General features: G+C 30.2%; 6 protein-coding genes across 8 annotated transcripts; 2 read left to right on the top strand and 4 right to left on the bottom strand.

Moving 5' to 3' along the window:
* The first annotated feature begins 3,761 nt into the window (after positions 1 to 3,761).
* LOC131179975 (GEM-like protein 5) lies at positions 3,762 to 5,129 on the top strand. The gene is made up of 3 exons (XM_058147417.1): positions 3,762 to 4,300; positions 4,450 to 4,724; positions 4,804 to 5,129. The coding sequence occupies exons 1-3, from the start codon at positions 3,889 to 3,891 to the stop codon at positions 5,011 to 5,013; spliced, it is 897 nt and encodes a 298-aa protein (XP_058003400.1). The 5' UTR covers positions 3,762 to 3,888; the 3' UTR covers positions 5,014 to 5,129.
* A 24,389-nt stretch (positions 5,130 to 29,518) lies between these two features.
* LOC110665677 (uncharacterized) lies at positions 29,519 to 29,984 on the bottom strand. The gene is made up of 2 exons (XM_058153924.1): positions 29,901 to 29,984; positions 29,519 to 29,806 (listed from the first exon to the last, which is right to left on the bottom strand). The coding sequence occupies exons 1-2, from the start codon at positions 29,982 to 29,984 to the stop codon at positions 29,519 to 29,521; spliced, it is 372 nt and encodes a 123-aa protein (XP_058009907.1).
* A 2,349-nt stretch (positions 29,985 to 32,333) lies between these two features.
* Positions 32,334 to 34,257, bottom strand: LOC110665690 (zinc finger BED domain-containing protein RICESLEEPER 1-like). Its single transcript, XM_058153919.1, has 2 exons — positions 33,887 to 34,257; positions 32,334 to 33,381 (listed from the first exon to the last, which is right to left on the bottom strand). Exons 1-2 carry the CDS (start codon positions 34,255 to 34,257, stop codon positions 32,334 to 32,336), a joined length of 1,419 nt encoding a protein of 472 aa, XP_058009902.1.
* Positions 34,258 to 41,804: 7,547 nt separating this feature from the next.
* LOC110665679 (uncharacterized) lies at positions 41,805 to 46,192 on the bottom strand. 2 transcript variants are annotated; one of them, XM_058147413.1, is made up of 6 exons: positions 45,827 to 46,192; positions 43,135 to 43,233; positions 42,941 to 43,049; positions 42,786 to 42,857; positions 42,646 to 42,708; positions 42,058 to 42,204 (listed from the first exon to the last, which is right to left on the bottom strand). In XM_058147413.1, the coding sequence occupies exons 1-5, from the start codon at positions 46,006 to 46,008 to the stop codon at positions 42,691 to 42,693; spliced, it is 480 nt and encodes a 159-aa protein (XP_058003396.1). In that variant the 5' UTR covers positions 46,009 to 46,192; the 3' UTR covers positions 42,058 to 42,204; positions 42,646 to 42,690. The 2 variants fall into 2 exon arrangements, with proteins under 2 accessions (XP_058003395.1, XP_058003396.1); XM_058147412.1 differs by lacking the exon at positions 42,646 to 42,708 and having other exon boundaries at positions 41,805 to 42,204.
* A 16,232-nt stretch (positions 46,193 to 62,424) lies between these two features.
* Positions 62,425 to 65,683, top strand: LOC110665678 (uncharacterized). Of its 2 annotated transcripts, none has more exons than XM_058147407.1 (12): positions 62,425 to 62,701; positions 62,900 to 63,219; positions 63,302 to 63,376; positions 63,452 to 63,510; positions 63,605 to 63,740; positions 63,825 to 63,921; positions 64,002 to 64,068; positions 64,402 to 64,500; positions 64,689 to 64,778; positions 64,865 to 65,019; positions 65,134 to 65,235; positions 65,353 to 65,683. In XM_058147407.1, the coding sequence occupies exons 2-12, from the start codon at positions 63,018 to 63,020 to the stop codon at positions 65,519 to 65,521; spliced, it is 1,251 nt and encodes a 416-aa protein (XP_058003390.1). In that variant the 5' UTR covers positions 62,425 to 62,701; positions 62,900 to 63,017; the 3' UTR covers positions 65,522 to 65,683. The 2 variants fall into 2 exon arrangements, with proteins under 2 accessions (XP_058003390.1, XP_021681581.2); XM_021825889.2 differs by having other exon boundaries at positions 62,427 to 62,701; positions 62,983 to 63,219.
* Positions 65,684 to 68,995: 3,312 nt separating this feature from the next.
* On the bottom strand, positions 68,996 to 71,859 carry LOC110665694 (CASP-like protein 1F2). The gene is made up of 3 exons (XM_021825906.2): positions 71,461 to 71,859; positions 71,236 to 71,365; positions 68,996 to 69,373 (listed from the first exon to the last, which is right to left on the bottom strand). The coding sequence occupies exons 1-3, from the start codon at positions 71,694 to 71,696 to the stop codon at positions 69,149 to 69,151; spliced, it is 591 nt and encodes a 196-aa protein (XP_021681598.2). The 5' UTR covers positions 71,697 to 71,859; the 3' UTR covers positions 68,996 to 69,148.
* Between the last annotated feature and the right edge of the window lie 230 nt (positions 71,860 to 72,089).

Here is a 72,089-nt window from a genome sequence, read left to right as displayed (position 1 = left end):
ATTTTTAAAATATAAATTTTATATTTTTATATAGTATTCAAATATTATTTTAATATTATCTAACTAAATTATAATTTTTGTAATACTTTTAGTTATATATTTTTAATGTTATTTCTAAACATATTTTGTAAAATTATTTAATAGTCCAATTTTAATTTAAATGATTAATTTTAAATATTAATGTTAAATCAATTAACAAAATATATTATTACATTATTTTTAACCTTGATTTTAAGATTTGATTTAATTGTTAGTGATTTGATTATTATCATTATTATCAATATTATTTATTGTATTTTCTTTATTATTTTAATTATACATATATTTATATTTTAGGACCCAATTGAAAGTTACTTTGGACTTGATTGAAAAATCATGAAAAGTTTAAGGACCAAAAATGTAATTAAAAGTATAAAAAAAACCAGCTACTCTCTCTCTCTCTCTCTCTCTCTCTCTCTCTTTCTCCCTCCCACATTTTCCCTCTCCCTCTTGTCACTCCCACCCCCCCCCCCCCCCCGCCCCCACCACTTTGCAGTTGAATGCATGCACAGGGGCAATAGCTTCCAGGCAGGATTCCGACTTCATTAGACTTATGATCAAGGAGATTCTAGTGGCGTTGGAAAGCTTATTCCCAGAGCTTTCTTTTGATACCAATTTTGCAGCTTTTGGTAGTCAAATGAGTGAGATAAGGATGAGAGAAGTTTTGGATTTTCTTGACTTTCAGGCTAGATCCTGGCCAATCAGTGGCCAGCTTGGACGATCAGACTAGGGGATCATGATCTACCCTCCTCAAGCTTAATTTTGATACCAATTATGCGTTGATCGAAGATTGAATGGAGAAGATGCCCATGGGACAGCCTAGGTTAAATTGGCTGATATCGAGCGATCAGAGTAGAGTTTTGATGAACCATTAGCGAATCCATCACTAGTAGCTCATGGGTATTGCGAATATGCACTCAGATTGTTGATAGCTCACTAGTGCCTGAGACTGAGTTTTCAGCCTGATTCGGCTGCCCGATGGCCCGTTCCAAAATATAGTCAATATTATAGTCGATCCCTGCATTTTTAGATGTCTCAGATGCATTCTAAGTAGCAAAATTTGCAAAAGTAGTCCCTAACTCAAATTGTGTAGTTTATTCCTTGTTTAAACTAGTTGATAAATATGTAAAATATTCCTAGCTTAGTAAAATTAAGTAAAATAATTTTAATTAATATAAGGATAATATAGAACACCTCCAGGAATATTTTTATAATTTTTGAAGTGCTGAGAATAATTAATTGGACTATAGAGGAGTTAGAGACCCGAGCTGGAATTTGGAGGATTAGACCTAGATTAGGATTCTTGTAGGCCCCATATGGGTATTATAATTATTGTTGTAGGCCTGAGGCCTATTTGTTGCTGTTGCATGTGGGTTAGGTCTAGTTGCAAGGGAGACTCTGCCGAAATTTCAATAAGACCTTAGGATTTATTTTGATTTTATAGCTTGAATTAATTATTTAATTTTATCAGTTTTTTGATAGAGGTCAGTGTGTATATTTAAGTAATCGATGCCGATCATCTTCTTCGGACCAACTGCAGTCCAGTTGACTAGTCTGTGAGTTAGATATTAATTATATATATTTGGCATGCTCATGCATTCTATAAATGATTTATTATGCATATGAATAGTTAATATATTAGGGATATTTTGATTATTACATATTTAATTATTGTGAATTAGTTGTGATTATCGCCATGAGGATAATTTGGAGCTATGTGCGTGTGTTCGCGTGAGTATAGTGTGGATATGGTTATGGGTAGGATGAGTAGTCACGACTTGACTCATTGGGACCCAATCCTTTTATATGGATAAGTCGGGGTGAGTACGGCTTTGAATTAATCTCGCTAACCCCCGCACTTGGATTATTAAGCGAAAGTTCGGCTTGAGTTTACCTCGCTGGCAGATATTGGATTAAGAAAGCTGTATAGGGGGATAAGCTCACACACACACACACACACACATATATATATATATATGTATGTGATACACTGGGTGTGTGATTAGCTCCAAATTAACTTCTTATGCGAATATTGAGTGAATTATTTATTTTATGTGTTGGATGTACATTTCATGATAGGATTGCACTAGTCTTAGATAGTTATAGAAATTGCATCTAAAATCAATATCTAAACTCTCTGAGTCGAATGCTTATTTCTGTTCAAATATTTTTTCCAGGTTGTAAGAGGAGTGAGTTTATTTCTTTGAATCTAATCTGTAATTTTTCTCCGCAGGTTGTGCTTCTTAGTTAATGGTTTATCGTATCTATTTATTCATTTGCTTAATAACTAGAGTTCTGTTGTGACACTGAGTTATGTATTTATTGTATTAATTAATATAAATGAAAAATTTATAATATTAGATAGTTTGTACATGATGGGTATCAGGATTGAACTGGACTCCCTTAGTTTTGGTTTCCCGACAGAAATTAGACTGAATTGGCCCAAATAAATTTATAATATTTTATTTTGTTTTATTTACTTGTTAGGCCTTAATTTTGCTCCTGCCTATGGGGTTTGGGAATAGTGAGGCTTACTACAAGCCTCGAGGGCTCTATACCGGCTTAGGTCCTGGTGTCGATCTGGCATGTGAAATCGGGTTGTGACAGTTTGTGCTTTTGCCACTAGATATCTTCCTTCATGGGTTTTTGTTCCTACCATTAGATCTCTTGCACTTCTTCACAGGTTTGTGTCATGATTGATTTCTTCATGATTTTCTTTTGAGATTTATTGCAATTGAAAGAATAATGAGGATTTGGTGTTGAAGAATTGGAAGTTTGTTTGGTTATTGCAATTGGAAGGAGAACTCCTGAAATCAAAATCGATGGACTTAACCAAACTTAATCAAATTATTTTGGTTCAATTCAATTTAATTTTTTTTAAATTTGATTTAATTTAATTATTTATAATATTTAGTTTGATTTTGGTGTAGCTGAAAACTAAAATGACTGATTACCAATCCTAGAAAATAGTAAGACACCTAGGCTAGGGATTTAAATGAATTTAATTTGTCTGAAATAAAATATTTTTATTGTCTACTGCCTAGCAGAGTGTTAATTATTTTTTAATACTTTAGTAGTAGAAAATAAAAAATTCGCAGGCTTTTTTCTTGTAAAGTCTGTTTGTACAGAGTAAAAAAAGAGTAACTAATGGAATAGTAAAAAAAAAAAAAATAATCTTTCCTTATTTGAGGAGTAGGAGAGAATAAGACTTACTATTACTTAATTTTTCCTCCATTTATTAATTTTTTTTTTTTGAAAAGGGACATTAAATTAAACTAATTGGTGAATATCCAATTTAATTTATATTAATTGGCAATCATTCATTAATTAAATATAAATTATTTAGCACAATATTCTTACCATGGGCAAGACTTTCCTAGGAAGGACAACCAGAACCCATATGCTAAAACTGCAGACGCGGCTACGTAATCGAGGAGGAATTATTAGGTGCACCCGGTGCACATACACCTTCTCTCACAATCATGTGGGACCCACTTCCTATATAATAGGAAGGACCCACTTTCTGTGAGAGAGGGAGCACTATTTTTTAGTGCACCAGGTGTACCTAATAATTAGCCGTAATCGAGTCGCCGTGTTGTTTATGTCGATAAATTGTCAACACTTCGTTTTCATTATTTACGCATGCTTATGCTTCCCATGACCTGCTTCCTTAACTTGTTAATTAATTATAAATTAACGTAGAAGAAATCCAAAATGGTCTGCCATAAGAACAACTAAAAGTCCACACGCTTTAACCAGAAAATTTCGATTCACATATAAATTAGCGACGGTCTCTTCCAAATTCTGCAACAAACTTCACCAATTTTTGTTCCTTTCTTGATCACCAAAATGAAAGGCACAACCCCGGAATCCCAGCCCCTTTACCCTTCTATCTCCTCTCACACACCAGAAGAGGCTGGCCCTTCATCGACGATCGCTCAAGATGCAGAGAATCATCACCATCAGCATTCTTCGGCACCATCATCTTCGTCTCTGCAGCCTCCGAGCAATGAGAGCAATGAGAAGTACTGGGGGACTCATGTCATGGGGACACCTGCTATTCCCACACGCCACCCAGACAACAAGAAGGCAGCCCTCTGGGGTGCTGCTGCTAGTGATCAAGCCGCCCAATTCCATCATCCCTACCTTCAGTACAGCCCTGTCGAAAAACCAAGTAGCAGCCCAATGGAATCCATTCTCCAGTCGTTCAATTCTTGGAGCAAGAAGACTGAAATCATGGCTCACAACATCTGGCACAATCGTATGTACATGTTCCTTCTTCATATATGTATTTGCTTTGTTTGAATTCAAGACCTTAGAGTCTTGAAAACCATTCCATCTTCATTTTTTTTTGTTCAAATTACAGTTCCCCTTTTGATATGTTCTTAAAACCAATTTTCTTTGTAACAGTAAGGACAAGCCCATCTGTTTCTGAAGCTGCCTGGGGAAAGATGAACCTGACGGCGAAAGCAATAACAGGGGGTGGATTTGAGTCTCTATACAAGAACACATTTTCAACCTATCCAAATGAAAAGCTGAAGAAGACCTTTGCCTGTTATCTGTCCACATCAACAGGACCAGTTGCCGGAACCCTTTATCTATCTGATGCTCATGCAGCGTTCTGCAGCGATCGTCCCTTATCTTTCACTGCACCCTCTGGCCAGGAGACTTGGAGCTATTACAAGGTAAGCAAATTGTCACAGCTGATTACTGATTCAATAAAGTATTTGGGATGAATTAATAGGATTTTGCCTGGATCTGCAGGTTATGGTTCCACTGAGCAAGATTGGGGCGATCAATCCTGTAGTTATGAGGGATAATCCATCAGAGAAATACATCCAGATTGTTACAATTGATGGACATGATTTCTGGTTCATGGGTTTTGTTAATTATGAGAAAGCTTCTCGGCATCTAACTGAAAGCCTCTCCAATTTTGTAGCCCCGGGGATAGCAGTAAACCCATTTGCTGTGTAGCTGGTTCTTTTTATCTTCAGTTTTTCATCATCTCCTCCACCTTTATCTTGTATTTTCCAGTGTTTTGTGTGCTTAATTTGTTCTCAATTTATTTTTGTGAATTATTTATATTCAAATCGTTTTAAATTTTATACTAATTAAAACAATTTATTTGAATTTAATGGATCAGATGGAATAAATCATCATCAACTAATAGTCAATTAATTAGTTTCCCTTTGTTTTTTCCACTAAAATTCAATTAATCCCCATATTTAATTTTTTTAACACATAAAATCTAATAAGATTATAAATTAAAAAAGAATTTTTAATTAAACTGAAGAGGTAAATAATAAAAATGTGAAATTAACACTTACATTAATTAAATTGAAAAAATTGAATTACAAATACATGAAGGGCCTGTTTGGTTTAACTGTTGAATACAACTGATAGCCGTTACTGTTAGCTGATAATTGATAACTGATAGCTGATGATGGCTGTTTTATGTTAAATGTTTGGTAAAATTATATTTAGTTGTTGCTATTAATATGTGAAATAACTAATAATGGTATATATCATATAATTTATTTTATTATTTAAATAAATAAAAATTATAAATTTATTAAATTATATTATTTATTTTATTATTAAATTAAATATATAATTATTAAATTAATATATTATATTATTTAAATAAATATATAATTATTAATCTTTTATATTATATCATTTATTTTATTATTGAAATAAGAAAATAATTATTTTTTAAGATAATTAAATAATTTTAAAAATATAGATAAAATAATAAAATAATTATTATTATTAATAGAAAAATTTATAATTAATTTTAAGTTTTTAGATATAAATAAATATTTTATATTTTATGTTATTAATAAAAAATATTTTAATAAAGTTGAAATACATTAATTAAAATATTAAAATTACAAATAAAAAAATAAAAATATTAATAATATTAATTTTCAAGTTAAATAAAAAAGGATAATATGGTCAAAATAAAAAATAAAACCAAATCAGCTATCAGTTGATGAGAAACAGCTCTAAAAATAGAGCTGATACAAACTGCAGCTGATGGGTATTATATCAGTTGCCCATCAGCTATCAACTATATTTTTTAAAGCTTACCAAACACCATAATTTGCCTGTTTGGGTGTCTATCAGCTCTCAGCTGTGATGTCCCAAAATATGTCCAAGAGGGGGGTGAATTGGACTCTAAAAATAATTTTTCGATTCTTAATCAAAACCTTTGAAAAATTGTAACTTGGTTCACCTTAATTGTCTAATGTGAAATATGAACAATACAACTTTATTGACAAGTTGATTTAAAGTTAGGCTATATGCAATCAGTATATTGATCCAACAGATTATATTAGCATTCAGTAGAAATTTCAGTAATCTGGATAAGTTTACAACATAACAACCAGAGCAGTACACCAGATATATTAATTGACAGCAAATCAAACAATAAATAGATTATTTCAGATGACAGCAAATTCAGCAGTACACCAATTTTCTCAGTTTGCAGCAAGGTTAACAATAAACAGTATCAACTTTTATATCAGCAAAAGCACATCAATCAGAAAGTTAAAATACATAAATGTAAAGAGTAAGGGTTGAGAAAATTGAACACTGAAATTTTATAGTGGTTCGGCTCAACTAGCTTGCATCCACTCTCTCAAAGATCCCACTTTAAGTCTTCACTTCACTATTCTTCTCTTTTAAAGGCAAGAGACAAAAAGCCTTTTACAAATCTTCTCACCAAAGCTTTTACAAGTAGCTTCACACTTTTTCCAAGTGTTATTCCAAACACTTTTTCACAATCAAGCTTTAATAGGTGCTTGAATGACCTCTCATAAATGATAATAAAGTGTTTAAAACTCACTCTCACTCAATACAACAGAATCTATAAAGAATAGATGAGTAAATGAGCCAATGATGAGCAATAAAAACACTTTGAGCACTTTGAATAAAAGCTTTTATGATTTTGAACAGTGGAGAGACTTTCATTAAGTGCAAAATGGCCAAGGGTAGGTGTATTTATAGCTTTGGAATGTTTTTTACCATTTGAGAACTCATTTGAACGTTACAATTACGAATTTTAAGAAAATAGCCGTAATTTTATCTTTTTCTGCGATGTTGTATAGAGTTGAGACAGTTAGCATACTGGAAAAAATAGCAAACAAGTTAGCATACTAAAATAAGTAGCAAACCAGTTAGCATACCAGGAAAACTTTTATGCATAACTTTCAAAACTATAAAACTTTACACCAAATTATAGTCAAATACTTTTAGGCCAATAATGATATTTAAAAGAAAAATCTTTTGAGGAATTGAAAATAAGTATCATTGACTTTTACTCTTCAATTCTTTTCACAAGCAATCCTAAAAGTTAAAACTAACTTCTATACTATATGTACCTTCAAATCTGATTTTCAATGTAGCCTTGGAAGGTAACATTTTCTTCTTTTATCTCCTTTGATTCGTCCTGTGTTATCTTAAAATGTCATCCTTTCTTCAAAAGCACGAATCCATCATGAAATCCTTGAGTCTTTTCCTTTGTTCTTTGAGAAGCACAACACTTAAAACAATGTTAGTTTGATTCTAGTTGAATTTTGGTATCATCAAAATCTATGCTCCTTTGAGCTTGTGGGGTCAACAATCTCCCTTTTTTTGATGATGACAAAACTCAATCGAATCACCATGTAAATATTAATAAGTGTGAGTATATGTATTAATGTATATGTGGAAATAACTCCCCCTATGTATGTGCTTATATCAACATTTAATCACAAATAACTCCCCCTTAATAATTTCAATGAAATATTCATAAGCTTTTTCTTAAGGAGTCAAGTGTGACTAAAAATACTAACTAAATATGCACACCAATCACAAACTATTATCATTCACAAGTTATACCTATGCACAATATGCACACTATAAAGTTATATCAACAATATACTAATTACAAACTATATCAATCACAAGTATATCAATCACAAGTTATATCATCAAGATTACTCATTCATTTTCTCCCCCTTTTTGTCAGTATCAAAAGAATATGGGAGAAATCATGCACATGTGTATAAATCAAAATTCAGTTTAAGTGCGGTGAATAAACAGTCAAAACAGTAGATAATATGATAGACTAATTAAAGTTCAGAAATCTAAAAACAGCAAACTAAGTAGCAAATTAAGAGACAGACTATCAGACAAAATTCAATCAGCAAACATGCAGTATGGTTATTTATCCTTTCAGCCTAGAGCTTCTTCTGATTTGTCTTGGGGCAGCCATCTTCACCTTTTTTGGCTTGACAGGTTTATCACTCAAGGTTTGAAGAATTTCAGTAGCCATTGCAGTTCCAGGTGTTAAGGGAACAATAGGGCGTGACTAACTCGATTCTAGCGGTAGTACCAGTTACATTGTAGATTTTTTGCCAGATTTAGCCTTTTTGCCAGGTGGTTTACCAGTTTGCTCTTTCTGCTTACTGCTTTGTTCCTTTTGAGCTATTTTTGCCTTTTCTTTTGCAGGACCAGCAGGAGTAGGAGTCTGTGGTTCTGGCTTAGATTCTGAGTCACTCATATCCTTCCCATTTCCATCTTTGCTGCTTCCATTACCATTTCCATCATCAGAATCTTCTTCATCTTTTTCAGTTTCCTCTTCTTCCTCTTCTTCCTTTTCTTCCTCTTTCTCTTCTTCTTCTTCTGTTTCTTTTTCTTCGTCTTCTTCTTCTTCTTTTTCTGATTCCTTTTCTTCCTCTTCTTCCTTTTCCTCTTCTGTTTCCTGTTCTTCCTCTTCTTCTTCTTCTGCCGATTCTTTTTCTTCCTCTTCTTTTTCTGTTTGAGGAACAGAACCAGTAGCAACCTTACTAGTTTCTCCAGCTTCAGTGCTTGAAATACCTATATGAACTTTGATTTTAAATAGTTCTTCCACAATTTTATACATCAACATCAAAGTGCCATCAATCTTAGAATCAAGAGCATTCATAAGAATAGTTTGAAAAGCTCTAAATTTCTGTATTTCTCCAAGTTCAATTTCAACAAATTCCCTTAAGTTGTTCACTTCTTCTAAAATTCTTTCAACATTAAAAGTACCACTTGTACTATCCTTGGAACTAGCACCTTGTTCAAACCTTAGTTTTCTGCCATCATCATCTTTTTGCAGACTTGTAATTGGGATCATATTTTTCCTAAGTTTCTCAGTTTCTAGAGGTATCCCAAAGTCTCTAAACAGGCCATTTAAGAAGATGGGCATAGGGTAGTTTGTAAGGTGGTTTCCATTTCATGATTTGCTTCAGCATAAAGTAGGCAAGATTAAATTCAATTTGATTCACAATATGCTAGATAATGCAGAGATAAAGTGTACTTGAATAGTTTGGGCTGCCAGTTCTAGGATTCAGCACATAGATGATAAAACTATGAAGAATTTTGATATGTTGGTGAGCATGGGTAATGCTAGTCTTATCTTTTACTTCCCCTTTAAACACTTCAGCCTCAAAATCTCTTTTATTAAATTCGCCAACAACAAATACTTCTTTGTGAGAACAGATTTTATTCCCACTGTTTGGGATTCCTAGGGCTTTGGCTAATCTTTCTATTGTTACTTCATAGACTTTTCCTTTCATTTTCACCTTAAAAGATTCATCTCTTTCAGAATCATCAACTCTTAAATTCTTATAAAATTCTTGAACTAAGTCCACATATACTCCTTCAGTGTTAGAGCACAATCTGTCCCATTTTTTATATTCAAACAAAGATTGTAAAGGAACAGAGACTTCAGTAAAAGCAAGCCAATGGATGTACCTTGGTTCATGTATGGCCCTTTCCATATGCATAACTAGAGCTTTTGAAGTATTTTTCTTTTTGGTTCCCTTTTCTTGGACAGGCTCACTGGTTCTTTTCTTGAGCATTTCTTTTGATTTTCCAATTACCAGAGGAGCTTCTCTTTGTGGAGGAGGAGATGCAGGAACACTTGCATAGGTGGAATTTGAAGATGATGAATATGTAGAGACTTTTGCTTTGCCTTTTCCTTTTGCCCGTGCCATGACCAAACCAAAAGAAAATTTAGTAGTAGGGATAGAGAAAACTAGGTTCACAAATTTAACAATGTAAGTGGTCAATGTATAATCATTTGAAGCATATCAACACATTTCTAGCACAATTGAGCACAATGTCATGTAAAAAAAAAAAGGACTGACAGTAAGAGATATTCGGGTTTTTGAGAATCAACGGCAACCGATTCATGATTTTGTTTTATACCACATTTTTATGTAATGTTAATACTCAAAATAAGAAAATTTAGCAGCTAATTTCGAAAGTGAAACAAACAGAACAGTCACAAAAAAAAAATGTAAAACACGTTTCCATTAATGTTTTAGATTCAATACCTGAGACTTGTAGAGACAGAGAATGCGAATCGATGATGACAGAAGAGAATGCATCAGAAAATTTTAATCCAACGAGAATCATTTTGAATGGCTTCTTTCGGCAGATTTAGAAAAGTAACGAGGAATGAATAAGAAGATTTTAGGGATTTTCTAACTTGAAATAATCGATTTGATTCAAAGCCAATGGGTTGCGGAAATTTTTAAGGAAGATGAAGGGAGAAGATGGTTGTGAAAGTTGCGAGCGAAATGGGTTAGCAACTGGAGAGAAGATGCATTCGTTCGGGTTTTGGGAGGCGATACGACGAAAAGAGAAGAAATTTTGATCTTTAAATATGAAAAGACATAATTGGAGACTTTTGCAGAGTGATGGGTACCGTGTACCAGTGGAGAAGCAGAGAGAAGATTGATGGTTCTAAAAAATTTTGAGTCCCGCACTGGTTAATATGTCAAAAGTCTGTTTTTCCCTTAAAACACATAGAGATGCAATGCTCTAAATAGAGGGGTATTTAAGTAATATGCTTTTTAAACATGCAGAATAGGCGCTCGAAAATTTTTTTTAGAGTTTTAGTACAATCAAACCTGACTATCAGTTTGCCAATGAAAAGTTAGGAGTAGTGGTAAAGCATTTAGCAAACAAACTAGTATGCCACTGCGATCAAATTCTGCAGAATACTGTTCATATCAGATCAGACCCAGAATTTTTCAAATTGCACCAAAAATATCAGAACACATCTTTAACACTACAAACCAACATTTACCACTTTATTTTCATTTAGAAACATGAGAATGCATCAAAACTTAATCAAGAGCATCAATCATACCAAGTTCTCTTCTTATTTTGCAAAAAATTTCCTCATTAAGTGGCTTTGTAAAAATGTCAACAAGCTGTTTTTTAGAAGGGACAAATTCAATTTGAATATCACCATTTTGAACATGATCCCTAATAAAATGATGTCTAATTTCGATATGCTTGCTCTTAGAGTGTTGGATAGGATTTTTTGATAGGTTTATGGCACTAGTATTGTCACATCTTATTGGAATGTGATCAAATTTAATTTCAAAATCTTCAAGCTGTTGTTTCATCCACAAAATCTGTGCAACACAACTTCCAGCTGCAATATATTCAGCTTCTGCAGTAGAAAGTGCAATAGAGGTTTGCTTTTTACTATGCCATGAAACTAATGCATGACCTAGAAATTGAAAAGTTCCAGAAGTATTTTTTCTGTCCAGTCTACTACCAGCAAAATCTGAATCACTATAACCAATAAGATCAAATGATTCATATTTTGGATACCACAAGCCAATGTTGTGAGTGCCAATGAGGTACTTAAAAATTCTTTTAACTGCTACAAGATGAGATTCTTTTGGACACGATTGAAATCTTGCACACAAACATACACTGAAATGAATGTCTGGTCTAGATGCTGTCAAGTAGAGTAAAGAACCAATCATACCTCTATAAAGTTTATTATCTATTTCTTTACCTTTTTCATCTTTCTCCAATTTAACTGTTGAGCTCATGGGAGTTCCAATGCTTTTCATATCTTCCATTTTGAACTTCTTTAGCATATCCTTTATGTATTTGGACTGATTTATAAAAATTCCATCTTTCATTTGTTTAATTTGCAATTCAAGGAAAAGAGTAAGTTCACCCATCATACTCATTTCAAATTCACTTTTCATCATATTGGAAAATTTTTTACAAAGAGAATGGTTAGTAGCACCAAAAATAATATCATCTACATAGATTTGCACAACAAGCATGTCTTTTCCTAGTTTCTTAATGAAAAGAGCAGTATCCACTTTTCCTCTTTTAAAATCATTTTGAAGCAAAAATTTACTAAGTCTCTCATACCATGCTCTAAGAGCTTGCTTTAAACCATAGAGAGCTTTAGTAAGCTTGTAAACATGATTTGGAAAATGAGGGTCTTTAAAACCAGGAGGTTGAGCCACATAAACTTCTTCATCAATATATCCATTTAAGAATGCACTTTTAACATCGATTTGATAAAGCATAAAATTCTTAAAACATGCAAATGCACATAACATTCTAATAGCCTCAATTCTAGCAACTGGAGCAAAGGTTTCATCAAAATCAATACATTTCTCTTGGTTGTATCTTTGAGCTACTAATCTAGCTTTATTTCTAATTACATGTCCTTTTTCATCCATCTTATTCCTAAATACCCATTTAGTTCCAATAACAGAATGCTTTTTAGGTTTAGGAACAAGTGTCCACACTTTATTTCTTTCAAATTGATTTAATTCCTTTTGCATAGCAAAAAGCCAATTTTCATCATTTTGAGCATCATCATAATTTTTGGGTTCAAATTGAGAAACAAAAGCAACATTACCAAAATATCTTCTAAATTGAGCTCTTGTCATCATTCTTTGTGATGGACTATCAAGAATGTTATCTTTGGAATGATTTCTATGGTACCTCCATTCTTGTGGAATGTCTTGATGTTGAGGTTCCTCAATTTGTAATTCTTCCACATTTGGTTGGGAGTCTTCTTGAATTTCAATATTTGTGGAGCAAGGAAGTTCTTCTTCTTTGTCATTTTGATCATCCTCCACTAGTTGTTTTGAATCAAGCTCATCTTTATTTGAATTCTTTGAATTTAGAATCTGCTCAATGTCATCATCACAAGAATCTTTCCTTTGCAAGGAAGTGTTAGCATTATCAAAAAGTACATGCATTGATTCTTCCATGGTCAAGGTTTTTCTATTGAAAATCCTATATGCTTTGCTATTTGTTGAATAACCTAGACTTAGCATCAAATTTCTTGAGATTGCTGTCTTTGTTATTCAAAATGTAACATTTTCAACCAAAGACATGAAAATATGCAATATTGGCTTTTCTTCCTTTCCAAAGTTCATAAGGAGTTTTCTTTAAAATAGCTCTAATGGAAATTCTGTTCAAAATGTAGCATGTCAGATTTACACTTCTGTAAATATTTTGGCAAACTGTTTTCATTCAGCATTGTTCTTGCCATTTCTTGCAAAGATTTGTTTTTCCTTTCAACAAGTCCATTTTGTTGTGGAGTTCTAGGAGCTGAAAATGTATGATAAATACCATTTTGAGAGCAGAATTTTTCAAACAAACTATTTTCAAATTCTTTTCCATGATCACTCCTAAAAAATGTAATGCAATATCCTTTTTCATTTTGAGTTCTTTTGCAAAAAGTTTCAAATATATCAAAGGTTTCATCTTTATGAGCAAGAAAAAAAGTTCATGTGAATCTTGAAAAATCATCAATAATTACAAATGTATATGCCTTGCCTCCTAGACTTCTAGGTGTGATTGGACCAAAAAGATCAAGATATAATAACTCCAATGGTCTAGACGTAGTTACAACATTTTTTGATTTAAAAGATGATTTTGTATGCTTACCAAGTGTACATGCTTTGCATTGAAATTCTTTTTCAAATCTTAGCTTTGAAAGTCCTCTAAAAAGGTTCCTTTTAGAGAGTTTAGCAAGTGTACTCATGCTAGCATGTCCTAATTTTCTATGTCATAACCATGCACTATCATCTGAAGTCATAAAGCATGTTTCACAATTCTCTTCAAGACTTGTTAAATTAAGTAGGTAAATATTATCTATTCTAGCACCAGCAAACATAACATTATTTCCATGAATTTCATAATGTGTAGAAGTAAAAATGACTTTAAAACCATTATCACATAGTTGACTAACACTCAAAAGATTATATTTTAATCCTTGTACTAATGCAACATTCTCAATGCAAGGATTTTTACCAATAGTTCCACATCCAATAATTTTAGCTTTACTTTTATCACCAAATTTGACATAACCTACTTCTTTCAAGGTAAGAGAGGAAAACTTGCCTTTATTTCCTGTCATGTGCCTAGAGCAGCCACTATCTATGTACCAATGTTCTGTTTCCAGCATACTCCTTAAGCAAACCTGAAATCAGTTAACTGTCCTTAGGTACCCAAGCAACTTTAGGTCTTGAGTGTTAGTAATATTAGGCAGGTTTCCTTTAGGCACCTATACTTTCTTTGCCTTAAAGGTTCCTTTCCTAATAGAACAAGCATTAATCATATGACCTTTATGATTACAATAAAAACATGTAATATTTGGTTGGGAAAAAGATGTAGCTTTAACAAAATAATGTTTGTATTTTCCAAATTTCATAAATTCATTATAACCAATTCCAAAATTTTCATTTGTGGATCTTTAATTCCCAAGAAGTATATCAAGTTTTTCTTTTCCTTTTGTAAATTTAGTTAAATCTCTTGTCAAAGATTCAACTTTTGCTTCAAGAATTCTGTTTTTCTCAAGAAGTTGTTCACACACTTCTTTTGATCTTTGAAGCTCATCATTAACTTCCTTAAATAATTTCATTTGAGATTTGTAAAATTCATTTTCCTTTGAAGCCATACTCAAGGAAATATTTTATGATCTTAAAGCACAATTTTCATGAACCAAAATTTTGCATTTCTTTTTAAAAGTTCTATATTTATCATATGTCTTTACAAATACAAGTTCTAATTCATTAACATTTGAAAGTTCAAGATTTATCTCATTTTAACTATCTTCAATATGCGAGCTTTCACCTTTTCCTTCAATTGCCATCATACAAGTGTTTGCAGCTTCTTTGTCACTTGTTTTATCATTTGATGAAGAGTCACTATCACTCCATGTTGTTGCCATTGCCTTTTTACTTTTATCCTTTCTAAACTTGTTTTTCTTCTTCAATGTATGACACTTTGGCTTAATGTGGCCTGGTTTGTTACACTCATAACAAACTATTTCACTTGAATGATTTGGAGTCTTTGGAGCATATTTCTTTGTGAACTTCTTGTATTTGCTTACACCTTTTCTAAATGCTCTTTTGAATCTTTTGACTATCATAGCCATATCTTCATCATCATCACTTGAAGCACTTGAATCATCACTTGAACTAGCTTTAAAAGCAACACTTTTCTTTTTCTCATCTACCTTTTCGGATGTGAAGGCTATACCTTTCTTTTTCTTTTGATCACCTTCTTTCTCATCTTTCTTATAGATCATTTCATGTGCAATGAGAGAACCAATTAGCTCATCATAGGTGTATTTTCTGAAATCCTTGGTGTCTTGAATAACTGTAGTTTTTGCTTCCCATGACTTTGGAAGAGACCTCAGAATTTTCTTTACAAGTTCTTGTTCCTCAAATCTCTTTCCAAGAGCTTTAAGAAGATTGACAAGATCTGTAAATCTGGTACTCATTTCAGCAATAGTTTCACCAGGTTTCATCTCAAATAACTCATAATCACGGATGAGGAGGTTTGCCTTTGACTCTTTCACAACATCAGTTCCTTCATATGTGACTTCTAGTTTGTCTCATATTTCTTTTGCAGTTTGACATCCTGAAATACGATTATACTCATTAATATCAAGAGCACAATGAAGAATGTTGATAGCTTTGGCATTGGTAGAAATTTTCTTCCAATCATTATCATCAAATTCAACTTCAGCTTTAGGAATTTGTACAGTTCCTTCACTGGTTTTATAAGGAATATAAGAACCATCTTTAATTATTCTCCAAGCATCAATGTCAACAGATTGTATAAAGTTTCTCATTCTAGTTTTCCAAAAGGAGTAATTTGTGCCATTAAAAAGTGGTGGTCTAGTGATAGAATAACCTTCAGCTAAGGGGGCAGGTATACCAGCTGAGTTTCTAGATGAATTAGTCATGTGTATGGATCACTCTAAGGGGTTTAATCCTCAAGCAAGAGAGACAAGCTCTGATACCAAATTGATGTCCCAAAATACGTCTAAGAGGGGGGTGAATTGGACTCTAAAAATAATTTTTTGGTTCTTGCTTAAAACCTTTGAAAAATTGCAGCTTGGTTCACCTTAATTGTTTAATTTGAAATATGAACAATACAGCTCTATTGACAAGTTGATTCAAAGTTAGACTATATGCAATCAGTATACTGATCCAACAGATTATATTAGCATTTAGTAGAAATTTCAGTAATCTGGATAAGTTTACAACACAGCAATCAGAGCAGTACAGCAGATATATTAATTAACAGCAAATCAAATAATAAGTAGATTATTTCAGATGACAGCAAATTCAGCAGTACACCAATTTTCTCAGTTTACAGCAAGGTTAACAATAAACAGTATCAACTTTTATATAAGTAAAAGCACATCAATCAGAAAGTTAAAATGCATAAATGTAAAGAGTAAGGGTTGAGAAAATTGAACACTGAAATTTTATAGTGGTTCGGCTCAACTAGCCTACATCCACTCTCTCAAAGATCCCACTTTGAGTCTTCACTTCACTATTCTTCTCTTTTAAAGGCAAGAGACAAAAAGCCTTTTACAAATCTTCTCACTAAAGCTTTTACAAGTAGCTTCACACTTCTTCCAAGTGTTATTCCAAACACTTTTTCACAATCAAGTTTCAATAGGTGCTTGAATGACCTCTCATAAATGATAATAAAGTGTTTAAAACTCACTCTCACTCAATACAACAGAATCTATAAAGAAGAGATGAGTAAATGAGCCAATGATGAGTAATAAAAACACTTTGAGCACTTTGAATGAAAGCTTTTATGATTTTGAACAGTGGAGAGACTTTCATTAAGTGCAAAATGGCCAAGGGTAGGTGTATTTATAGCTTTGGAACGTTTTTTACTGTTTAAGAACTCATTTGAACGTTACAATTACGAATTTCAAGAAAATAGCCGTTATTTTATCTTTTTCTGCGATGTTGTGCAGAGTTGAGATAGTTAGCATACTGGAAAAAATAGCAAACCAGTTAGCATACTAAAATAAGTAGCAAACCAGTTAGCATACCAGGAAAACTTTTATGCATAACTTTCAAAACTATAAAACTTTACACCAAATTATAGTCAAATACTTTTAGGCCAATAATGATATTTAAAAGAAAAATCTTTTGAGGGATTGAAAATAAGTATCATTGACTTTTACTCCTTAATTCTTTTCACAAGCAATCCTAAAAGTTAAAACTAACTTCTATACTATATGTACCTTCAAATCTGATTTTCAATGCAGCCTTGGAAGGTAACATTTTTTTCTTTTATCTCCTTTGATTCGTCCTGTGTTATCTTAAAATGTCATCCTTTCTTCAAAAACACGAATCCATCATGAAATCCTTGAGTCTTTTCCTTTGTTCTTTGAGAAGCACAACACTTAAAACAATGTTAGTTTGATTCTAGTTGAGTTTTGGTATCATCAAAATTTATGCTCCTTTGAGCTTGTGAGGTCAACAAGCTGCATCCAACAGGTAAACCAAACACCCCCGAAATATGGACAAGATAACTGATTGCCAGGAACATTTGTGTGTAAATGCTTATACTTCACAAAATTCATAGGGAGACATATTAAACCATTTCGTTATCTAGTTCTTAGGAAGCCTTAATTCCCCAACTAATAATTCAAAGACAAAAGAGTCATATTCATATATGAAGCAAACCTGTGAGTTTCTCAATCTTGGGACCAAAGACACAACATTTTAGTCAATAGAGATTTAATCCATTTTCGTTTAGGCAAAATAGATCAATTATAAACAACAATATAAAGCATTAGTGTTACTTGTGAATTTGGAAAACCTATTTCTGTGAAATCTGTGTTTAGAAGGCCAAAGGCTCAATGCGATAACGTTGTTCCAGGCTTAGACTTTATGCCGGTATCCCCATCTCAGTCATCCAATAGTTCATCAATGCTGAATGAAAGACCCAAAGAACCATCATCAGTTAAGATATAACTTCATAATTGCCCACTGCATTGCTGCTCTCTGTTGCTAAATTTTCTGCAACCAATACTTGTCCATTTATTTTTAAATGGATTATTAATTTTTAAATTTAGTTAGGCCAATAAAAAATTTTAAATTACTAAAATATTAGATTAATAAAAAATATTAACTAATAATAATTATAACTTTTAGATATATAAGACGATGACATATATACAATTATATATAAGGTATTTTATGTATTCACTCGTAATTTAATTTTTTTAAAATTTTGATTTTATTACTTAAAAATAAATTTAATAAATATCGCCAACCAAATTTTCAATTAAGTTGGGACATTGAAAAAAGTTTTAATTTATTAAAATATGGCAACAAGGGATTCTCATAGCGAAACGTCCTCTTCAATCCTTCTATGTTGTACTTCTGAATCCTACCATCAACTCAAAATTTAAATAGGAACTTGTCACCTGAGTCTTCTCCATCCCATGTACCCTTCCCCTCTCAATTCTTGACCCTTTATTGACTTTCTTCTTGAGCCTTATGAAGAAGTAAAGATCATCTTTTTCAGATAAGTCTGTCCCACCAAAGCTATCCCAAACTTGCCATGGTTCTTCTGCACCATACAAATTATGGTCCCTTACAAAGAAGTCTTCCACGGGCAACAGTCTGCCCGCTATTTTCCTCGATAGGTAATGACAAATCAACTCAGAGTCCCCAAGTTGGAACCTAAACTAGAAGGTAGTTTGATTTGCTGATGCTTTGTGAAGATGGGGAAGTTTGATTCTCCCATCTTTGTTTTTTTAATCTTTTTCTTTTTATCAAGATTGAAAGAAACTTGGAAAAGAGAAGATAAGATGAAAACAAAAGCTTGGAAAGATAGTAATAATTATATAATATATTCAATTATGTCGGCCAAAACAAATATAGATGATATTATAAAGATAAAGGATCAACTAAAGATATATTTAATAAAATTTCTTAAATAACGGGATCGCCTTAAAGTGTGTGTGTGTGTATATATATATATATATATATATATATATATATATATATATATATATATATATATATATATATATATATATATATATATATATATATATATAAACCTAATAGATATAAATATATATTTATATATGTATTCAAATGTAGTATACATAATTTTACTTAACTTACTAAAACATTTTAAGCTCTGGTTTTGTAATTAAGGATTAAAGAGGCGTAATTTTTAGCAGTGTGATAACAAATTTAAAGCAATATTTTTTTTTAAATGGTAAATTATTTGGTTGCCATACGTTTACTGATTGGTTTAGTGATCAATTCATAGTACAAGAGGTATATTTTTCTTTAAAAATTTTTAAATTACATTAAAAAAAAGATTTTTTTTTGCATAATTAACATCTTTCATGAGGAAATTTTCATTTTTATAATACAAATTATTTATTCTTTGTAGTAGGCATCAAGGCATTAAGTTATTAGTATTTTTTAACATATAACCATATATATTCCAAGTGTTTTTTTTTTTAAGAAAATAAAAGATAATGCTTTCATTGCAACGGACATAATACAAATTTGAAATATAAAAATTCATTTTCATTCCAACGGACATAATACAAATTTGAAATATAAAAATTCATACCACTACAATTTTGCATAAGAAAATTGAAGAAAATCCTTATGCATAATATTATAGTAATTATTTTGATTTAAAGGATCTGATTGTATTGTCGGAGTATTAGGGTTGGCCATTTGATAAGAGGCACACTCCATTCAGTGGTAATCTATTACTATTTGACTTCACATTATTCAATCTAGAAACCATCAAACTTTGATATACTAAAGGAAAAATCAGTACTTTCTATCATTGCACTCCTACCCTAAATAACAAAAAAAAAAAAAAAAACGTATAAAAAGGAGATGGAGGAAATAGCAAATTTTCGCAAAGGAGGAAATGCTAAATCTTTACAAAAGACAACAAATCCTCCTAAAGGAGGAGACAAAACTTAAATGAAATGAGGACAAATACAAATATGTCCAAATAGATATAAATCTAGATATTATTGAGAAAAACACAAAATAAATTTAAAAAAAGCAAAAAGAAAATGAAAAGAGATAATCAATGATGAAAATACTCAATGGTGGTCAACCCAAAGAGCTCACGAAGGAGAGAGAGAGAGAGAGAGAGAGAGAGGCATCTAGGATTAAAAAAATGTATATTTATTTTTAATCGAACATGAATTCTTGTGAACAAATTCTATCAACAGATAAGTAAAATTTTTTATAATTAGCTATTTTAAAAGTTTAGGCTATAATGGCAAATTAGAAAAAAAAAAAAAAAAACCAGATTGTCTTAACTTTTTAATCAATCTTATAATGACAACCAGAAATGAGGAAGAAGAAGAATATAATAAAAATAATGTGGATATATAGCATGAGGTGCAAATAGTAAAATTTTGGAAATTTTAAATTTATAAAATTATTTATCTGTAACAGTATCTTAACCAGTAAAGTGAAATAAGAAGGCATGAGTTAGATTGCGACAACTATAGTGGAACTGAGCCACAGGTCATATGATTGCAGGCTATGGTAACTTGAGTAATTTAGTGGAGTAGGCTCAATGCCTGAAACAGGAATTAGTAATGAAAATCGTTGATTCTTGCAAATACTCTTGATAAATGTTCACCAGATATTGGCAATTTCAGGAGTTCATTTATAGAAAATTGCATGCATTAAGTCTCTTCAAACAATTAAACAATTACATCATGACATTTGAATATGAGTTGGATTTTTCATGTCAATCAATGCACTGGAGCTCAAATCTTCTCCATCTCGATGCTAAAATTTGTCAACTCCTCTGTCTTCTGTCTCAAGCAAACCAATATGACAACCGATGCAGACTTGAAATTTTTCTGCCAAAATTTTAATATCTCAAGGCCTTGAATAAACGTTCAAGGCACCTTAAAAAGTGAGTTCGAGGCATTCCTCCAATTTCTATATTGCCTTTGATTAATTCCTTTGCATAACTAGTAGCAGACCTTATTATGCCTATCATCTTCACTTTTTTTTTTAAAAAAAAAAAAAAAAAAAAAATTTAAGACAGCACTTGATAATTTAGATTGTGGACAGTTTTATTTATATCTCACATTTTGAATTGAATTTGAACTTAAAATCAATTAGAAATGGAATTAGACATCTAAATTTTATTAACAACAAGGGGAATATTTTTTATAGAAAATATTTTTTTAGAGTATATAAACAGAAAAGATTTAAATAAAAGTTTATTATTGTGAACATAAATATAATGGATTTGGAAAACAGTAATTAAAAAATAATTATGTAAATTTAAGAAGTAGAGAACAATTAAGTTACCAACATAAGTAGAAGAAAAAGACATATTTTACAAGCCATATATATTGTCAAGACCCAACCTATGGGCCAGACCTGTACTAGGACCTGAGCCAGCCTAAAGCCCCCCGAGGCCTGTAATAAGCCAAACTATTACTCAACCCAACTCTAAGGCTCATTTGGGCTCAATTTTAAGAATTCAACCGGACAAAGTCCGGTCATAAAATGAACCATTTAACGGAAAGTTTTTGACTCGCCCGACCTGTAAACACAATATATAATAAATTGGGGAGCTCACTCACCCTCCACATAATCAAAATGTCATAACTCAAATGGGAGCTCAGCTCCCTCATCTAATCCCATCATGCATACAGTTAATAATTTTACAGGTCCAACATAACTTTTATAATATAAGCCCAAAATAAAAATAAGTGCTTCTAATATATACGGAGTCTAAAATTTAACTCAATTGTATAAATACATTAAATACTATTAATGGACCTGCGAAGAAGAGAGCAGGTTAGCTACAAAAAATAATCCTCCTATAGCCTGGAAAAATAGATGAACAGGAGTGAGCGTTCGACTCAGAGAGTAAAATACTAATTTTAATCATAATCTCTATAGCTATCTAAAGCTAATGCACCCTGTGGAGTGATATGTAACATTCTCATAATTTTCATACAATTCATATCATAACAGCAAAAAGGCAATTTAGAGTACTCACACACCCAACACTGTCAAACAATACTTATATGGGAGCTGATCCCCTATACAACTCTCTTAATCCAACCTCTGCCAGCGAGTGTCTCTTAAGTCGGATTTTTGCTTAATAAACCAAATGCGGGGTCCCAGCGAGTGTCTCTCAAGCCGTGTCTACCCAGAAGGATCACGTCCCAGCTAGTGTCTCTCAAGCCGTGTCTACCCGTCCTGTCCATATCCAATACCATACCACACGCACGCCACACACACACACTGCTCTAAATTATCACAAACAACATCCATGGCACTTCAATAATTATGAATACAATATAAAATGTGCCTAGTAGTTAATTATATAGATACATATTTATAAGTGATGCATGGACATGCTTGAACATATAATAATATTGAAATTATAATTAAAATTAATATTTTACTCACAAACTTGAACCGAGGTCACTGCGGCGGCTGGGTGGAGGAGGAAGGCTGTCCCAGCTCAACTGGCAATTTCATTGCAATTATTTAATATATTTGACTCAATATAAGTTTAGAAAAGACCAAAGACACCTTAAATTGTGCTGAAAATCCGGCAGAGTCTCCCCTATACCTATGACCTACCCAACCTGTAAAATAGTTCAAATAACACTTCTAAACTCAACCCATATCTCATCATCATTATATGACCCCTCGTGGGCCCTCCAAATTAAGCAATAATCACAACATCAAACAACTCAATTATAAGACTTCAAAACTAATATTTTTCAAAAACTATCCAAACTAACTTTAAAAATTCTATAAACCTGCCCCGCGATCCTTAACAATATTATAAGGCTATTGCAATAGGAATCGTAATTTTCTTTTCATCCACGAATATTTTATAAATTTTATTCTAACACAGTACAAGACAAAAATTGAGTAATATAGAGTTCGAGTTTACCTATACCAAATTTGACAACTGGAACGCGTCCAGAACGTCTGAAAATGGTGGGGTATCTTATAATCTTGACCCGGTTCTGAAATAGTTCCAGCAGCTTATCTGCTAGGCCCGAAATTACAGATCTAGGCGACGATTGAATTTTCACAAAATGAAAGTACATACAAGAAGTCCATAATACCAGGGTTAGAATAATATATATATATATATATATATATATATAATTATTTGAAAATTAGAGATGTTACGTATATAAGTAATATTCAATAGAAGTGAGAAATGAATTTATTTCAAGTATTAATAAACATATAATTTAGTTGTAACGGATATAAAAATTAATTATAAATTATAAATTTTAATTATTAATAAATTATTTATATTATTTTTTAAATTTAGTTCTATATACATACTAATCAAAACAGACAAAAAAGAAAAAATGAAAATTTTATAAGTAAAATGGATTAAAAAAAAGCAACAAGAAAATAAATGTTTAAAATTTAAAAGTTAAAAAATGATAAATTGAATGCTAAGTGCATGTTATTTTAAAATTAAATTTTAAATTAATCAACATTTAAATGCTAAGTGGATATTATTTAATAAATTACGTACTAAGCCATATGGTTTACAAAATATAACATAGGACAATTTTTTAAGCTTATTGTAAGTCCAATAGCTTAATTTCGTAAACTAATTTTTAACTTTAGATATATATATATATATATATATATATATATATATATATATATATATATATATATATATATTAACATATCAAAGATAAATGGTTTTTTTAAAAAATAAAATAGTTAATCGGTGTATTATATGTTTACTTGGTTTAAAACAAAACAAATATTACTTTGTTATGAAAAATAGGGTGATTTAACGAAATTTTATAATTTAATACATTAATTTTTATAAAATAATATTTTTTTTTCGTAGAATAATCAATTACGAAAAATTTATTAACTTAATAAAAAATAAATTTCTTTACATAAAAAAAATATATAATATTTTTTAATAATGTTAAAAATATTATAAATAAAATTAAATAAAATATACTTATTTAGCATTTCGCATTTAACATCTCTTATTTTAATTAAAATTTAAGATGTTATGAAAAAATGATAATTTAAGATATTAAAAATATTTTATTTTTTCTTTAAATTAATAAAATTTTCAATAACTAACTATTTTATGAAAAAAAGTATTATTTTACAAAAATTTAATAAGATGAATTGTAAAATTTTATTAAATTATCTTATTTTTTTGTAATAAAGTAATTTTATTTTGTTTTTAATCAAGTAATCATAGAATACACCCATGAAAATATTCGAATTTAAAAGATTTCCCACTAATCAATGGAAATGCCTAGAAATTGTAATATATTTGATTATAGTGTGATGGATTTGAAATAACAAGGTAAAAGTAATTATTTTAAGTCTTTAATTTTTAACCTTATCATGTGAAATTTAAATAAAATCCAAATCCATTTTCATTGAGGATATTCAAACAATATGTTTAATCTAAATCTAAATATCATTTTGGATCCAACATAAGTTCATAAATTTAATTTTGTTCAAGTTATATTAATTCTTAACTCCTTTTTGTGCAAGTGCTTAGTTCTTATACCTACCTTAGATTATGTAAATTAGTTGTACTATTTTCTAATATAATTGGAGTTGATTTTTATTTTTAAAATAAAATAATATGAGGATTTTTTATTTTGCAAAATATTTCTGTTCTAAATAATGACCATTTGAAGACTTTTAGCCTACTTGATTTGAGTATCGGTTTATTAATACTAAAATTAAGTTCAAAATTTAATGAATGTTTAATTAAGCATATATATGTATCAAGGATTTTTCTTATTTATACTCGATCCATCATATATATAAGATGTATGATATATGGTGAAATTCACCTATTAAATATATAGGTCTCACATATTTTTATCTTAAATTTATGAGAATCGAATTTAAGTAAAAATTTTCTATATATCAAACATACAAGTATTAATTAAGCACATGCATTAAAATGTGTATGGTTTAGATCATATTATCACAGTGTTTTGGTTACTATTAAAGGTAATTTTGTTTTGAAATTAAAAGAGATTAACGGTTAATTTTTTTTTTAAGAATTCTTAATCTTGTTTGGCTAGTTTGATTTTTTTCAAATAACGGTTACGAGATTAATTATTTGCCCTTTATAGTATATTTTTTTAATTCGAAATCCTTTTTATATAGCGATTTTATAAATAATCTAAATTGATCATAATTTACAATGACTTTAACTTCAAACGACTTTACTCAATCCACTCGAAAAAAGAGAAGATTCAAAATGATCTATAATTAATCTGTATATGCATATTAGGGGATTGTCCTTACTAATGCACGTAATTATTAATAATTTTAATGTGCATATATATATATATATATATATATATATATAATTTCAATATATAAAAATACACGTAATTATTAATAATTTTAATATGTATATATATATAATTTCAATATATAAAAATAATATAATATTTTAAATGTTTATTAACTATTGTATATTTTATTGCTATTACTTTTTGTCTCTCAAACATTTTAATAATGATTTCATAATATAAATAATTAAAATTTATTTATATATAATATAGATATAAATATATGTAATAAGTATAAATATATATAATTAATATATGTTAATGTATTATTATTTACCTTATAATAATGGCTACTTATTATAATATTAAGAGGGTAACTATTATAATATTAAGAGGGTAACTATTTGAAGCAATTAAATAATTAATTTATAAAAAATAGGCAAAATTTAAAAGAGAAAGCCATGTGTTAATATAATATAGAATGCCACTTCACAATATTGCGAGAGAGAATATCACGTGTTAATCATATGACAATACTATATGACATATGACAATATTATAAAAGAGAATGATATGTGGTAAACTTTTTAGAATTATTTCCTACTTTATATATATATAGATTACTACTCTTAACATTTTTTTAATCTCTTAATTAATAGTTATTAAAATATTATTATTTTCCCATTATAAATATAAAACCTGCTGCCTCGAAATAAATCCTGAGCTCATTTATGTAGAGTTAAAAGTCAGGTAATCATCTTAGTTGTATTTCACTGCTTATAATAAATGTGAGCAAAGTTAGATTTCAAAACTTTCAGTAGATTGTAACAACCTCTTAATACTATACATAGGAGTATCGTAAATATTTTGAAAATAAACAAATTATTAATAAGGTTGTAATAAATCAAACGGAGTTTTGACAAGTTTAGATTTGACTTGTCAAAATTTTTTCAAACTTAAGTTTGGTTTGTTTAAAAAATAAAAAAGCCGAACATTAATAAACTATAGGAGCTCAGCCAAGCCAAGCTTTACAGAGCTGAGCCTTGAATAACTCGCGAGTAGCTCAATTGATTTATAACTCTAGTGAGTTTTAGTTATAAAGTTATGAAGTTCAAATTATCTAATTTTATTTAGTTAAATGAGTTAATTCACGAGTCTGTTCATGAGCTAATTTACAAACCTATTAAATAGCAAATTCGTTAAGTCTTAACAAGCAAAATATTAATAAGTTTAAGTTCAACTCATTTGTTAAACGAGCTTAAAAATTAGACTCGAACTCAGTTTATTTAAAAAATGAATAAACCCAAATTGAATTTTTATCGAACCAGCCTTAAATCACAAGCAGCTTATTTCACTTGCAATCTCAATTATTAGACAATAAAGCAATTTTTTGAGGCCACAACTTATGTGGAATTCTTATTAGATGTATTCACAAGTGGTTGGATCAGAGGTATGAAGTTGATCTCTAAATAAACTTTATCTATAAGATTAAGATTTGAATTTTAAAATCTTCATTATTGGGAGGGTTTCAACTTGAATACTACTCCCGATCCAAGTATGGGAAACCACATACTTAAAAAAAAAGAGAGTAATATTTGTATGAGACGACTACATTATTTAATACAAATAGATCTCTTTAATAATATTATTATTATTAAAAAGAGACCCAATATATAAGATTGTATTTTAAATTAATCTTACCTTGCAAATGTATTTTGGTTTAGGTCATGTCTCAAATAATTTAAAAGAAAAATTTTTGCCAATCCTTGATTTATTACACTAAGTTAATAAATAAATAAATATTAAATATAAATGAATATATAATAATTATATTGTGCGATAATATTTTTTTAGTCAAATATAAAACATTTGAGACATGTGATACTCATTCATTGATTTTACACAATAACCTCTAGGATTGAACTTGTTTAAAAAGCAAAACTTATTTCGTCTCCTAAATTGAGCTAACTCTAAGGAATGCTAAGTATAAATAATTATTTTTATAAATAATTATTTTTCTTTCTTTTTCTTATATATTAGGACGCGTTTACACTTATAACTTTTAATCTTTTATTAATATTGTTTGAATACGTAAGAGAATAGATTAACTTTTTATTTTATTAATATTTATAACCTGTTGCAAGCGCAAAGTCAAAAAATTGAGTAAGTGGAGTCAAAAATTATTTTACTTAATTTAGCTAAAGGAATATAAAATAATAAATCATCTATTGAAAGGGAAAAAAATATAATAATACATGCAAATTTTTATATGCAATAAAAATAAAATAAAATAATAAAATAATAATTTCATAAAACAATAAATTCTAAATATAATCTTGAATTTACAATTTTCCTCAATGAGTTTTCATTTTTTGAAAGCTTTAATTCATTATCAATGCTATCAAAAGTATTTTTTTTCAATATATATAATTAAAAAATATTAAATAATTAATTTCTATTCAATTCAACAGTTAAGTCTTCATAATTCTTATTGCAAAAAAATACTCCGTCAACATTTGTAGTTACAATATGTAATATTAGAAAGAACAATTAAGGCATTCTTGATATATATATTAATTAAGAAGATTTTTCTTTTCAATTGACTTAAAATACCATACAAATATAGAGAGAAAATCTTTTTAACTTGTCTTTTTTATTTGATGGTACTTGAACTTTTATATAATTATTTTTTAAAAAAGAAAGAATTATATGAATCATTTTTTTTATTATTAATTTTGAGTGAGTTCATTAATAATTTTTAGATGAAATTTCTCATAATATATATATTACTAATTCAGTGGGTCAATTAACCTCACCCTTCTCCACTTAAATCTGCCCCTACCTTCTTGGTTAAATGCTAATATTAAGAGACTATATTAATAATTATTTTTTTTTAAATTAAAACTTACAATTTTAACATTTAACCATTAATTTTTTAATCTTCTACTAAACACATCTTTAGCAATAATGTGATAAAAACTTCAACCAGCATAAGCTTACAAGATACAATTGTCACAGCAAATTTATTACTAACAGATTTATGAGTGGGACCCTACAAGAAAGACGCATGAGTTAACGAAACCTACGATAGAGATGGGAGAAATTTTAGAACGCATTTATTGTATCTATAATGATTTTATTATAGCAATTGATTATTGTAAATTCTATATGAATTTATCATCATAATCAATAGTTAAAATCTATTTATCATATACAATGGTTATACCGAGAACAGCCTGTTCAAGTAATTGGGTTATATATTCTCTCACATCACCATAAATTTTATGATTTTAGAGTTAAAAATGCAGAGTATTTTTAATCCAAATATATAGTAGGGGTGACTTTGATTCACAATGTGCACATAACATTTAACGGCAAAGAGACATTCCCTTATTAATTTCATGCCTCAAAACTAAATGGCTATTCAGTCATACAACCTTCAAATAATATTTGATTAAAACTATTATAATTATACACTCAATTTTATATGAAAATAAATTTAATAATTGTTAAATTAAATATTTAATTTTAAATTTATATATAATTTATTGCACACATTTTAATTAATCTTATATAAATTTTGATATAAACATTTAATTTAATAATTATTAAATTTATTTTTATATGAAATCATAACATATAAATTTATTATTATATAATAAACTTAAATGCAAGGTCTTTTTTTTATAATTTCTCATGGACGTGTTCTTTATTTTATTGATTAGGGATTTTATTTTTTAAGGTCAAAATAAATTGTAAATATTTTTCTTTATTGCATGGTTTGTTTATATTTAATGGATTGAAGAAATTAATTTAATAAGGTAACCAAAGATAGTCATAAATTAGACTTAATATTTTTTAATTAATTAAACGAAAGAGGTGAATTACAAACATAAAAAAATATATATATAAACTATTACAGGATAGCGGTGTGTCTGCACCAGTTTAAAAAAGAGAAATCTAACAAGATTACAAAGAGAGAGTTAGAAATAACGCATGGATAATTATGATATTCATACATGATTAATTGATGATGATGATTTAACCGATATAAAGCACCAAAGAATCACAGAGAGGGCAGCGGTGGACCATTTCCGGCACAAGCAAATACACCAGGGGGCCACAACAGGTAGCCGCAATGAGGAATGGAGGTTCTTGGTCGTATTGATTAGCAAATAAGAGAGGACGATGATCGTAGCTGTGGCCGGTGCGGTCATGCCACATGCTGCTCAGATGGAAAAGACCACCTCCCAGATTCACCTGGCTCCTTAGATCAACCACCATTGACCTGTTTGATATGTTCTTGTAGAACAGGACTTGGGTCTGCAACTATATATATGTACAGAATCAGAAAATGAATAAAATGAAGAACCCACGTAGGGTGTGAGAGAGAGACACACACAGAGAGAATTAAAGAGCAAACCCTAACATCAAAGCAACGCTCCCATGGGTAAGGGACGGAAGTTTCAGGGCTGCTTTGAAGGAAAGACCACAGAGCTTGATCCATCGTAGCAGAATTAATACTGGCAAATCTAGTAAAGGGGGAGATGATGAAAGAGAGAGTGATGCAGGTTGACGGATAAGGAGATGGGGGTCTTTATAGAGAAAGTCTGAGGGCGAGTTACCTAACTCGGTTGTGTTGTCCGAGTTAGGCATTAAGACACTCGGTAGCAATACAACAATTAAGGATCTTGCTTTATAATTGTTTATTATATTAATGAACTAAGGATAAATCTCTAGTCTTAATTATTTTTATTTTATTTTATTTTTTAGCCATTATTTGGATAATTTTTGACTTAAAAGTAAGGCTCAAACAGCAAAATATGCATTAAGCATCACACAACAATTAAGGGAGCTCATCTCGACCATGAACATCCTCAACCAACACATATAAAATATTAGTGTCAAAGGGAAGTTTGATTTTCTATATATATACATAAGTAACAACATCATATACACTAGAAAGGTATCTTTTTACAACTTGAGCGTAAACCTTCTACAATAAGCAAGAGCAAGAGTCCTTTTTATACTCAAAACTTTTTACACAAATGAGCAGCGCTAACAATACATAGGTTAAAGCCAAATAAGTTATTTTTATTTTAGTTTATAGAGTCAATCCCTTAAATCTTGTTTCAAATAATAATCTCACTTAATTAAGAATAGTTCTAGACTATCAATCATAATTGAGAGATATTTATCTTATTAAAAAAAAAAGCGCAAAACACTAAATCAAGCAAAGAAAATATATCATAAATTTTGGATTTCGTAATTAAATGATGAGTGCCGCGTGTTACTTGCTAGGTTTAAACTTTTGTAATTAAGGGAAATTGTTAAAGAAAGTGCAAAATAAGGAAAATTTTAGAATAAGCAGCAGAAGGGATTCGCAAATCCTCTAGACGCAGCACGCATAGGGCTTTAAACTCAAATACATTACCCATAATAGAAGTAACCATGTTAGTAACAGAACCTTCTTCATAAAAGGTCTAATGGGTAAGCTACATAAGTAATATATTGATTTTCTTCCCCAGGACCTTTTAGGGGAATGATGTTCAGACTCCTTTACGGGCCTTATTTAGGGGTTGAGATTGGTAGGCTAAAAAAAATATCAAATTAGATACTGTTGAAAAGGATGTCTAGTTGTTTTAAAATTTTTATAACTAAAACATGTCACATTTAACTTTAAATATATTTTTAATATCCTTTAGCTAACATTATTCAATAAAGTGTTTTTCTAATATAAAAAAAAACGTAAAGTCTTCAATTGCTCATTTTTTTAACAGATTTCAATTGCTTTGGTTCACTTCACTAGACTTGTACAATAATTAGGGTTGGTAGCGGGTAGGGTACCCGCAAATTTGAAGTACCCGAACCCGAATCCGTATTCTATTTGAGCTACCCGTATCCGTCCCGAACCCGAAAAAAATATATATTTTAATATCCGAATCCGTCTCAAACCCAATTAATAATACCCGCATGCTACCTGAACCCAACCAAACCCGTTAGCTTTATTATGCATTTTTCTAGGATCGGATAACCCAAACTTAACCAACCCAAACCTGAACCTGAACCCGAACTTGAACATTTTAAATTCACTATTTAATAAACAATAAACATAATACTAAATATTAAGCTGTCAAACTTGATACATAATTCAAACAAACTTAATATATAAAACATGACAAAATTGTCATAGTGCATGTCAAATCACATCAAATTAAATCCCTCTCAAAACAAAAACAAATTAAAAAACAAATTATAAAAATAAGTTTAAAAATATAACACTTCTAAAACAACTCATAAACACACAATCTTGGAACTCCAAAAATCCCAAGGCATGATGAAATTCCTTCAATACCTTCAAAAATAAATCATAAAAAAAAAAAATTAGAATATTACGCTTTCTAAAACAATACATATTGTATACAACAATTTAAGAAAAAACACATACTCATATTGAAATTGTGAAATACATGCTTCAATCCACATCTTCCTCAACATCACATAAACAACTTGTTTCCTCAGTTGAATAAGCAGCTAAAACATTAAAAGAAAGAAAATAAAATTTTTGAAGCATCTTTTAGTTTTACATTTAAAGTGAAAAACATAAATATTAAAAGAGTTTATAGATATGATAAATACCTTCAATTTCTGCCCATAACCAATTTTGTGAGCACATCAATGCTTTTAAGGTATCTTCACAGAGCCTACTTCAATGAATACTAACAACTCTGCCACCAGTACTAAAAGCTGACTCAGATGCAACTGTAGACACTAGCACAGCTAAAAAATCTTTAGTAATCAGCTGTAATGTGGGATAGTTTATCCCATTTGTCCTCCACCGATTAAGAATATCAAATTATTGTATCCAAGGCAAAATAGGCTCATCAAGATAATGATCTAATTCAAATTTCACATGAATATTGGTAGAGGAAGAGCTAAGAAAGGCAACTAGATTACTCATATTTAGAGTCATAGAAGCTTGAGTTTCTATCACTTGAGTAGGCAAAATTGAAGTTCCATGAGATTTTGACTTAATTTGAGATTGATAATCAGTGAGCAAATTATAACAAGTTGTCTTGACTTGCTCAATCTCACTCCATGCATTCTCACCATAAATCATGGGAAAATAAAACTCCACCAATTTCATCTTATACCGAGGATCCAATATCACTGCAACAGTTAAAACAATATGAACCACACTCCAATATTTCTCAAACTTCTCAAACATTTTACTAGAAATAGCATTTATAATCTCATCATCAGAATTCATCCATTCTACCATGTTAATTCTCAATTCACAAATTTGAATGAAGAAACAATTAGTTGTTGGATATTTTCTCCCATAAAACAATTGAGTGATGGCATAAAAATGCTGTAATATTTCTGCAAACTTGTTTGCAAGTTCCCAATCAAGCTCAGTAGGTACATTAGTATAATGCTTTTCCCTAATCCTCAATCTAGGAAAGACATCCTTGTATTGAATTGCTGTTTGAAGCATCAAATATGTTGAGTTCCAACGAGTTTTACAATCTAAACTTGACTTTTTCCCATATGAAAGCTTTAATTGCTTTGCCACTTCTTCAAAATTTTCAACTTTCTGAGGAGTGGCTGACCAAAATGCTACACTATCCCTAATTCTTGCAAGTGAATGCTTAATAGTGGACAACCCATCCTTCACAATAAGATTTAAAATATGCGCACAACACCTCATATGTAATATAGTCCCATCACATAAAAGATCACCATACAATTTTTCAAGAACTATAAAAATCAGACCATCATTTGTAGAGCAGTTATCCACTGTGATTGTAGAAATCTTTGTCTCTATATTCCATTTGGTAAAAGAGTCCATCAAATGTCTTACAAGCTCTTCCTCGGTATGAGGTGTTGGTGCATAAACAAATCTACATATTCACAATAAAACAAATATAAGAAAAACCAATATGTAAGAATATATAATCATTAAGCATTTAAGAAAGATAAGCAAATTACCGTAAAATGGATTTTGTAGCACCCAAGTATCATCAATATAATGTGCAGTGATGGACATATAACATTTTTTTTATTTGATGTCCACATGTCTGTGGTGATTGCTATTCGACTCTTTAGTTTCTCTAACTGCTTGTATAGTTTCTCATAATTAATATCATAGATATTCAAAATATCTTTCTTAATAGTTTTTTGAGAAACTATTTTGAAAAGTGGTTGAAGACTAGCAACAAATCTTCTAAATCCTAAATGTTCAACAATTGAGAGAGGATTATAGCAGATGCCAACTCTCTTCTTGAAAGCTCTTGATCAAATGTAAAATTCCCAAATTGTATCTTCCCATCATTTTTTCTATCTAAAGAAATCTATTTTTGCTTCTGTAGACATGCAGTTACGTCTTGATTGTTCTTTTTCCCACACTTTTCTATATGATTATGCAAAGACTTGGTGCCATTTTTGCTATTAGCCTTAAGGCTTGACTTGCAATGATGAAAAATTGCGAAATCATCCCCATTGCGATTAATCCTATCAAAATGATCCCAAACAGAGGACGTCAACTTCCTTTTCTTTCCTAATTGGCTAGTTGGAGGAAGGCTATGGGTGGGATTTTTATTTCCAACAGTCAATTGGGTTTGGGTGGGATTGTTTGGTGTTACTGGATTATCAGGACTTGTATTATTAGATGATGGGATAGGTACACTTTTAGTTGGCTGAGAAATAGATGGAGTACCTTTACAACTATCAGATGGTTGAGTAGTAGATGCAGCGTCACTACTAGCATAATAACTCATATCAAAATACCCTAAACACAAATAATAAAAGCAAAAAAACAATGTTAATAAATCATAATTATAATATTGCTATAATATCATGAAAATTATAAAATCTAATAACCCAAAACCCAATTGCAGTATATTTTAGTACTAATTACTAATGCATTTGTAAACTGTGATTGATGTCCTACATAAATAACAAAGCATTTCTCTTAGTACAAATCCATAAGAAACATGTACTTACTTGTAGTAATGTGAAAGCACTCACTACCTTAAAATTGGATTAAAAAGACATATCAATGATTTTCATCAAAATGACGAACACAAATTTAAAAAAAAAAAATATTACAACCATAAAAAAACTTCATCCCCATTCTCTCTCCCAACTTAATTTCTATAAAATGACAAGATACGCTCATTTAACACGTGATAACAATCATATAAGCTCAATTCGAAAATGCTGGCTTCAACCACCAAACTGCATTTGCATCCGATTACACTTTGTTAAGTTTACTCAAACATTAACTTCCAATTAAACTATCTCAATCAGAAAAGGAAAATGAAAACCTAAACTTTCATAACCACAAGCACACACAAATGTTGCTTTCATTCTGATGCATCTTGCTCGTATATTCAATAAAGCATAGTGCACTTTCTTATAAAGTTGAAGATAAATCTTTCAGAAGTACTAGTTCTTATCTATTAACCCTTAAATATGTGAAAGAATTATCTTTTTTTTGTTTTATATGGTTTCTATGTGAGTGATTACATCTTTTGCTTTGATTTGCATATGCATTTACTGGAGCCTATGTTAGTGCATGATCAGTATTACAATAATGATGGTTGCATCTGTTGTCTTGTCTAAATGAAGTATTTTCTTCAAAAACTTTATTGTGACTTTATTTTGTTTTTCACATCTAGTTTTATAGAAAAATATGGTACTCATGTGGTCGTTGGTGTCAAAATTGGGGGAAGGGATATAGTATATGTGAAGCAAACATATACTGATAAGCAGCATTTACCGCCTCTTGAACCTTTTGATGTACAGAAAAAATTAAAAGACATAGCAGACAAGCTAAGCTGTTCGTAGATGGAATTGGACAGAATATCTTAGAAAAGGTTTGAAAAGAGCCTGTTTAGACTTCTATTCTTGAATTCACAGATGTGCAATTCAAGCTACATTAAGGCTTTATTTGTTTCACAGAAAATAACTTGTATATGGAAAATACATTTTAGGAAAACATTTTATTAGAGATTGACTTATTTCTATTATTTGGTGGCAATACTGAAAAACTTTTCAAATGTATTTTTGGTGTTTGGGGTACATTGGATAGTGTTTATTTTCTTTTAAGATATAAGGCAATGAAAATGTTTAGACTGATGGAAGCTTCGTAGTTTTCTATTTTATTGAGGAAGTTATTTTCCTATAAAAGGCTTAGTTTTCTCTTTGACCAATTCTCCGAAACACCTCAGATGCTAGAAAATGATTTCTAGGATAACATTTTGGATGAAACAAACATATGCTAAAAGTGATTTGTTTATTCAACAATAATTTTTATGTATTTTGGAAGTAATATTCTAATATGCATGAACACTTTACAGCTATCTTAAATTCTGTTGTGCTTTTACTTCAGTTTGTCAAGGATTATGGATTGACTTTCATAGACAAGTTTTTATCCAGCTCTTATTCCCATACATAGGTAACTATACTAGTTGCTCAACAATTTGTGTAAATGTCATGTGGTTACCTTTCCTATGTAGTTGCTTGGCTTATCCAATGGTTGTTTGGTCTATTATACTTAGCTTTCATCATATCTAACTTTACTTTAAGAAGCTTATGCCTATATCATGAAAAGCAACCTTCAAAATTCAAAATCCACTCTCAACAATATAAAATCCTACAAAACACAGCTACCAACAGCTTGCATGGATCAAAATCAAGCATGAACAGATCAGATGTTGAAGTCACAGTAACTTCAGCTCATGAATTAAAAACAAAGGGCGTAAACTCACCTATGAGGATTGAGTGTAGAGCAGTGGAGCTTGAAGGTGTTGTGTGTAGCAGTGAGAGGTTAAGCGAGACTGCGAGAGGTTGAGGGAGACAGAGGCAGTCATAATAGAGAGATTGAGTGAGAGGTTGAGAAGCCGACTGACATAAACAAAGAGACTAAGCAAGAAGTTGAGGCGTTGAGCAACAGAGGCGACCGTTTTGCTCTGCGACAGAGGTGTTGTTGGAAGGTGAGAGGTGGGAGAATCATGGGTGCTAGAGGTTACACACTCTCTTCGTTAAGCGGCGGCAGAACGAAAGTGAAGGAAGAAGAGATAATGTCATTTAGGTTAGGTTTTGTGAAGTTATTTTAAAAATGACATAGTTTTATGGTAATCAATAAAAAATTTTCTATTAGTTAATTATGATATTAAAACTTAATAAAGATAATCAATTAATCTTGCTTAACTCTATAAGTTTAAAAATAAAAAGTCTTTAAATTATTTTTACATTAATATGATTTAATTTATCATAATTATTTAAAAATTGAATTTTAAATTATTTTTAATTAAATAAAAATTGTTAACAAAAATTATATTATAATTTAACATATCATTCATCAATTATAATTTAACATATCGTTGAAAGGGTTTAGATAGTTATGAGAAAGTAATGATATTTTGAGAGAGAGAGTAATAAATTAATAATACATGCAATAATATATATATTATAAAAGGCAGAATATTACAATATTTATATTGATCCATACCGTAAAGGCATTGCCCCTGCACCCCCAAAGAAATTAGTGGTGGGCTTCGGGCCCGAGCCTATCGACCTGTGCCCTCCGCTACCACCACAGATCTCACTTTTTATCCTAATCGGGTCGCAACACGAAACTTTTGAGTCGGGTCACAATTCAAATCCATAAAGACATATCCAAATTTCAAGCCACATAAAAATATAACAATATATATATATATATATATATATATATATATATATATATATATAATGATAGAAGAGGAGAGAGATGATGCATATATGAAGTAATGATAAATATAGAGATAAAAGAGATTGATAGTATTAATAATATAAAAGAGGTAAAAAGAGAGAGAGCAATAATACATACAAAGAAATAGATATATAACTAGGAGGGGAGACAGAGGATACAAATAGAAAGTAATGATATATTAAGATAAAGAGATTAATGGTATTAGTAATATGAGAGAGAGAGTGAGAATAACAATAAATTTATAAAGAGAGACAAAGTATTAAGTATATGATTTATTATAAATATATAGATAGTAATATGAGAAAGAGATAACTGAGAGATTTTATAAAATATTAGTTTAAAATATTTAGAGAAAGATATATAAATTTTGATGTTTAAAAAATATATATATACAATATAATTCTTATATAAAAAAATATGAAGGTTATATATATAAATACACATAAATAAATAACCAATGTGAGATGTAGCTTAGTGGTAAGCTATGGTCTTTACACCCTTGAAGGTCTATGGTTCAAGTCCCACTAAAAGGTACTATTAATAATAATTTTATGGCTAAATAGATGTGGTATTTAGGGTTCAGAATCCAAACCCTACTTGAACCCGTAATGGGTAAATTTTTTATGAACCCGAACCTGCCCAAATCCAAATAAAATAAACCAGAACCCGACTCATTAAGATTCGAGCGGGTTGAGTACCCGCGAAAACCCGCCCACCTGCAATCCCTAACAATAATTTATGTTAGTTAACAGCCTCTCTGTAGATCAAGTCATTTTATGTTGTGATGAGTTATATTCAAATTACCCATCAAATTATTATATAAAAAGAATTTAATTAAAGTTGCATTACTAGTTTTAATGTCAAAAATGTATTTTTCTCAAAACAAAATTTTGTAGAATAGGACTTCGGTCTGCAACCATATCTATGTATAGAATAAAAAAAAATGAATGAAATGAAAAAACCCATGCAGGGAGAGAGAGAGAGAGAAAGAGAAGTAAAATTAACCCTAACATATCAAAGCAAGGCTACCATGGGAAAGAGACGGAATTTTAGGGCTGCTTCGAAGGAAAGACCACAAATCACTAATACAAGGAGGAGATGGTGAAAAGGAGACTGATGCAGGGTGATGGATGAAGAGGTGGAGATGTTTATAGAGAAAATCTGAGGTGACTCGGTTGTACCAGTCCGAGTTAAGCATTACGAGACTCGATAGTACTATAACAATTAAGAATAAACCTTGTTTTATATTTGTTTATATTAATGAACTAAGGAAGCCAAACAAGTTTTTTTAATATAATGCTTTAATTTATAGAGTCAATCTCTTGAATCTTGTTTTTAATAATAATCTCACTTAATTAATAATAGTTCTAAACTACGAGTTATACACCGCATATAAAATATATAATCTAGTTAAGAAATATGTCTTAATTTTATTAAGAAAAAAAAAAAAGAAAAGATAGAATCAAGTAAAGACAATATATCATAAATTCTGGATATATAATTAAACGATGGGTGCCCCATGTTACTTGCCAAATTTAAGATTTATAATTAAGAAAAATCATTAAAGAGAGTGTGATAAGGAAAAATGTTAGGACATTCCTTTATGCTATGCTTAGTAATATTAATTATTTTAATAATTCTTAATTATTTTAATAGCTATCAGTTATTAAATGTTAACTATTAGTGGTTAGTTATTTGTATAGTGATTTAAAATAGAAGTGTTCAATAAAAATTACTGTTAGATTAGCTATTAAATGTCAAAATAGTGGTATTGTCTTGTTGACCATAGTCAAAACGCTACCTCAACCTCTAAAAGCTAGTAGAAGTAACTTTTCATAAACCACTTTTACAACCTGTAAATATTAGTATAAATACTATGTCATCGAACAATATAAATGAGAGATGTAATATTTTGACTATAATCAAAATACTAAATATTACTTTAAAAGTTATTATTAAACAGAACTTAGTAGGTTGAAAGGTTTAAAAAATATTATTTTAAATGCTATTAAAAAAAATTAAAAAAAGCCAATCAACGTATCAAAGTTAACTCTTAACTAATTTTTAATACCCTATAACTAATATATCTAATTAATAAGATGCTTTTTTCAATAGCAACTCCAACGACAATACCAACTTATAGGTCAAAGCCATATGAGTTATTTTATAATGCTTTAATTTGTAGAGTTAATCCCTAAAATCTAATTTTTAATAATAATTTCACTTAATTAAGAATAGTTATAATCTATGAGTCATACATTGTGTAGAAAATAATCTAACTGAGAGATGCTCTTATTAAAAAAATATACAAAATCAAGTAAAGAAAATATATCATAAATATGAGTGCCACGTGTTACTTGCCAAATTAAGTTTTCGTAATCAAGGAAAATTGTTAAAGAGAGTGAGAAATAAGGAAAATTATTAGGGGAATAATATTGTTCACACTCCTTTAAAGGCCTTGTATAGCACTCCCCGATTCTATGATTGAACTGGCACTAAAATTTGGGTAATTTTAAGATCATCAAATCTTGTAATAAACTTTACTGTATCCAAAATCCATAAACAAACCCAAATGTAAGGTCTAAACACAACATAATATACATTAAATAAACTTAGGAGGCCCAACTTAACTCAGTAGCATTTCACAACAACTAGAGGAGCCCGCTATGACCATAGACATCCTCCATCAATACATATAAAATGTTAATGCCATAGCTGAGTTTGATTTTTATAGACATATGTAATTTAATTTTCTTTTTCAACATCATGTACACCAGAAAGGAACCTTTCTAAAACTTACATAAACCTTATACAATAGGTAAGAGCCCTTTTCTCTTATTTTCAAATTTTTGACACAATGAGCTGAGCTCCCAACTTAGACATAAACCTTTCTACACTAAACTGGCCGTCTTCATATTGAGCCATATTGATCATCAAATTATATGAATAATGTTAAAAATTATCGTTTCGATAAATAAAATTTAGTCAAAATAAGAAAGGCAAGTTAAAATTTAAGTCCTAATTTGAATTATTGATGAGATCTCCCTTAAGACTCCTTCTAACCCTAACCCATATTTGTTCTTTTAATGATAAAAATGCTTTTTATTTTTCTTATTTCTTCCATTTTTTCGAGTTGTTTTTTTTTTTTTATGGAATTAAATTCTTTGTGATTGTCTTCTCCTTTTTATGGGCAATTCTTTCATGTTTTGTGTTAAAAAGTGCATTGATTTCATACTCTCTCCATCTCATAAAGATAAACTTATTTCTATTTTCACATGGATTAAGAAATTGTAATTAATATAGTTAAAACGATAAATTTTATCTAGCCCTTTATATAATGTTTTAATTTATAGAGTTAGTATCTTGAATCTTGTTTTTAATAATGATCTTATTTAATAAAGAATAGTTCTCCTTGAGAATTATCTTTCTTATTAAAAAAGAAAAAGACATAGAATCAAATAAAGAAAACATATCATAAATTCTAGATTTCATAATTAAATAATGAGAGTTGCATGTTATTTGTCAAATTTAAGATTTTATAATTAAGGAAAATCGTTAAGGAGAGTGCAAAATAAGGAAAAATTTTAGGGAGAGTGTTGTTCACACATCGTTAGAGGTCTCATTTTGGGTTGAGGTTGGAAGGTTAAGGATGACAATTGTTTCTGAACCTACTCGAGTTGTTTCGCCCTCTCAATTTTTTCCAATCCCACCTTTGCCCCAATGTTGTGCGGAGCAGTCTCTCCGGCCTAAGTTCCTATAACCGGCCCTAATAGCACCTTTTAAACACAAATTTGGTTGAATGGCAGTATCAAGTTTCTTCATGTTTGGTTTGGTTTTAGACCTCGAGGCTCTAGCACTTTCTCGAGGAGATCTTGGCCTTGTATTCCCCTAGTGAAACTCTACGCTACGATGCAAGTTTAATTTTGATTAGCGTGGGCTCCATAACTTACTTTCTTCCTTTGGTAATGTCGCTGCGGATACCATCAGCTTGAGCTTCAATTCTAAGCTTAACTCCTCTTGTACTCCTTTGCCTTGTACTCATCTCTGGCGTAAAGAATGAAGCGACCTTGCTCTTGGCCTCCCGGATACCACTGTCTGGGTTACGATGGTGCAGGTGCAGGGGACTATCACTTGCCCTTTAGTAAGCTTAAAAATCTTGCTAGATGAGAATCATCACCTCCCCTCAACTACGCGATCGTGAAGACAAGCTTGGAGGCACTGGATTTTATTTTCATCTCTAGACCATTAGCAGGGAAAGTTGTGACCGGAATGATAATACATAGGCAGATTTTACCTATTCCACTTCCTCAGCAATTTGGTCCATGCTTCATATCTCTCCGGAGGTTCAAAAGAAAATTATGTTCTTTACGGCATGTGTAAATCTGACAGACAATAAACAGCCCATGCTAAATAGTCATTTTTCTCAGTATATCGACTGCAATACTTGAATTCTTGTTTTGGCAGTAGAAAAAACAAATTTGTCTCAACATCCCATTCCAAGTAAAAAAAATTTCACAGCAGCAGCCATATAAAATAATATAATCCAAAAAGGAATTTCATAATGTCTGAGGCCAAACAAGTATTGAATTTCAAAATTGGTTAACAGTCGGTGATCTTAAAATGTACAGAGCCAAAGATGACATTAATCGGTCTTCACCATGAGCAATAAAAATCAGTTGATTCATATTGAATTTGCCCTTTAACTAATACATAAATGAAGGTTTTGATAAAAACTGTTCTTAATCCTAAGGGAAAAAGGAACATTTAACTAGCAACTGAGACAAGCTCATGCATCTAGTGGTTTGATTGTAGACACCGCCATAGATTAGTTTCTCAGGTGCAATGATTAACGCTTCTTCTTGCTTGCTTTTGCTGCACTGGACTTGGAGGGGGTAGCAACCAGGCACACAAACAGAACCACAATGGAGATGACAGAAATTACAGATCCATATTTTGCCAATAGCCTCTGCATACAGAAAGGCGGATATCATTTAAATATTTTCTCCAAGGTGTGAACGTCAATAAATAGATTTGAAATATGTACACTTCTATATTCAATGATTAATTAGGGTCTATTTGGCATTATTAATTGAGTTGCTATTGATAAAAGCACTACTTTAAATATGTTGGTTAGAGGTTATTAAACATTGTTTTTATATTAAATTTAACATGTTTTAGTTATAAAAACTCCAAAAGCTTAACTTCTTTAAAGTGTTCATTTAACATCTAAAAGGTGTTTTTCCCAAAAGTAGGTTTCAGCCTCAATGCCAAACAAGCTCTTAATCAGCAGGGGCAAATCAGCTTCAAAAGGAGGATGCATGGGTTTATTTTGCATATTTATGGCCAAGTTCCCAGATATATTATTCAACAGCAAGCATCATAAAGACAATGAGGAGACGATTCATACCTTAGCCTACAAAGTTTGGCCAGTGCAATTCCACAGAACAATAAGTCAAAAAAGAAGAAGAGGCTTCAGTCAATAGGAAAATATGCCCTCAAGCATAAAATAGCAGATTTATACACCTAAAAAATCGGCAAGAAACTTACCCACTCAAACTTTTTTTCAGGAGGTCTCTCTGCAAGAACGTCTAGAGGCAGTATGGGAGTTGAATATGCCTCCTACAACCAACAGTTGGAAGATGAAAACTAGTTGCCAAAGCAGTAAGAAGAGAAGAAAATATAGAACTGTATGGATTTCAAACCTGTAGAGCTGACTTAGTTGGGATACGGAATGTAATGACTGCTGGGGAGCCATAAAACATTCCTTTCACTTTACCCTCCAATTCAAAAGAGTATGACAGGATACCACCACTGCAAAATGTAGTATGAGGAATATTTCATTCGCAAGGGATCACAAAGCAAAAATTGACTGCAACAACTGAAAAAGGGCACTCACGCATCAAGTCTTTCCCATGACTGTGAAGTGTTGCCACTGATGACATCAAATAGATTTTGAGGCCAGTGATCATCAACTAGACTCACATCATAAGCAGTCCTGGGAAAAAAAAAAAAAAGAACCCTACCTATGAGACAACTGTAATACAATATATGCTCACCTTAGGCAAATGCAATACACATAAAACCACTTAAAAACAAAAGTAATAAACAGTTACAACAGCCAATTCCATGCAATAGCCATGTCGCTTATACCTACATGACAGAGAGATACAAATACTCACAAACTAGAAGAACAAATATAGGATGTAATAGGATTATCAGAAGCAAATCATGATGTTTGTATTTGCACGTTTCAGTTCATCTTTTGCTATGTATCAGCCTTATCAACCAGAACACCCTCTACCCCATTGCCCACTCCACCAGTGCAATCTCAAGTGCAATGAAAGTAGAAGTTGCAAAATAGAATGGAGGACGAATGGGATTAATGCTCCACAATGAAAGCTAACAATTGTTCTATTCAAATTTTCATTTTAGACACCAAACTGTAAACATTTGTCCCACATTCTACTGCAACATTGAACCTAGTAGAATTTCTCATAGATGCCAGAGTTTCCCATAAATCTTAGAAGCAAATTACTTGCCTCTGCCAAACAATTGTTACAGTATACAGATCCAGCAAACAAGAAAAACCATGCCACTTTTAATTGAAATTGCTACCACAATTTTGAAGTGCAAACTTGGGCCAACAAATTCAGAGGCAGTCTTTACATACCTAAGCCCATCAATTCTTGCAATGTCTTCAAGAGTGAAACACTTGTACATTTAAAGAGACACCCAGTTTAAAACACAAAGTGCCTTTCTAAGAACACAAATCAAACTTGAAAAACGCACTGATATAATTTGTATTGTTTAACACATTTCTGCCATTTATCATCATCCTATAAAATAATGACTCTTTAACTGTGGATATTCATTCTAAGTTGCAATAAGATAATTATGACCTTCACACATTTACATGATGCTCTAACCATTTGAGCTAATCTATATGATAAAATAACTACTCTCTTTATTTAAGTTTAAATCTTCCCATATTCAGGAAATAATTATATTTCCAATTAAATAAATGTGTGCCTCACCTCATTCAGCTACACAGTTGCACTTTAAAGGTACACAACACAAGACTCTTACACTTAAGTGTAACTTGAGGTCTAAAATGTTATGCTCATTCCAGTGCCAGTGAAATTTTCTCAACCAGAACACACGTCATTAGCAAACTATGTCAGTATATTCACAATAATGCCTCCAAGAAAACAAGAAAAAACAGTAGCTTTACACTACCATATAAAATGTGCGAAGTGATCTCATGCTTCAACTCAAAGTAGAACTAATTTGGAAGTATAATACTTTGCAACCAATAAAATTTAACTTCATATTAGAATTTATATCAGCATATAATTCTTGACAAAGTATCAGGCTAGCTATATTATACAAGAGTGAATGTTAAACATCTAAAGTACAACAAACCCACAAGATGATTGTGGTAGAAAACGAATATTAAGATAGATGTTAGGTATTACAATAATGAATAAAATTAGGAATGACTATATATGTCTGGGACTAAGAGTGCATGTAGCACACATTGTGGATAAATGATTGAGAGTCGATTAAAATGGTTTGGTCATATCTAATGTATAGCATTGAATGCCCAATTATGGAAGTATAATATGTTAGTGGTGAAAGGAGTGAGAAGGGCAAGGAAAAGACCTAAAAATGACACAAGGGTAAGTAATATCAAAAGATTTATAATTTTCATATATTGATGCGAAAATGGTTTCAAATGGAGTTGAATTGCAAAAAAGGGTTTATATAGTTGATCCCAACTAGTTTGTAATTAAAACTTAGTTGTTGTTGTTGTTGTTGTTGTTGTTGTTGAATACTAAAGAGTAGAGATCTCCACACATGGATGAATGGCAAATGCCAAGACACAATAGCTGAAGTAAAAAACATTTTTAATTGTTTACAATGGTAACACCTGTTAGGAGATACTGATGTAAGAACCAAGGATAAATCTAACACAGATCTGAATCTACTGCTTTCGGATATATCTGCAAAGCTTATTTAGATTCTTTATCCATTTAAGGGCCCGAAGCTCTTCTAGCTGGATCATTACACATATCCTCACCTCCTTTCGCTAAGCAATTATCAAGCTTGATCATTGCACATACCTATAGATAAGCCACAGGTTCTATCCTCAGTCCTCACTTCCTTTTGCTAAGCAATTTTCTTAAACCAGACCCAAAAAAATGTAGCCGGACTATCGACCTTAGTTCCCAGGCCTATGTTTCTACTGTTTGATATGATCCGCTAAATATGCATTTACTTCTATATTTCTGTTCAATGTTGATTCGTTATCATATTCAATTTTGGCGCCTTGATTAATTACTACACTTCAATAACCTCTAAAATTGGATCACAATAATATGAATGGACCATAGATTTCAAAAGCTTTTCAATTAGTTAGCTCAAAAACATTGAATTCAAATCTTAAACACCAAATCAGTGAAGAAATATAAGAAAAGGTCGATTGAATCTATACACAAAACAGAAAGCGAATCATAGAAGCTTAGATCTGTTCAGACATACTCTAAAACAAATAAATGAAAGGTCAAATTAAAGGTGGAGAAACTCACGAAGTTCCCTGATTATAAATATCGATGGAAACGGAGACGCGTTCGGCGCCAGATTTGAGCCTGTTGAGAGTGGCCTTCTTGTTGGCTACTATGAAGGGAACATCTGCGCTAGCGAGCGAACATGACACCGAGAAGAGAGCTACCAGCATCGAGATCAGCAGCTTGCTTGTTGGATTTGCCATTGATTTTGCTGGCGGTGGTGCTGATGGTGGCGATGAGTAGGATTTCGATTCAGATTTGGTTTGATTCGCCAGAACAGAAATGAGAAAGACTATACGGACTAAGGACGACTAGGGCGCGTAACGTAAATACGTAATCGGGTTTGCATCGTCGATGGACAGTTTTTTTATTTTGGGCTTAAAGACGTAATTTTTACAGTCCGTGCTCAACCCTATCTATTGCTCATTTTTAGTTATTCTTTAGCCTACATTTGTTTCATGAGAAATGTATCATTGAAAAATATTTTTTATTTTTTTAATATTAAAATATATTTAAAAAAATTAATTAATAAAAATATTTATTCAATTAAAAAATTAAATTATTTTTAAAAAAATAATTTTTTTAAAAGAAAGTAATTTTTATTTTTTAAATTTTAAAAATTTTATTAAAATTTAAATATAATTATATATATATAATAAATAAATATTATTAATTTAATATTATAATTAAATAAATTAAAATATTTTTATAAAAAATATTTTTTTATTTTTATGAGAAATATTTTTTATGAAAAATATTTTTCATATACAAGTTATTTTTTTGTATAATAAACAAAATTTTAGTTTTAATTTATTATTAAAAATTTTTAATTTTAATATTTTTAAATTAAAAAATAAAATTATAAAAATAATAATAAAATTATAAAAATATTAATATTATTACAATAATTTGTTTCCTAAAAATATTAAAGATTCATTCTTACTAAAAAGTATTAAATTACATTTATAAATATGACATTGTAATTTAAACGAATTTTTTCATCTAAAAATCTATTATTACAAGTTATAGAAATATTTTATAGATGTTTTATAAAAAAAAATTAAATTTGATTTTTTTTTACCAAATTGAAACTAAGAACAGAAATAAAACACACCTTTTTTTTCAAGTTTATATATATTTTTTAATTTTATTAATTTTAATCTAAACTATTAAGGAATGCAAGTTCCATTCAATTTCGGTTATTAGAGAGAATCAAAATTGAATAGAATGTAATTAAATTATCAGTTTCAATTTAGTTGGATTTTGAATATTTTATTTTCAATTTCAATTTTATTCTTTAATTTTTTTCATTTGGTTTTCAATTTAATTTTTAATTTTGTTTAATTTAATTTTAATTTAAATTTTAAATCCTACAAAAATATATATAACTATTATCATAAAGGGTCGCGTTTAGATTAACATTTAGATTTAAAAATTAATTATTATTTGAATAATATATATATAATTAAATCGATTAACAGTTAATAAAATATTATTTAATACCTCTATTTACACTAAGTCAAATTTATGATATTTGAATTTGGATACTAATACTTACTTTAAGGCTCTGTTTATTTTCGTGAGAAATAAATTGTATACGAGAATTATTTTCTTGAAATATTTTTTTATTATTTAGTTGTAATATTAAATTAAAAGTTTTTTTTTATCGTGCACTGAGATTAGTGATAAATTATTATTAAAACTATGACAATTTTAAAAGAGTCCTTATTTCTATATAACCTACACACATACACGCTTTACATTCAATGTGGAATCCTGAAGGACCAACTATTGGACATACCGAACTCACTCACAGACCTCAACCATAATATGTATTTATTTATTTGTACAAGTATTTCAATATTTTAATAAGATTTTTTAAAAATAAAAAATAACTTCCACTTTTAAAAAAGAAAGTCATTTCTTTAAAAATATTTAATTTTCTCTTTGACTATGAAAATATTTTTCGTTGATCAATTTTTTTAAGTGCCTCAAATATTAAAAAATATGAAAAACATTTTTAAAAAAATATTTTTTGTGAAATAAACGAAGCCTAAATAGATTTATGAATTGTGAATATTTATATATAATTTACTTTTAAATATATATTTATACTATTTTTAAAAAAAATATATATTAAAATATTAGATAAACGCATTTCATGTATCAATGTATAAATCAGAATATTATAACGAAGAGATAATAATTACATTGATTTTGATAAAATATTTGAGTGGCCATATCATGTTGCTAGATATCAGTCACGATCTACAAATATAATTGATAAATTTAGAATTAATAATAAAATTTATGCGTTAAGTTTAGAATTAACGGTTTAATTTTACTTCATCCTTATTAATGATTATAATTATATTCATTGCCAACATATTAAAAATTTAATAAATCACACACAAAAATGACGAGTGAGAAATTAAATTAAAACTATTAAGTTGTTGGACTTGATTATGAAAAAGAAAAAAAAAAAAAAAAACTTTAAGGCTTGTGGACTAAAGCGCAAGTTTACATGGATTTCTTTAGGTCCTTATAATTATGGACTTATATTGCAGAAAATATTTTTTTTATATCTTTTAGTATTTGGAACACTAAAAAAATGACAATAAAAAATATTTTTTCAATAAAAAAATAATTTTCTAATAAAAAGAAAATTTATATAAATTTTAAAGAAAATTTGACAATTTTAAAGAAAATTTGATAATTTTATTAAAATGTGAAAATATTTATATATGAATATATATATATATATATATCATTAGTTTAATATTGTAGTTAAACAATTAAAAATATTTTCATAAAAATAATTTTATTAAAAATAATTTCTATAAATATAAGTTATTTTTCACAAAATAAATATAACCTTAATTTAAAATTTCAAAAATTATGAAAATTAATATGTACAATTTTTAAGGAAAATTTGACAATTTTATTAGAATGTGAAAACATTTATATATGAATATATACCATTAGTTTAACATTGTAGTCAAACAATTAAAAATATTTTCATAAAAATAATTTTATTAAAAAATAATTTCTATAAATATAAGTTATTTTTCACAAAATAAACATAACCTTAATTTAAATTTTCAAAAATTATGAAAATTAATATGTGATATTGATCTCTTAGATAGGTCAGTTGAATTGATAATTATTAGAAGTTAAGCCTAGGTGGCAATAGATCATATTTTTAAGGGTATCTGATCCTACCAAATCCTAATAGAACGGGTTTAGAATAGATTCAGGTTTGAAATTTAATACCTGTGATAGGTTCGGATTGTAACATCCCAAATTTTTAAATAATTATTTTATACGTAAATTATGATATTTTAATGTATTAAATATTATGGTATTTAATTTGAATTTTTTAGGGTTTTAAAATTAGGTTTTTATTTTTTGAGATTATTAATTTTAATAATTTTTAAAATTTAATTTAAAGAACATGTGACAAGTTTAAAAATATATTTGGACTTCATAAATTTTTTTGAGTTTTTTTATAAATTTTCAGAATTTTTGAGCCTCATTTTGGGTCTCATGGCAGAGCAAAAATCAAATTTCGAATATCTTAAATCAAACCAATCGAATTGAACCAAATCAGATCAGACCAATCTAATTGAGCCAAATCGGATCAAACTGATCAAATCGGACCGACCCTCCTCCTTTTCTCTTTCTTTTCCCTGCACGCCTTCTCCCTTCTCTCTTCATGTTCCCTCTCCTCCCTCACCCCCACCATCAACACCCCTCCCCCCTCCTTCTGCCCTCGCTGATGCCCCTCCAGCTAGCCTCCCCCACCACTGCCGCCCCTCTATCCAGCCGAAAAATGTGCCCAAGTTCTTCCTCCCTTCAACACGTGGTTTCGGCTTCTTTTGCTGTTTCCAGCGATTCCGACCATCAATTGGATTAGGTCCAGTCCCCATTATGTTTTACTCCTCGAGAGTTTTCCATAAACACTAATTTGACCAATTTTTATTGAGTGATTTGTGCATATCGAGCCTGAGAAATTTTAGCCATTTTTTACTTTTAGGCTAGATTTTTCACAAATCGTGAACCCACTGGAATTCCGAGACCACCAGCGTGCTCCACTCGTCGAGAGCTTCATAACAACACTAATTTGGAATTTTTTTGACATCGAAAATCAAGTGGGTCCCATGAATTTACCAGTAATTTTTCAGGTCTTTAATGAGTCTTTTTAATTAAATAAAAATTATATTCTAACTTTTGTTGTTGTAGGCTCCGAGTAAGTGTTTTCGTTTCGAGAAAATTTCACCTGCGATTGGAACTATATTTTCGGGTCAGACAGGAAAACTATTGAACCTACTTCGGAAGTAGATTAATATTATAGTGTTTTTCACCATTTTTAGAAGCTCCGGATGTGTTTCAGGTATCAAAATTGGCATAGATAAACCAGAACTCCAATTTACCTTTTTTGCTTAATGCTAAGTTTAGAATAAAATTCATAAAATATTCGTGAATAGCTAGAAAATTATAATTCATTTTGCAATAGTAAAATAGCACTGTTAAAGACTATGCGGCATGATTATAAAATTTTTGGAGTTAGTTTGGATAGTTTTTGCAGAATGTTAGTTTTAAACTTAATAGCTGAATTGTGTAGTTATGTGAATTTTGACTGGTTTGGCATGCCTAGGAAGAGCAATATGTTGTTGTTGTGTTGTGGGCCTGAGGCCATTGGATTAAGAAGTGCTGTTTGAGATGCCTTGCAGGTTAGCTAGGTCTAGGTACAGAAAAAATTCTGCCAGATTTCCGGTATAAATTTAGATTGTTCTTAACTCTTAAGTCCTTGTTTTGTTTTAATGTTGATAAATTCATAAATATAATTATTTACGTGATCTGAGTCAACCTTCCTCCTCTTCGCAGCCACATCAGTGATCTTCGATTAATCTGTAAGTAGATATTGATTTTATTTATAATTTTAATATTAATAATTTATATTCAAGGCATGCTCATGCATTTACATATATGCATATGTATATTTAGTTAAACACTAGGCACATTCTTTTGTTGCATACTTTATTGAACTTGTTTGTGAATGTCACCTTAAGATAGTTTGGAGCTATGTGCGTGTGTTGGTGTGTATATGGTATGGATGTGGACTTGGGTAAGAAGGGTAGTCGAGGCTGAAGCTTGACTTGCTGGGACCCGATCCTTATATATGAATAAGTCAGGGTGAGTACAACTTTGAGTTGATCTCGCTGACTATCGTACTTAGATTATTAAGCGAAAATCCGACCTGAGTTAACCTTGCTGGCAGGTATTAGAATTAAGTGAGCTCTGTATAGGGGATCAGCTCCTATATATATATTGATGTGACACACGAGTGTGTGAGTGCTTCAAATTATCTTTTATGCAATATTATTTGAATTATTTGATACTATGCGGTTATGCTGCATTTTATACATAGAAAATGCATTAGGTCTAGATAGTTATAAAAATTATATTTAAAATTAATATCTTACTCTATAAGTCGAATGCAAACCCCTGTTCAACTATTTCTCCTCAGGTGACAGGTGGACTTATTGAGAATAACCTGCTTTCTTTCTCGCAGATTTAACTAGAAAAGTTTAGTTGTGTTTGCATTATCTTTTGCTCAATTCTAAAACTACGCATGTACAAGTAGCGTATTATTTTTATTTGGAGTTGTAATGACTTAATTTTCTGGAATTGTAAACTTAGTTATGTGAGATACTTGGATGCATGTGATATTTTATTACTGTTGATGGAGGGAACTGAACTCCCAATTATTGATTTATTTATATTGAGAATTGTGAGCGTGAGCTAAGCTCCCCATATTATTATTTTTATTTGTTTACAGGTTGAGTGAGTTAGTGCTCCCTGTTGGATAGTCTAAATTATGACTGAACTTTGTCTGTTTATTTTCTTGAAATTGGATTATTTTTATGGGTTAGAAATAATTAAGTTTACTATGGGCTTCAGAGACTTTATACTGACCCAAGTTCTAGTGCCGGTCCGGCCTAGAAATCGAGTTGGGTTCAGGTTTTACATGTTGAGTGTCCATTACTCAAACTTGTTTATATAAATATTTAATTAAATATAAAATATATGTTTTTTATAATAATATTTATAAATTTTATATATTTTATTTTATATAAAATAAAATTGAAATATTTTATGAAATTATTAAATATTTAAATGCAAATTATTAATAAAAATAATTTTAAATATAGATTATTAATTAAAATATATAAAATTAAATGAGTTTGAGTATTTACCGGATAATAATAATTAAGTTTGAAACAGGTTTGGGCAAGCTTTAAGAATATTAATCAGATTCGCGTTCAGATTTAAATAGAGTGATTTTCGTAGATACTGCCATCCCTAGTCAAGCCATGTAAAAGGTAGAGAGTTAAGTGGAGATACCGATGAAAGAGAAAGAGACAAAATTTTGCAAAAGGTTCCTACAACTAAAAACCTATCTGCCATCTCATTTTCTTTAAAAGTGCTAGCACTCGAGCTCTCTTGCCCCCTCTCTCTCAGAAGAGTTGTATAGATTTCTTCACTAAAAGTCTCTATGGATTTCTGTTAAAGGCCGCACAAATAGACAGTTTGTGATTTGCAACAATAAATCACCCAAATGATTTTATTATCTTAATGAAGCGTTTTGAAGTAATTTGTTCTTGATAAATATACAATGGCGGAGAGGTAAGAGCTAGGGGTGGCCATAGCCCCCAAACTTATAATAGGCTCCTCCAAAATTAATAAATGACATTTAAAATATAGGACACTATTATATTATAAGTCTTGATCCTAACATTTTAAAAATTATTTTAATAGGCATAGTAAAATTTTAATTTTTTTATTAATTAATCTCTCATGGTGTTGTATATTTTTATTTTTTTACTAATTGATATTAAATTTTTTATTAGTCTCTAATAATTTATATATTGTGATTTAAATTGATGTAATAAAATTATTTGGTTGTCATAAAAAAAATATAAAGGCTTATTTAAAAATTAGTTATTCAAATTTTATATTTACAAATTTTAATTATTTGAAAATTAAATATAAGTTAATCTAATAATTTTTTATCCATAATCTAAGATCAAGTGGAGTTTTTCCATTGTTATTGTTGCTCTCCATTTTATTTTATGGATAAATATAATATTTTTTTTTAATCTTCTCATTTTAACTTTTCTCCTTTATTTTGTTAAAATTAAAAAATTATTTTATTTACACATATAACAAGTAGATAAATTTATTTATTTCAACTCTCATATATATTTTAGTTTGGTTAACTTAACATTCGTTTACATTTGTATGATATATTTACTTTATTATTTTGTTGATTTTTATTTTTTTCACATTAATTCAATTTTAGTGATAATTATTTTTTAATTTTATGTTATTATGCCATATAATCTAGTTATTTAGGTTTATATTTTATTTTTTAACTTTGAATTTTTGAATTTTATATAACGATGTGATAAAATACTTTAATGTGGATAATTTTTAAATAATATAATTTATGTTATAAAGTTATATAATGAACTATAATTTTTCAATACTTATATTTATTATAGAAATTTTATTAAATTGTTTTAATCGATAAAAAAAATTTTATAATTTGATATTTTGTAACATGTTTATGTAGGAAAAATGGCAAAAAAATCCTAAACTTTCAAGATTTTACAATTGCACCCTATACTTTTTTTTAACAACTAACCTATTAGATGCGATTTAATTGCACCCTACTGTCATAAACTTTATTAAACTTAACAGAGTATGCCACGTCAGTCATGGCTAATCACCAGAGAGACATAGCAGACTTCGTGTCCAAGTGCTTGACTTGTCAGAAGGTGAAGTTTGAACACCAGAGACCGTCAGGGAAGCTGCAAGAACTCCCTATCCCAGAATGGAAGTGGGAAATGATTACTATGAATTTTGTGACTGGGTTGCCTCGTACCACGCGAGGATATGATTCGATATGGGTAATTGTAGATCACCTGACTAAATCAGCTCACTTCTTGCCTGTGAAGACTACATATTCTGTGGCACAGTACGCCTGGTTTTACATTCGAGAAATAGTCAGATTGCATGGAGTTTCTGCTTTCATAATATCTGACAGAGGGCCCCAGTTCACTTCTCGGTTTTAGAGGAAGTTGCAGGAGGCACTTGGCACACAGTTGAACTTTAGTACTGCTTTCCACCCTCAGACAGACGGTCAGTCCTAAAGGACAATCCAAACACTGGAAGACATGCTTCGCATGAGTGTTTTGGATTTTGGAGGTCAATGGGATGATCAACTAGCTTTGGTGGAGTTTGCCTATAACAATAGTTATCACTCCAGCATAGGGATGGCACCCTATGAGGCACTATATAGAAGAAAGTGTAGGTCTCCTCTGTGTTGGACGGAAATGGGAGAAGCGAAGGTGCATGATATAGACCTAGTGCAGTACACTTCAGAGATGGTTCCTTTAATTAGGGAACGATTGAAAACAGCTTTCAGTAGGCAGAAGAGTTATGCAGACCCCAGACGAAGGGATGTGGAGTTTGCAATAGGCGACTACATATTCCTGAAGGTTTCTCCGATGAAGGGAGTTATGAGATTTGGAAAGAAGGGTAAGTTGGCACCTCGGTATATTAGACTTTTTGAGGTTGCTGATAGAGTTGGAGCAGTTGCCTACCGGTTGGAGCTACCACCCAACCTTTCTCATGTTCATCCCGTGTTTCACATCTCTATGCTCAGGAAATACATTCCTGATCCTTCTCATGTGCTACAGCCGGATGTAATAGAGCTAAAAGAAAACTTGACGTTTGAGGAGCAACCTGTAGCCATTGTGGACTACCAAGTGAGGCAGCTAAGATCAAAACAGATCCCTATGGTTAAGGTTTTGTGGAGGAGCCAGTCAGTGGAAGAGTACACCTGGGAGTCAGAATGGAATATGCGTAGCAAATACCCTTATCTGTTCAATGTGTAATCCTGTACTTTATTCTGCATTGTGTAAAATTCGAGGATGAATTTTCTGTAAAGGGGGAAGAATGCAACACCCCTAATTTTTAAATTTATTATTTTTGGGAAAATATTGATGTTTTAATTTTATTTAAAATTTTAGAAAATTATTTGAAATTTTTTGGATTTTCAAAATCAGGTTTGATTTCCTGAAAATATAAAACTTTGATGATTTTTAAAAAAATTAATTTAAAGACCACGTGGCAAAACTAAAAATATATTTGGAGTCTACAAATTTTTCTGAGTTTTCTAGAATTTTTTCGAAATTTTTGGGCCTCGTTTTCAATCCCAAGGCAAAGTAAAAATTCAAAATTTTGAATCCTGAATAGAAACGGCCGAATCGAACCGGACCAGATCGGACCGGCCGAATCGGGCTGGCTCCCTTTTTCTTCTTCTTCTCCTCTCCCGCGCGCGTTCTCCTTCCTCTCTCTCTCTCTCTCCCTCCCGTTTTCTCTCTCCTCCCACCCCAGCCCGCCGGCCAGCCGCCTCCCCCGCTGGCGCACCTCCCCAGCTGCCCCAGCTCGCCGGCCGTCGCCTGGAGAGCCAGCAAGCGTCGCACAAAGCGACGCAATGCGCGCGCTCTACCCTTCGACTTCCCGGCCGAAATCTGACCAATCCGACTACCGATTGAGCCTGGTTTTGTGTCTAAACCCATCTACTCGTCGAGAGCTTTCCATAGACACCAAGAACACCAAAATCCATTGAGCGGTTTGTCCAATTTTTGCCTGGAAAGTTTTAGCCCATTTTGATTTTTGGGCTAGATTTCTCGCAAACCGTGAACCCCACGAGAAAACCGAGAGTACCAGAGCGCTCCACTCGTCGAGAGCTTCATAGGAATATAAATTTTAAATTTTTTCGATACCGTTTTTCGGTGGGTCTCACGGAACTTCGTAGTGTTTTTCCGAGCATTAAATGAGCTTAGAAAATTCTGTAAAATTTATGTACTAACCCCCATGTTATGGGCTTCGTGTAGGTATCTTCAATTCGCATAAATTCGATAGTTGTCCGGGTCTGTGAATTTCTGGTCAGATAGACCGGTTACCGAAAAAGTCTCCGAATTGGATCAGCATAGGTAAACTCGAACTTTACTTTTTCGTAATTTTCTAGTGCTTAAATGGGATTAAAAATCTGTAAAATATTTGTGGTAGCTCAAAAAATTATGATTCTTTTTGCAATAGCCTAGTAGTATTGCTAAGGACCGCGGGGCAAAGTTTTAGAATTTTTAGAGCTTATTTAGGCAATTTTTGCAAAAATGATCAATTATAAGGACTAAACTGTAAATTTACATATTGTGATTGATGATTGTTTGGATGGGCCCAGGAGGGGCTATGTGATGTGATTGAGTTGTGAGTGTATGATTTGCGAATATAAAAGTGCGTTTTGAGCCCTTTTGCAGGTTGGGTAGGTCCTAGGTATAGGGGAGACTCTGCCGGATTTTCGGCACGACTTAGGACGTATTTGGTCATTTTCTTAGTTTGTATTGAGTCAAATTTATTAAGTGATTGTAATACAATTGTCAAGTGAGCCGGGACAGCCTTCTTCCTCCACCCAGCTGTAATACAATTTATGTCCAATTACATAAATTAAAGTGTTAAATGCCATAATAGGCCTAATGTGATTGGTTTGGATAGGTTGGCATGCCAATAGGGTTCTGTTAGCAGTACTGCATATGGCTTCATACCATTCTGTGTTTCATGGCTTCCCATGCCATTCTGTGACATAATAGCCTTTGGCTATGTTATTTGAGTTGTTACACTCAGGTTTAAACCTTGATGATTATTACAGCTTATTAGTTGTTCTGTTGCACACCGGGAGACACAATGTGACCGATGGTGTGATGGTCCGAAGTACTTAGTACCCAATGCCAGTTTACCCATTTATCCAGTCCAGTCGACTAATATGGGTTACTCGGGCAATGATAATAAACCTTACCAAATTTTAATTGAATAATACTGCGAATAATATTAGAAATTAAGTCTACTAAAAAATGTAAACATACATTCTGCATACTTATTTTTATTATATTTTATTTTATTTTATATTGTCACCACTAACCAGAATTGCTTAGCGCGTCGCTTTTGCCACGCGCAGGTACTGAAGACCTAGCTGGGGAGCCCAGCAGACATCAGACCGAGTGAGCCTTCAGATTTGCATCCGGAGTCCAGAGTCACCTCACCTCTGCAGTGCATATGGTAGGACATTAGGTTTTTTGGTAGCATTTTGTATTTTGTATTAGTTTTGGGATTGTAACTATAAACTCTTGAAATTATTTGATGATGTAAATATATGAAACTTCATATTATTGAAATTTTCTGTATATTATGTTGAGAAATATTTATGAATGTGCTTCCGGTAATGAAGTGAAAAGAAAAATTTCTAAAAATTGTGTTGTGATTTGAGATTGAGATTTTGAGATTGACTTGAAATGTGTATAATGGAGTTTGGATTTGGAAATTATATTGAAAGTGTTTTTAAACTGGTTCAGAAGAACTGTTTTTCCAATTTACAGCCGGCACTTTGCCGGATTTTCTATAAAATTTGCGAAAAAATTCAGATTTATAAAAAATTATAAATAAATGAATTAAAAAGGGATATATTGTAATTAAAATATGAATTGGTGCTCTGGTACACTGAGTGTCATAACTTGCTCGGCTATACTATAGACGAGTAAGGGGTGTCACAAATTTTTATTGAACGGTTTGTGCATATCGAGCCTGAGAAATTTTAGCCCTTTTTTTACTTTTAGGCTAGATTTTTCACAAATCGTGAACCCCACTGAAATTCCAGTGCGCTCCACTCGTCGAGAGCTTTGTAACAACACTAATTTGGAATTTTTTTGACATCGAAAATCAAGTGGGTCCCATGAATTTACTAGTAATTTTTTAGGTCTTTAATGAGCTTTTTTAATTAAATAAAAATTATATTCTAACTTCTGGTGTTGTAGGCTTCGCGTAGGTGTTTTAGTTTCGAGAAAATTTCATCGGCGATTGGGACTGTATTTTCAGGTTAGACAGGCAAACTACTGAACCTACTTCGGAAGTGGATTAATATTATAGTGTTTTTCACCATTTTCAGAAGCTTCAGATGTGTTTCAGGTGTCAAAATTGGCATAGATAAATCAGAACTCCAATTTACCCTTTTTGCTTAATGCTAAGTTTAGAATAAAATTTATAAAATATTCGTGAATAGCCAGAAAATTATAATTCCTTTTGCAATAGTAAAATAGCATTGTTAAAGACTGCGGGGCATTATTATAAAATTTTTGGAGTTAGTTTGGATAGTTTTTGCAAAATGTTAGTTTTAAACTTAATAGTTGAATTGTGTAGTTATGTGAATTTTGACTGGTTTGGCAGGCCTAGGAGGAGCAATATATTGTTGTTGTTGTGTTGTGGGCCTGAGGCCATTGGATTAGGAAGTGTTGTTTAAGATGCCTTGTAGGTTAGGTAGGTCTAGGTACAGAAAAAATTCTGTCAGATTTCCAGTATAAATTTAGATTGTCCTTAACTCTTAAGTACTTATTTTGTTTTAATATTGATAAATTCATAAATATAATTATTTAGGTGATCTGAGTCAACCTTTCTCCTCTTCGCAGTCACATCAGTGATCTTCGGTTAATCTGTAAGTAAATATTGATTTTATTTATAATTTTAATATTAATAATTTATATTCAAGGTATGCTCATGCATTCACGTATATGCATGTATATATTTAGTTAAACACTATGCACATTATTTTGTTGCATACTTTATTGAACTTGTTTGTGAATGTCACCTTAAGATAGTTTGGAGCTATGTGCATGTGTTGGTGTGTGTATGGTATGGATGTAGACTTGGGTAAGAAGGGTAATTGAGGCTAGAGCTTGACTTATTGGGACCCGATCCTTATATATGAATAAGTTAGGGTGAGTACGACTTTGAGTTGATCTCGCTGACTCTCGCACTTAGATTATTAAGCGAAAGTCCGACTTGAGTTAACCTCGCTAGCAGGTATTAGAATTAAGTGAGCTTTGTATAGGGGATCAGCTCTCATATATATATTGATGTGACACACGGGTGTGTGAGTACTTCAAATTATCTTTTGTGCAAATATTATTTGAATTATTTGATACTATGTGCTTATGCTGCATTTTATACATAGAAAATGCATTAGGTCTAGATAGTTATAAAAATTATATTTAAAATTAATATCTTACTCTATAAGTCGAACGCAAACCCCTGTTCAACTATTTTTTCTCAGGTGACAAGTGAACTTATTGAAAATAACCTGCTTTCTTTTTCGCAGGTTTAACCAGAAAAGTTTAGTTGTGTTTGTATTATCTTTTGTTCAATTTTAGAACTTTGCATGTACCAGTAGCGTATTATTTTTATTTAGGGTTGTAATGACTTAATTTTCTGGAATTGTAAACTTAGTTATGTGAGATACCTGGATGCATGAGATATTTATTACTGTTAATGGAGGGAGCTGAGCTCCAAATTGTTGATTTATTTATATTGAGAATTGTGAGGGTGAGCTAAGCTCCCCATATTATTATTTTTATTTGTTTACAGGTCAAGTGAGTTAGTGCTCTTGTTGGATAGTCCAAATTATTACTGGACTCTATCTGTTTATTTTTTTGAAATTGGATTATTTTACGGGCTAGAAATAATTAGGTTTACTATGGGTTTCGGGAGCTTTATACTGACCCAAGTTCTAATGCCGGTCCGGCCTAGAAATCGGGTCGAGTTCAGGTTTTACATGTTGAGTATCCATTACCCAAACTCGTTTATATAAATATTTAATTAAATATAAAATATTTTTTTTATAATAATATTTATAAATTTTATATATTTTGTTTTATATAAAATAAAATTGAAATATTTTATGAAATTATTAAATATTTAAAATACAAATTATTAATAAAAATAATTTTTAGTATAGATTATTAATTAAAATATATAAAATTAAATGAGTTTGAGTATTTACCGGATAATAATAATCAAGTTTGAAATAGGTTCAGGTAAGCTTTAAGAATATTAATCAGATTCGCGTTCAGATTTAAATAGAGTGATTTTCATGGGTACTGTCATCCCTTGTCAAGCCATATAAAAGGTAGAGAGTTAAGTAGAGATAAGGTCGAAAGAAAAAGAGACAAAATTTTGCAAAAGGTTCCTACAACTAAAAACCTATCTCCCATCTCATTTTCTTTAAAAGTGCTAGCACTCGAGCTCTCTTGCCCCCTTTCTCTCAGAAGAGTTGTATAGATTTCTCCACTAAAAGTCTCTATGGATTTCTGTTAAAGGCCGCACAAATAGACAGTTTGTGATTTGCAACAATAAATCACCCAAATGATTTGATTATCTTAATGAAGCGTTTTGAAGTAATTGGTTCTTGATAAATATACAATGGCGGAGAGGTGAGAGCTAGGGGTGGCCATAGCCCCCAAACTTATATATAGGCTCCTCCAAATTTAATAAATGACATTTAAAATATAGGACACAATTATATTATAAGTCTTGATCCTAACATTTTAAAAAATATTTTAATAGGTATAGTAAAATTTTATTTTTTTTATTAATTAATCTCTTATGGTGTTGTATATTTTTATTTTTTTACTAATTGATATTAAATTTTTTATTAGTCTCTAATAATTTATATATTGTGATTTAAATTGATGTAATAAAATTATTTGGTTGTCATAAAAAAATATAAAGGCTTATTTAAAAATTAGTTATTCAAATTTTATATTTACAAATTTTAATTATTTGAAAATTAAATATAAGTTAATCTAATAATTTTTTATCCATAATCTAAGATCAAGTGGAGTTTTTCCATTTTTATTGTTGCTCTCCATTTTATTTTATGGATAAATATAATATTTTTTTTTAATCTTCTCATTTTAATTTTTCTCCTCTATTTTGTTAAAATTAAAAAATTATTTTATTTACACATATAACAAGTAGATAAATTTATTTATTTCAACTCTCATATATATTTTAGTTTGGTTAACTTAACATTCGTTTACATTTGTATGATATATTTACCTTATTATTTTGTTGATTTTTATTTTTTTTCACATTAATTCAATTTTAGTGATAATTATTTTTTAATTTTATGTTATTATGCCATATAATCTAGTTATTTAGGTTTATATTTTATTTTTTAACTTTGAATTTTTGAATTTTATATAACGATGTGATAAAATACTTTAATGTCGATAATTTTTAAATAATTTAATTTATGTTATAAAGTTATATAATGAACTATAATTTTGCAATACTTATATTTATTATAGAAATTTTATTAAATTGTTTTAATCGATAAAAAATTCTTATAACTTGATATTTTGTAACATGTTTATGTAGGAAAAATGGCAAAAATATCCTAAACTTTCAAGATTTTACAATTGCACCCTATACTTTTTTTTAACAACTAATCTATTGGATGCGATTTAATTGCACCCTACTCTCATAAACTTTATTAAACTTAACAGAGTATGCCACGTCAGTCATGCCTAATCACCATTAACTTAAGCTAATCACCTCTAATCTCTAATTAACATCTAATCTTAATAATCCCTACAATCAATAAACTCATTCCCAACTTTAATTCTACTAAACTGAAACAATTTAATTCACATGTAAGTTGAGTGTTATTGTTTAGAGAAATTATTAGGCGTATCCGGTGTACATGCACTATCTTTCTCAATCATGCGGAATTCATTTTTTATATTATAAGGAGAGCTCACTTTTTTGTGAAAGATGAAGCACTATTTTTTTATATTCCCGATATATCTAATAAATAGTTCATTGTTTTCATGCGCCTACGCAGGGGGAGAGAAATCCTAATCCCTGATTTGATGGAATTTGCACGAAAAATTCAGATTGATTAAAACACTTGAAAGCAAATTAGATAGCTTTTTGGTGAACTTTCCATTATCTTTTCCTGCCGCCCCATTAAACATGATTTGAACATAGAGATTTCAAATCTTTATCCTTTGAATGTCCCATCCGATCAGTAAGATTTAGACAAGAAACTTGCCAATGAAGATCTCAAATTCTTGTAGCTAGGATATGATATTTTTTTATCACGTAAACACCCCGCAACAGCAAACCCATGTTACAGTATTCTGGTTCTAGCTAGTTTAATCTGGGCTGGAAATGAGCCCCAATGTCCGGTAAGGCCAAACTGTAAGAACATCATGGGATATACTCTGATATGAATGAACCTGGCTGTCCTGATGCTGATCATGTAGGACGGTGGTAAATTCATTTAATTTCTTAGTTACTAATTGCAGGAAGGAAGGTGGCAGATTTATTACAAAACCCTGCACGATTGGTGACAGATCCATGGACAATCACCGCAACTGTGCAATTTAAATATCATTTGGCTCTAGGACCACATGTACATGAGAAGAGTAACAATTCAACTTGCTTGTCTAAGCTATCTGTTGAATCGAATGTGGATGTTTCTAATCAATTTCCATTTCCAAACTAACAAAATATAAAATAAATATGTTTAACAACCGGCAATCCAATTTACCTTAAATCCAAAGCCATGTGCTATTTTCCAAAATCAAAATCACTAAAACTAAAGGAGTACAAAAATAAAAAATGCATTGGCTTGTTGTCGTCATTTGATGTGAAATGGTAATCTTCAATGAACCCATCATTATCTGAAGCTTTATTTGGATTAAAGAAATAATACCAATACATGTTCATGGGGACATTTCAAAGACCTCCTTTAACTGCGCAGAGACTTCTGTGACTCCTCCATGTGAGCCATGTCTCGGTCACTGAGCTTCATTTCCCAGATTCTTCTTCTCTCTCTCTCTCTCTCTCTGATATTAAGAGATACCACCATTTCTAAATGCACCCTCGAAGCTTCATTTCTTTCTTACTTCTCTCTTTCCTCTGCACGCAGTAAGTCATTTCATTTCAAGAAATCTTTCCTTCTGTAATTTTGTTTTTCAATTATATTAATCTGTTTGCTTCCATTCTTTCCTTCCAGCTACATTAATAGGTTCTAAGCTTTGAACCTACTACTTCTCAATAAGTGCACCCATATAGCTTCATTATTTCAAGAATTCTTGATACTTGCAATTATTTTATCTTGGACAGCTATTTCCAGTCATTGCTCATTTCATTTCAACTGAAACTGAAGTGTAGAGATGTACTAACGTGGCATGACATATTTTGGATAGGATGTCAAGTTTGAGAGAAATTGCAAGAAGAAACAATGGGTTGCACTGCTTCTATCCATGCAGTTGGGAGGAGAAAGAAGAAGCCAAGTATACCAGAAGTGGTAGTATATGTTCCTTCAATGCGAATACCAACACAATCTGATCTTCAAAGGTCACTTAAAGGTCTAATTCCTCGAGATCTTGTGGATAGATTGGCCTGTCTTCGCAATCAGATTAGTTTAGTGGCAGAGGATACTGGTCTGACCTCATTATCCCAATTTTTTTATTTCTTCCATGTTCTGTTTGCTGAGTAATTTACTAATGTTGATTGGTATTTCAGGTGGAACTGCTATAACTGAATTAACTCGAGCATTGGAGGAGTATTTGTCTATTCTAATTGGACTTACTAAGAAAGGTAACAGATTTTTTTTTTTTTAAATCTCTCCACTGTCTGCCTCTATCTTTAATGAATTGTGTGTATATATTTCAGAAAATGGTCTCCAGGACTTAGTTGAATTCAAGTGGAAAAGTTTAGAAGATGGCAGACATGTAAGATTATCAAAATTGTTTAATCTTTTGTTCATAGAGCAATACCCTTGAATACCTCTGGACTGGTAATTGGCATTGAAATGTGACTGAACAGGAAAACCCTGTGTCAAACTCCTGGTTTGAATTACTATCCGTCCTTCATATGATGGCAATCCTGACTTTGTCAGAGGCTGACTCATTGATGATCCCAAAGGATCACTTTGTTTCTGGCACAAGGGTTGTAACTTCAGGTTCATACCTTTATCCTTAAAGCTTTGTATAATGATGATCTTGAATTATTTATTCACACAATTAAAGGTATTTTTGTACCTCAGATTGTAAGAGGGATGCTGTTGATTTACTGCTTAAGGCAGCAGGATACCTGGAATTCTGTGTTCGGGAAGTACTGGTTCGCATTCCAGAAGATGTCAAGTGCGTACAGAGATATGTTTTTCTTACAACTTAGGATCATTGATGTCTCATAACCTTTGATTTTAACTTTGTGTTCATAGGAAAAGGTTTTCGAAAGACTTGCAAGATGGTGTGTTGGAGGCTATGTCCATTCAAGCACTAGGCCAGGTAGTTATTACTTAATGAATCTGCAATTGTTGTACTTTTTCCCCCTTTTCTGATGCCCTGTATTGGTCCTTGAAAATCATGTCCATTTTACCTTTACCAGTGGATCACAAGTACAAAACCTATATGATTAGTTTCCATCAGAATGGAAGTGATCCAATACAAAGCAAATTGCAAATTTCAAAAATTTTAAAAAAAGAAAGAAGGGGTCAAACTCAATTCTGAAGTAGAGAAATTTTAAAAAAGAAAGAAGGGGTCAAACTCAATTCTGAAGTAGAGAATTTGGGTTTAAAGACTTCAAATGTGAGTGAAAACTGATATTGTAGACAAATTCAGGGAACTGAAGTTCAGCTTGGTTTAGCTGTTGAAAGTCAGAAGGCCACTTTATCAGTAAAGAGGAGGTTGGCATGTGAGCAACTGATTTACTTCGGTCAGGTAGAACCTTTGGCCTCTACTTCTATGTAGATATATTTTTTGAAGCCTCTTTGTGCAGATTTCAACCATCAAGCAACAGAACAATTAGATTAAATCTAGGAACATCCAATTGAAAATTTCTGCTCAATTCATTTAGGATCTTGTACTGTTTCTCATGGTGTGACGTTCTTCGTTCTATGCTTGGTCAGGCTTATCACTGTCTATCAGGATGTGAAATGAATCATGAAAATGGAAAGAAGCATCTCCGGTTCATTAAGTGGAAGTTCCTTGAAGCAAAGGTTTATCTTATTAATGTTTTACTCTGAAGTTTGATTGCTGCATTTTCGTAAATTTTCCACTTCCTAATTCTGATTGATATAATTAGGCAGCAGCTTACTACTACCATGGTCTGATCCTTAACAAAGGTAATGAACCAGCCTGTCACGTTAGCGCAGTATGTTGTTTTCTTGCTGCAGAAGATCTTCTAACAGAGAGCAAGAAGGCTTGCTTAAGCTTTTGCCTTGCAGCTCCTGTTACCAGGTTGGTATTAACAATGCTATGTTTTGTCAAGAAGCATGTGGAAATGATCTAGATTCTTCTATCGCAATCCTTGAAAATTTTTTGTGTTCACAATCAATTTATTTTCCTGGCAAGATCTCCTCCATTGTGGGGTGCTATGAAGCACTTGCATCAGAAAATTCCTGAAGTTGCTTCAAAGAAATCTCAGATGTATGGCTACCTGTTGGAAGAAGAGAAGTAAGCAGTTTTGTACTTAATCTCATTTCAACTCAATTCAATTTCATTTATAAACTTATCACTCTAATGGTGAATTTAGAAATTTAAGTGAAATTCATGATAATAATGACGGTGCAGGGCTTTGCAAGCATTGCCTGACCTGCCAGATTTCCAACTGTCGTTAAGACCCGACGAATATGCATTGCCTGAAATGGATGAGGCCTGGAATAGAGTAAGGTGGCAACTCCAGAAACAGTCCTTGAAGGAAAATCTCAAAGATTCTGAAGATGAGATTGAAACTGAATGACACCATTTTATCAACCTTTCTTCTTCTGATATATACTTTTTTCTTCCCTTTTCCCCCTTATCTTGGTGCTCTGAACTTCATTAGCTTACCGTAGATATCTTGTAAGGTTCTTGATATGTGTCTTGCATTCCCAAATCTAATGTAAATTCTGTTTTACTTTTAGATTTTGTATGATCATGGACCATAGGAGGGCCCTATATCAAACCAAAGGGTATACAAATAGCTCCATAACTCAGGTGTTCTACTTTGATTGCAAAACAAAAAATCAGGATTTGCTTGAATGTTTAAGCTACATAGTGAAATGGAGCTGTTAGAATTGCAGTGTGAGATAGGAGAGATTATTAGGTACTCTGTACACACAGACTCTTATCATAATTATATAAGGTCTATTATCTATATTACAATGAGAGCATACAATTTTATGAGAGTGCATTATTTTCATGCGCTTCATAAGTATATTATAACTAATTAAATGCCCATGTAAATACACGTGGATATATTAATTTTTAATTTTAATATTTAAATTATTAACAATTTTATATTTAAATTTAATATTAACTAATTATAATAAAAAATATAAATTTAATATTACATAAATTATTAAAAGGCATATATAAATGTTAAAATAAATAATTATTAACATAAACTTACATTAATATGATTATAAAAAATGTTATAAATAAAAAGCAAAATAAAAAAAAAAAACTTTCATTTAAAAAATTGAAATTAACGAAATAATATTTTTCAAGTGCGATAATATGAGATTATTTAAATACTATTACATAAATTATACATTAACTATATGTAAACAGGTTTAAAATAGAAAATATTTATGCATAGAATAAAAATAAAAAGAGATTAAATTTAGTATAAATAATTAATAATTAATTAATTAATAATTATAAAATAAGACAAACTCTTTATAGGTATGTCATGTGGTAACATTATAAAAAATAATGTCATGTATCAATACCTTAAAAAAATTTATCTGCTTTATAAATTTTTCAGGAAAGTAGATATATATTCTTCCATTGGGATAATAGCTAAACCGCAAAAAATTTTTAGCACTTTCATATATTCCCACAAGAAAAAGGTGGAAAAAAAATCTTAATATGTTTTATTTTCTTTGTAAGTTATTAGTATTATTATTATTATTATTATTATTCTGCCAAAACTTTAATTTATATAATAAAAATTCTCAAACTTAAATTTAAATATCACTAAAATTCCTATAACTTGCTATTATAAGTTTTTAGATTAACTTATAGCTAAATTTTATTTATCATCTCTCAATTTGAATATGTTTATCATAATTGTCCTCTAACTTTATAGTCAATTTAAAATTTTAAATCTTGATATTGTCTATGAATCTCAAGTTGGCAAATCGATGTAATGGATATCGAATAGCCTGCAAACAAATAAAGATATGAAATTGCCAAATTGATAATAGCTAATAGAAAGTGAAAAATGAGCTATGTACCTTAGTAGGTGTTAGGAGCCTATTTATAGTGTGAGGAGCAACACATTCGTGTGATTCTCAAGATTTCATTGATTTACGTCCAACTGTAAACCCCCGTATGTTATAGAAATACAATATACCATATCAGTGATATTTTTTGTGATAATCTCACTTGCTCCAACGGCTTTTATCCTATCTTTACGTCTACCTGAACTCAACTTACTCATCCAAACTCAATCCGAACTATATTCTCAAAATATCTTTTTTGACCTCCTTGAGTTCGGTCTTGTTCCTTCTGCCTTGACATCATTGTCTTTGGACTAATCGTGTGATGAATCCGAACTTCTCATGATCAGATCGGATCTAGGAGATTCGACCCTTTAAGGATTGATTCGGCTTTTGGGTATGCTATATCATATCTTTATTTATTTTTATTTATTTAAAATAAATCATATTTTTAGATATAGTTCAATATTTTTTAAAATTTATAATTAATTATTTAATTTATCATATAAAAATATTATTTTTATAAATTTAATTTTAAGTTAACATCTAAAAGATTTATATCTAATTTATCTTAATTTCTTTGGTTTTATTTTAATGTAAAAAAAGTTAACAACATATAATTATTTTACTTTATTTTGAAAATATTTAAATCTAATTAAATATGGATGTTTTTTTTTATATAGATTGATATTATATATAGTTTTTGTTCTTATTTTTTAAATTAGCAAAATAATATATTTAATCTTTATTATCATTTAGTAGATTTTGTATTAATATTATTTATCTATTAAATAAAAATTTAAAAATTTTTGTGAGATAAATTAAAATTGAGGAATGTAGGTGGTATATTTATTGAAGTTGATGGATGATAAGTAAATTTTAATCATAAGTTAACTTCGAAACCTATAATAGCAGGTTACCAGAATTTTAATGATATTTAAATTGAAATATAGGCATTTTTATGATACAAATTAAAATTGAGAAATATCACTCCTATAACCAAGTAAATTGAGAAAGTACTATGAGTGAAATTAACCCCTTCTATATGCCTTAATTTCTAACTTCTATATCTTCCCAGAGTTTACTTGTAAAAAAATTCAAAAGTTCAAACCTGCTAAACCTTAAATTATTTTTATTATCTTCCTTTAGTTTATCCTATAAATTAAGTCTATAGTCTAGCCATTAATTAAACTAACAATTCAGTAATCAGCCTCCAGTGATTAATTAATTACTAGCTATTTAAGGACAATTGTAAAAGGTCAAGCTTTAAACTACAAAGGAAAATAATTTTACTTGTAGGCACCATTTGTTAAAAAATATTTTTTTACGTTTTCTAATATTTGAGCACTTAGAAAAATAAATCAAACGAAAAATATTTTTCTAATTAAAGGGAAAACTAAGTTATTTTTTATTTTTTAAATTTTTATAATCTTATTAAAGTTCTGTCTGTTAACTTATATATAAAAAATATTTTTTATAAAAAATATTTAAAAAAAAATATTTTTTATTAAAACATTTAAAAATATATATTTTTTATTAAAATATTTTCTGCCATTTGATTGTAATATTAAACTAATAGTATATATTTATATCATATATGCATAAGTAATTTCACATTTCAATAAGAATATTAAAATTTAGAAAATAAAAAATGACTTTTTTTTTAAAAAGACTTAATTTTTCCTTTGATCAAAAAAATATTTTATGTTAACTCATTTTGCTAAATGTCCAAACGTTAAAAAATGTAAAAAATGTTTTTTTTTTAAATTATATAAAACAAAACTTAAAATGTAAAAATAATTATATATATATGACATAAATACATATTATTAATTTAATGTTGTAACCAAATAGCGTAAAGTATTTTCATAGAAAATGAAAACATTTTTCATGAAAATATTTTTTTTCATATATAATATATTTTTTGGGAAACAAACTGTGTCAAATATCTAATTATTTGCTAACCCTTAATGACCCCATTAAGCTAAACTTTAGAACTAGCCAACGCATAATTAAATACACATACATAGATATTCTAATAATACTACATACAAGATCTTTTCTTTTCGCAAAATGTACATAGAAAGGCATGAATATATTGCCCTTTGACTCATCTGCTGCTGCAGGTGTAGTCTCTAAATTTCCTCAACAGAAACGCTAGCTCACTCGGTAGGTCGAGTCATAAGCTTGTGGGCAGAAAAAGCAGTAAGTGCAAGGTAGCAAAAGAAAGCTAGGTAAGATAAGACAAGAGAAGCCAAGACTTGGTTGCAAAATTTGCCCACATAATCACAAACGGCAACCCAATTCATCTCTTTTGCTCCATAGCGACTCACATAACCTATTGCAGTTGCTGCAGAGCATCCAGATATCAGCAGCACCATCATCACCTGCAATAAATTAGGAGATTTTTTAAATTTTTTTTAAAAAATATATATATGAAAAATTGGAGTAATAATAAATAAAGCAGAAGATAGGAGAAGTCAGAAGTCACCACTTAATTAAAAGAAAATAATGAATGTTGGAACAGTTCATGAGCTTTCTCTATCAATCAATAAATTTTTGACGGAAAGTTGGGAGCAAGTTTGAATAGCCCAAAAGTTTCTAGCTTTTTTTGTTTTTAAAGAAAACAAAAGTAAATAATTCACCTCAAGCTCAAGTCTTCTAGGGATCATATTAATTTTTTAAAAAAATGAAAATAAATTTTTATTTGATTTGATTTGATATACAAAATTTTATATAATCAAATACCTTAAATTTAACTAAAATAATATATTTTTTTTCTCAATAAAATAAGTAAATTTATGTAAAAATGAACTTCTAATGAAAAATATTTTATGAAAAATTAACTAATTAATTTTCATTTTTATTTATTTTCAAAGAGAATCAATATATGAAGCAATAAAAATGTTATGTTTCTATCTCCAACAAAACCCAATAAATATATTATTATTTTTATCATGAAAAAATATCACACTCAGTCACTCAATTTTATAAGTGTTTTTATAAAAATTACTAAAATTTAATTTTTTTTATAAAATTCACTGAATTTCAATTTAATTTTATAAAAATCACTGTAATCAAAAATTAAAAATTTTCACATTAACCTACTTACCTATCAATTATTTTATAAATAAAATTATCTTATTTTATTAGTTTATTTTAAAAAAGGATGTATAAGAGGCATTTAGTTACCCTTTCACCGTCAAATCTCTCTATTTTTTTTATTTCTTTTCTATTAGCAATGAGTGATTTTATTTGTAAAATAATTAACAAGTGAGTAAATTAACTTAAAATTTTTTAATTTACAGTTATAATAATTTTTATAAAACTAAATTAAAATTTATTAAATTTTATAAAAAAATTAAAATTTAATAATTTTTATAAAAATACTCATAAAATTAACTGTGATAATTACCCTCGTTATCATTGACAAAGTAATTTGACCTCTTCTTTCTTTTTCTTTTTTTTTTTTTTGTTTTCTTGCTATCAATTGAGTGGTAAAGGTTTTGTTAATTAACTAGTAGTTATCAGGCGACAATAAATAGATTTGGACTTCTATTTATTGAAGAAAATTAATTTAAACACAAAAAAATATAGCTTACCATATCATGCAAGAACAGGTAAAAAGAGTTCATAAGTGTTTTTATAAAAATTATTAAAATTTAAATTTTTTTATAAAATTTATTGAATTTCAATTTAATTTTATAAAAATCACTGTAATCAAAAATTAAAAATTTTCACATTAACCTACTTACCTATTAATTATTTTATAAATAAAATTATCTTATTTTATTAGTTTATTTAAAAAAAGATGTATAAGAGGCATTTAGTTACCTTTTCATTGTCAAATCTCTCTATTTTTTTATTTCTTTTCTCTTAGCAATAAGTGATTTTATTTGTAAAATAATTAACAAATCAATAAATTAACCTAAAAATTATTAATTTACAGTTATAATAATTTTTATAAAATTAAATTAAAATTTAATAAATTTTATAAAAAAATTAAAATTTAATAATTTTTATGAAAATACTCATATAAAATTAAGTGTGATAATTACCCTCGTTATTATTGACAAAGTATTTTGACCTCTTCTTTCTTTTTTTTCTTTTTTCTTTTTTTTGTTTTCTTGCTATCAATTGAGTGGTAAAGGTTTTGTTAATTAACTAGTAGTTATCAGGTGACAATAAATAGATTTGGACTTCTATTTATTGAAGAAAATTAATTTAAACACAAAAAAATATAGCTTACCATATCATGCAAGAACAGGTAAAAAGAGTTCATAAACTGTGCTGCTGCTGCTGAGCGGCTCCGAAGGCAAACAAGGATCAGTGAAAGCCCAGAGAAGCCACACACTACTGCATCTGCAACAACCAAGAACCTAAAAACACACACACGAACCTAATCAAATATCATATGGTACTTATAAATTATTCCTTAGTATAAATGGTTAGAGGAATTTTATTAAGCGCTTACTTGAAAGCAGAAGAGTAGCTGTAACGAGCCATAGTCCTGATCCCAAAGACTAAGACATCCTGACCGCTAGTAACCAGCACAGAGATCGAAGCCACTGTAAAAGCAATGGCTAAAACCCTGAACATGACATGGGCGATAAAGAAACTTCTGTTTGGTACTCGACTTGGGTATGAGAACCCTAAAGCCTTGAGTTGAAAACTACTAGTGTTCATTTCTTTAGCAGCTGCGGTTTCCATTGAAATATACCCTAGTGGAGATAGTACTGAATGAATTATAGAGAAGGTGGAAAGCAGGGGAGAAGATTGTGCATAAATTTATAGAAGAGAAATGTATTGAGACTTATTGTTAACACTTGTCAAGAAACCATAGGAGTAAAGCTAGTTTTGTTTGTAGGCTTCAAGAAAATAATAAAGTAAGGAACCCACCCAATTAAGTACGTAGAAGGGCATTTATGGCTTTCAGAGACCGAACCGTTTACCTCTCTTTAAAGACAATGTCCTTTCTATTATCTTTGGGTCTCAGCTCCAAGGTAGGGGTTAATATGTTGGTTCAACTGGTCAAGCTCAAGAGGACCCGGGACACAAGATCTTGGCTTTGAGTTATTTTCTCAACTAAGGTATGGGCAAAAT

This window comes from Hevea brasiliensis, chromosome 1 (assembly GCF_030052815.1).
Source record: "Hevea brasiliensis isolate MT/VB/25A 57/8 chromosome 1, ASM3005281v1, whole genome shotgun sequence".
Taxonomy (NCBI): Eukaryota; Viridiplantae; Streptophyta; class Magnoliopsida; order Malpighiales; family Euphorbiaceae; genus Hevea; species Hevea brasiliensis.
This window is presented reverse-complemented; position numbering and strand designations above follow the sequence as displayed.

What these genes read in the sequence shown, in the direction of transcription:
- LOC110665678 (XM_058147407.1), top strand. Translation starts at nt 63,018, where the DNA reads ATGGGTTGCACTGCTTCTATCCATGCAGTTGGGAGGAGAAAGAAGAAG. An exon ending in CCATTCAAGCACTAGGCCAG is followed by an intron (nt 64,069 to 64,401) that starts GTAGTTATTACT and finishes AGACAAATTCAG; the next exon opens with GGAACTGAAGTTCAGCTTGG. An exon ending in GGAAGTTCCTTGAAGCAAAG is followed by an intron (nt 64,779 to 64,864) that starts GTTTATCTTATT and finishes TGATATAATTAG; the next exon opens with GCAGCAGCTTACTACTACCA.
- LOC110665679 (XM_058147412.1), bottom strand. Translation starts at nt 46,008, where the DNA reads ATGGCAAATCCAACAAGCAAGCTGCTGATCTCGATGCTGGTAGCTCTC. An exon ending in ATTTATAATCAGGGAACTTC is followed by an intron (nt 43,234 to 45,826) that starts GTGAGTTTCTCC and finishes TTTTTTTCCCAG; the next exon opens with GACTGCTTATGATGTGAGTC. An exon ending in CAACTAAGTCAGCTCTACAG is followed by an intron (nt 42,858 to 42,940) that starts GTTTGAAATCCA and finishes TGTTGGTTGTAG; the next exon opens with GAGGCATATTCAACTCCCAT.
- LOC110665694 (XM_021825906.2), bottom strand. Translation starts at nt 71,696, where the DNA reads ATGGAAACCGCAGCTGCTAAAGAAATGAACACTAGTAGTTTTCAACTC. An exon ending in AGCTACTCTTCTGCTTTCAA is followed by an intron (nt 71,366 to 71,460) that starts GTAAGCGCTTAA and finishes GTGTGTTTTTAG; the next exon opens with GTTCTTGGTTGTTGCAGATG. An exon ending in ACCTGTTCTTGCATGATATG is followed by an intron (nt 69,374 to 71,235) that starts GTAAGCTATATT and finishes AATTTATTGCAG; the next exon opens with GTGATGATGGTGCTGCTGAT.
- LOC131179975 (XM_058147417.1), top strand. Translation starts at nt 3,889, where the DNA reads ATGAAAGGCACAACCCCGGAATCCCAGCCCCTTTACCCTTCTATCTCC. An exon ending in TCACAACATCTGGCACAATC is followed by an intron (nt 4,301 to 4,449) that starts GTATGTACATGT and finishes TCTTTGTAACAG; the next exon opens with TAAGGACAAGCCCATCTGTT. An exon ending in AGACTTGGAGCTATTACAAG is followed by an intron (nt 4,725 to 4,803) that starts GTAAGCAAATTG and finishes CTGGATCTGCAG; the next exon opens with GTTATGGTTCCACTGAGCAA.
- LOC110665677 (XM_058153924.1), bottom strand. Translation starts at nt 29,984, where the DNA reads ATGGATCAAGCTCTGTGGTCTTTCCTTCAAAGCAGCCCTGAAACTTCC. An exon ending in AGCGTTGCTTTGATGTTAGG is followed by an intron (nt 29,807 to 29,900) that starts GTTTGCTCTTTA and finishes ACATATATATAG; the next exon opens with TTGCAGACCCAAGTCCTGTT.
- LOC110665690 (XM_058153919.1), bottom strand. Translation starts at nt 34,257, where the DNA reads ATGAGTTATTATGCTAGTAGTGACGCTGCATCTACTACTCAACCATCT. An exon ending in TTGCATAATCATATAGAAAA is followed by an intron (nt 33,382 to 33,886) that starts GTGTGGGAAAAA and finishes GTGAATATGTAG; the next exon opens with ATTTGTTTATGCACCAACAC.